Source organism: Mobula hypostoma, chromosome 17, assembly GCF_963921235.1.
Source record: "Mobula hypostoma chromosome 17, sMobHyp1.1, whole genome shotgun sequence".
Classification (NCBI taxonomy): domain Eukaryota; kingdom Metazoa; phylum Chordata; class Chondrichthyes; order Myliobatiformes; family Myliobatidae; genus Mobula; species Mobula hypostoma.
The window spans coordinates 25,524,586-25,596,674 of NC_086113.1; positions in this window are offsets into that span (position 1 = coordinate 25,524,586).

Here is a 72,089-nt window from a genome sequence, read left to right on the forward strand (position 1 = left end):
ACTATGTGGGCATTCTGACCCATTGTGTTTACTCCATTTTCTCCATGGACTCAGATGATGATGAAGTGAATGTCACTTCATGAACATTCCGGAGGTAGAAGGACTTTTGAGCCATTGACAGTCAATGTTAGTAGAAGCTTGGATAGACAAACAAGGGCCATAAACACGACCAGACGTATTCAGGGTAATGGTGCAGTGTTAAATTACTGGACTGGTATTAAACTAACAACCTCAGGACACAAATTCAAACCTAGCTTCCTTGCAGTGAAATCTGAAATCCAGTTATTAATTATATAACAATGAATTTTAAAATCTACTCTTGGCAATAGTGTCCATAATGCAATACAGTTGTAATAAGCAGCTCACACAAAATTCTGGAGGAATTCAGCAGGCCAGGCAGCATCTATGGGAAAGAGAACAGTTGACACTTCAGGCTGAGACTCTTCAGCAGGACTAGAGAAACAAGAGGAGTAGATGTAAAAGGTAGGGGAGGTTAGGGAGAAACACAAGGGGATACGTGAAACCGAGAGGGGAAGGGATGAAGCTGGGAAGTTGATTGATGAGAGAAGTATAGGGCTGGAGAAGGGGAAAATCTAACAGGAGATGACAGAAGGCCACGGAAGAAAGAAAAGGGGGAGGAACACCAGGGGAGGTGATGGGTAGGTGAGGAAATAAGGTGAGGGAGGGAAAAGGGGATGGGAATTGTGAAGGAGAGGGGCGCAGGGCATTACCAGAAAGTTGAGAAATTGATGTTCATGCTGTCAGGTTGGAAGCCACCCAAATGGAATATAAGATGTTCCTCCAATCTGAGTGTGGCCGCTTTGCGACAGTAGAGGAGGCCATGGATGGACATATCGGAATGGGAGTGGGAAATGGAATTAAAATGGGTGGCCACTGGGAGACCCGTTTTCTTCTGGCAGGTGGAGTGTAGGTGATTGGCAAAGCAGTCTGCCAGTCTACATTGGGTTTCTCTGATATACACTAGGATCATCAGACACAGTATATGACCCCAACACTAAGATCACAAGACACGGTATATGACCCCTACACTAGGATCACCAGACACGGTACATGACCCCCAACAGACTCACAGGTGAAGTGTCACCTCACCAAGAAGGACTGTTTGACCCTGAATGGTAGTGAGGGAGGAGTGTACCGCTTGCAAGGATAAGTGTCAAGAGGGAGATCATTGGGAAGGGACAAATGGACCCAGAAGTCATGTAGGGAGCAATCCCCGTGGAAAGCAGAAAGTGGAGGAGAGGGAAAGATGTGCTTGGTGGTGGGATCCCATTGGAGATGGTGGAAGTTACAGAGAATTATGTGCTGGATGCTGAGGCTGGTGCGGTGGTAGGTAAGGACAAGAGGACCCCTATCCTTGGTAGGTTGGCGGGAGGATGGGTTGCGAGCAGACATGAATGCAACTGAAGAGATGAGGTAGAGAGCAGCATTGATGGTGGAGGAAGAGAAGCTCCTTTCTTGGAAAAAATGAGGATATTTCCTTCGTCTTGGAATGAAAAGCCTTATCCTGAAAGCAGATGTGGTGGGGATGGATGAATTGAGAGAAGGGAATGGCGTTTTTTCAAGTAACAGGGTGAGAAGAGGTATAGTCCAGGTAACTGTGAGGGTCAGTGGGTTTAGGTTAAACATCAGTAGATAGGCTGTCTCCAGAGACAGAGACAGAGAGATCAAGAAGGTGGAGGTGGGGTGCCGGAAATGGGCCAGGTAAATTTGAGGACAGAGTGGAAGTTGGAGGCAAAGTGGAGGAAGTCAACGAGTTCTGCATGTGTGGAGGAAGCAACACCGAGGCAGTCATCACTGTAGCGTAGGAAAAGTGGGGACTGACACCAGTATATGATGGGTGATTGATAAGTTTGTGGCCTAAGGTAGAAGGAGTCAATTTTAGAAAACCTAGCGCATTTATTTTTCCTGCATTTACACACTTAGTCTAGTGGTCGCGGAGCATACGGATTCCTTCTTTGTAGAAGTCGGCGTCTTGGACCTCCAGAAAGTGGTCCACAGCAGGGGTAATCGATAGATTCATGGCCTAAGGTAGAAGGAGATGCGTTATTAACTTCAAACTTTCTGCATTTTCACTCAGAGAGTTAAACTGCACCTGCATGTAACAAGAGCTGTATAACTCATCTGCTTCTGCCTAAGGCCACAAACTTATCAATCACCCCTGTTGTGGACCACCCAGAGGTCCAAGATGCTCTCATTACATGCATGTGCAGTTCAACTCTTTGCGTGATAATGCAGAAAGTTTGAAGTTAATAACTCATCTCCTTCTACCTTAGGCCTCGAACTTATCAATCACCCTTGCTGTGGACCACTTCTACAAAGAAGGGATCCGTATGCTCCACGACCACTGGACTAAGTGTGTACATGTCCGAGGGGACTATGTTGAAAAATAAATGTGCTAGGTTTTCGAAAATTGATTCCTTCTACCTTAGGCCACAAACTTATTAATCACCCCTCGTAGGCTTGGAACATAGACAGTTCCACGAAGCCAATGAAAAGGCAGGCATAGCTGGGACCGATGTAAGTACCCATGGCTACACCTTTTGTCTGAAGGAAGTGGGAGGAGCCAAAGGAGAAATTATTATTAATGAGGACAAGTTTCACTCGACAGAGGAGAGTGGTGGTGGAGGGGAAGTAGTTGGCTCTGGTGTCCAGAAAGAAATTGAGAGCTTTGAGGCCTATCTGCTGTTATCATACCTTCCCGTGAACAGAAACCTGCTGCCTTACCTGATCTGGTCTACAGTATTGTGCAAAAGTCATAGGCACATGTAAAGAAATTCTGTAAAGCAAAGATGCTTTTAAAAACAATGAAATAAAAGGCTTCTAAGTATCAAAAAATTACTATATAGAGCAGTAAACTGTCAAAAACAATTATATCAAATCAATGTTTGGTGTGACCACACTTTGCCTTTAAAACGGCATCAATTATCTTAGGTACTCTGCCATGTAGTCTAATAAGAAAATCAGCTAGTAGCAAGTTACAAGCATTTTGGAGAACTTGCCACAGTTGTTCTGCAGACATTGTCTGTCTCTCTTGCTTCTGTCTCTCCAGGTAATCCCAGACAGCCTCAAGGATATTGAGCTCAGAGCTCTGTGGAGGCCATGCCATTTTACATCACATAAAAATCTAGACACTTGCACAGTTCGGTACATGTGATCAATGTTGTTTACTTCAGGCTAACATTTTGAAATAAGCCTCATTTGTACCATAACTGCCATGCTATTAGAGTGTCATAGAGCTATGCAACACAGAAAAGAGTCCTTTGGCTTAATACATCCCTGCTGACTGCGATGCCAATCTAAGTTCATTTGCTCACTGAGACCCATATCCCTCTGCTCCTTACCTTACCGATCCAAGTATAAGTCCAAATGGCTTTTAAACATTGTAACTCCTCCTGCCTCATCACTTCTTCTGGTAGGTTGTTCCATGAAACTCTACATGAAAAAAAATCCTGTCCCTCAAAATTGAAGAGTGATTAATAATCAAGTCCAAGGAATCATGTCTTCCAGTAAGGAGAAGAAGGTAGAAAAGAGGTGTGATAAGAACATATCCAATGAATAACAGCTGTTACCTTTTCTAAGTTCCTTTGTCTGTGCTGTTTCCTTTCTCGTGAAGAAGCCTTCCACTTCAGGACATTTGAGGTGTCCTGTTTTTATGACTATCATGTCAACAATCGATAACAGCCTTTTGGCTCAGATAACATTTTTTCAAACACTCTCTTTGTTAATCATGTTGTCTATCTGTGCACAAAATATTTAAGTCCACTACTGACCATTCATTCGAAATTGGAATTCATCCCTTCCTGAAGTACCAAACTGCCATTGAGATCTTCTACAAACAAAAATTGTAAAACAGGAAAACCAGGACTTTTAAAACATTGCCAGTCTGGTTTACACTCAGAAACACACAGAATCAAGACCTACATAGTTTTAAACTAATTCCAGCTAAGCAAAACTTTTCAGTATCTTCAGCATCAAAATCGCTGCTTGATTGTATTATGATTCTTTAATTTTTGTTTTCACATTGACTAAGCAAAAGCTTCCAGTGTTTTCCCTCATTAAATAGCTTATTGTTTCTGGTTTCTGCTCCCCCCACCTTTCTTTTCATTGGTATATTGGTGGTGAATGCATTAATCAGGCATTAAGTCGATAGCCACAGGTTTTAAGGAATGTAATAAAGTTTTACTCAAAGATTGACTACAAATGTGAGAATAAGAAGGCATTGTAAGCTTTTTCTTATAAATGCTTTTTATGTTATGAATAAAATTTATGTCGATGTAAAGAATTAATTGCATAGCAGCCACATGAACAAGAATGTGCTTCAAAAAGATTTCACATGTAATATTGCAAGTAATAATCAATCAGATGCCATTGTCTAATTGATTGCAAGATAGCGGCTCATAGTAGAACATCATCGAAGAAATTAACAAAGCAATCTTTTGTATTGACACTTGTGTGAAGATACTTTATTAAAGAATGAAACTCATCAACATGTTCAGGACATTGACACCAGTCTCGGGTGTGGATCATTCAGGTTTTGCACATCATAAACTATGTAAGGTAATTCAATAACCGAAGGGGGCATGAATTGGGGCTTTCCATTCTAGAACAAAGGAGATGTCCTCCTTTTTCAAAGAAAGGGGCATTCCTTCCTCCACCGTCAACGCTGCCCTCACCCGCATCTCTTCCATTTCATGCATGTCTGTTGTTACCCCATCCTCCTGCCACCGTACTATGGATAGGGTTCCTTTTGTCCTCATTTACCACCCCACCAACCTTCGTGTCCACCACATTATTCTCCAAAATTTCCGCCATCTCCAATGGGATCCCACCACCAAGCACATTTTTCCCTTCCCCCACTTTCTACTTTCCACAGCGATCTCTCCCTACACAACTCCCTTGTCCATTCATCCCTCCACACTGATCTTCCTGGCACTTACCCTTGTTAGTGGAACAAGTACTATAACTGCCTCTACACCTCCTCCCTCACCACTATTCAGGGCCCCAAACTGCTGAAGTGACACTGCACCTGTGCGTCTGTTGGGGTTATATCCCGTGTCCAGTGCTCTCAATAAGGCCTGCTGTATATTGATGGGACCCGATGTAGAGTGGGAGACCATTGTGCCGAGCACCTATACTCCATCCGCCAGAAAAAATGGGCCTCCCAGTGGCCACCCATTTTAATTCCACTTCCAATTCCCATTCTGATATGTTAATCCATGGCCTCCTCTACTGTTGCCATGGGGCCACACTCAGGTTGGAGGAACAGCACCTTATATTCCGTCTAGGTAGCCTCCAACCTGATGGCATGAACACTGATTTCTTGAACTTTTGGCAATGACCCCCCCCACCCCGCCTTCACCTTCACCTGCCCTATCCCCTTTTCCCTCTCTTGCCTTATTTTCTTGCCTGCCTATTGCTTTGCTCTGGTGCTCCTTCTCCCTTTTCTTTCTTCCATGGCCTCTGTCCTCACTTACCAAACTTCCCTTTCTCCTACCCTGGATCTCTCTCACCAATCAACTTCCCAACTCCTTTCTTCACCCCTTCCCCTCCCACCTAGTTTCACCTATCCCATTGTGTTTCTCCCTCCCCTCCCCCACCTTTAAAACCTACTCCTCTTTTTCTTTTCCCCAGTCCTGTCAAAGGGTCTTGGCCCGAAAGGTTGACTGAACTTTCTTGCCATAGATGCTGCCTCATCTGTTGAGTTCCTCTAGCATTTTGTGTGTATTGCTTGGATTTCCAGCATCTGCAGATTTTCTCTTGTTTGTGTCTGAATATTCAATGGTGCTTTGTCAGCAGAGGTGTGTGCCTTCAGTACACCTATAATTAATACATAAAGTTATTTGTCTGCATCTAAGATCTTGAAGTAAACTGTGCAATTATAATTAAAACTGCATTAATCACCCATTGTTATCTTTCAACTCAATAAGTATAAGATATCAGTGTACTTTTAAGTTCAGTGAGATTCTCCAGAAGAATTTTCCAGAATGCCTGCTTGTCATACTGAGCAAAGAACTTTTACATCTATAGCTCCAGTCTCCGTGTGACTCATTCAAAGTCACAGCAAGAACATTGCAGATGCAATTTTGCACTCAACAGCAACCTTTCCAGAAACTAGAAAGCTTTGGAAGATCGAGATCAAGATTGTTCACTGTCATTTTTCAGTGCACAATTGTAAAGAAGAACAACTATAGTGTGTATTCACTATTTCTGCAGGAACATGTTTTGGGCCTATAATGCAAGTCCAACATTCAGGGAGTTTGTCAAGCTTTAACTCCCTCCATTTGTCTGGAACATTTACTCTCATGTCAGTGATTGCTTTAAATTTTGTCTTTGTTTTCCCCTCCAAATTTCCACTATTAGGAATGATACATCACAGAAATTGGTGCCTTGGAGATAGTCAGCTACCGCACAACAAATCCAGCAATAATCTCAGTTTTTTAATTCTACCCACGTTTTCATCAACTCCCACCAGATTCTACCACACATCCGTATACTTGAGGCAATTTGCAATGGCCAATCCACATGCCTTTGGGATATGGGGGGAAACTGGGTCACCAGGAGAAAAGCTATACAGTCACAAAATGAATCTGCATATTCTCTATAGACAAAACCTGAAGTCAGAATTGAACCTAGGTCTCTGGAACTATGAAGCAGTGCTTCTTCTAACTGGGCTACTGTGTTGCCCAGGGTTATAACAATTTTTCTACTGAGAGGACAGATACAAGATATTTATTCAAGGTCTCCTCCATTTCTTCATTTCTTATTATCCTCTCATAGATTAATGTTAACTTTAATGACTGCATAACTCTTTTCCTTTTTATTTAACAATCAGACTTTTTAATATTTCTTCCCAGAAATTATTTATTCTCATAAGATACATTCTATTGCATTATATTTTGGTCTTCCTTTGATGGTTTTTAAAAATATTCCCAGACATTCTGGTCTGTGAAAATATAAGTCTTTTCTTTCAGTTTGTTTCCTTCTAAGATATCTGTTAGTACTTATCTTTTGGCTTACCTTTAATCTATTTTGCAGTCTCTTTAGCTAACTCTCACTTCATACTTCTAATGTTGCCTTTATTGAAGTTTCAAGCACTTGTTTCTGACCTATGCCTTTTGCCCTCAAATGTGAATTTCTATTATGGTATGATTATTGCTCCCCAGAGGATGATTTATTATGGAATGAATAGTTGAGCATATTTCATAATATAAGACCTGTCCCTTGAATGGTTCCACAACGGATTGTTTTAAGAAAACGTCTGAAGTATTCCCTTTGAGTATTAAACATAATTAGACTTCATAAATCTGCAGGAACTCAAAATAAATAATGTATTTACCAAATGTACAGTATTTTTATTTTCCTTATCGCTTTGTGCTTGGTTTTTCTATAAGTAATACAATTAAAGGACGTAATCAAATTTGACAGGTAATTAGTAGTTTAGGGTGTGGAGTCAAGAGAGAGGCCATTTGCAATCAGCTGTTTTGCTTATCAGATCATAGAATCTGAGTGGAGACTTCAATGTTTCAACATGTAATAATACACATTCTCATAAAGGGATAATTGACCCAAAATGTAACATTTTCTGCATAAGATTTGAACAGCATTATTTGGCAAATGATAAGTGTTGTCATAAATCGTGCAAACTGTGTGATACTTCTAACATCTGTCAATTTTTTCATTAACAATGGTTGAATTCCCTCTCCAATTTTAATCTATCTGTTTTCGGAGGTGCTTAAAGGATTTATCCCACAGATGATCCAATTACAGTCAGAAAATATTGTTCACGTGGTTTAGGCTGTAGGGCGTGGCACTGCGTCTTCCTTTTGGATTCTTCTCTGTGTGAAAGATTCCTGCTATTATAGTATAGAAACAGCAGATGTAATCTGTATCGGGTTTAATATCACCGGCATATGGCATGAAGTTTGTTGTCTTTGTGGCAGCAGTATAATGCAGCATATAATAATGGAGAAAACATGTGAATTACATTAAGTATATATGGTAATTAAATTAAATAATCAACATGCACTGTAGAGTACCATAAGTTCAGTTTTGCTGTCATCTTGCTATTTGTAGAAGTCTTCTCTGTTGACATTGATTCATTATGTATATTGCAAAATTCTAAAAGTTTATAAATCTTCACATGTATCTTATTTTGAGAGATCTTGAGGTAATTAAAGGAACTTATAAACGTCATTCTTTCTTTTTCCACCACACTTCAGATTTTTAAAACATTGAATGAATATTTTATTCATTGTCTTTCCCTCTGTTTGTCCAACATCTGTCATACCCCTGACTTAAACATTATTCTTTGCAGTTCATCTTGTGACTGTCTTGTTCAGTAAGTGATTGAATCTTTAAACAGCTGCCTGGAAAAGTGGTATCAATACTATTTTACATGGCGTACAGAGGAATTAATAGTTCAGCTACTGTAGGATCAGATGTAATAAAGACAATATTTGTTCCCATATGATGCTACATATTAACTCTGCACTGATCATCATACCAGTAATTTCTTCTGATATCAATATTGGCGCACCTAGGAGGATTGCTGGTTCTATTATTCAATGTAACGGAGCTTGTTAGCACCCTGGTGATTGTCAAACTAGGGCAGCTCTAACAAACTACCTCTGTCACTTCTGATGGCTTGTATCTATAGAATTCCATTCTGAAGCAGACTCTGCAGCCTCACAAATGGGTTGCTTTATTTTAGTTACTGAGGGATTGTGAATTGGTCTCTAATGGTTTATTAATGTTTGCTTTCAATCAATTGTAGCAGTGCAAGTAGCACACCATCTGGAAGAATGGAAGCAAGTTGTTTAGAGAGTGAGAGATCCACCTGCTTTTCTGATGCACTTCTATAACTCCCACAGGTGACTGTGCGTGCGAATAGTTGGAGCTTCTTTATCCTAACTATCAGGGCGTATAGAGGAGTTTGCACCATGTTTGAGGTGGTTTAAAGGAACACTTCGTAACATCTCTGTACCTTGTGTCAATAGCAAAGTTAAAACAGAAGAGGAAATACAATATTTAACGTGTTTATATGTATATTACTAAGTTGGATAATTTTACAAATGAAGGTTTGGTCAGACCAGGACTGTTTTCAAACTAACAAAAAGCATCTGATGAGAGATTTCATCAAGATGTATAAAGTCCTGGGAGGCCTGGACAGGGGTAACAGGAAGGACCTATTTTCCTTGGTAGAGAGTTGGATAACTAGGGGATATTGGTTTAGGTGGAAGGATGAATGGTGAATCTGTGGAATTCATTACCACAGTTGGCTGTGGAGCCCATGCCATTGCATACACTTATTGCAGAGGTCGATGGATAATTGATTAGTAAGGATGTCAAAGGCTATGGGGAGTAGGAAGAAGAATGAGATTGAGAAAGAAAGTAAGTCAGACATGATTAAACGGCGGAGGTGACTCGATGGGCAAAATAGCCTAATTCTGCTCCAATATCTTATGACCTGCTGACATTGAGAGTGAAAGAAAAACTTGAACTGTCATGAATGTGGAACTCATTGCCTCAATAGCTGTTGTTGGCAGCAGTACTTATTCTGTTCTCAAAACGCCTGACAATTACGATATGTCATCTGGTGATGTACAGGGATATGGGCTGAAGCCTGGGATCAAAAGGCCAAATTTTTTGTGTTTTTTGTTTCATTTTGTTTTGAACTCATATGGGGCATGAAACATATTACAACACATTGATGCAGCAACAATCAGTCCCACTTCTTTTCCTTCAAGCTATTTTCTTCTACAAACACTACAGCACATCTTTGGAATGTGGGAGGAAACGGGAGCCTCTCAAGGAAGCCCACCTGATCACAAAAAGAACATGTAAGTTCTACACTGAGAGCACAAGGTGTTAAAACTGACCCTTTGTTGCTGGAGCTGTGAGATTTGACTATTTCTGAGATTTTTTATTGGTGCAAGTTGGAAGAATGCTAGATCTGTTTTTCAATATATTGTGAGATGTAAAATAGCTCAATTCAAAATTACTTTAATTGCTTATATTTTCTGTAAGACAACATGATAGGACATTCTCTATAAAAGATTCTCCATTTCAATGGGATTTGACAGAATCAATGTAAGGATGAAGTTTCTCCTAACTAGGGGTCCAGAATCAGGCATCACAACCTTATCATAGGGGATCTGCTTTTTAGAACTAAGATGAGAAGATCTTTCTTCACCCAGAGGGTGGTAGATGTTTGGAATTCTCCATGTAAGAGGTTATACGGGCTCAATTGCTACAAATATGTTCTAGAGATTGAAAGATGGGATCAGCTTAGATTGACATATTGGTCAACATGGACAACTTGGGCTGAAGGGTCTGATTCTGTGCTGTATGACTGTATGACTCTCAGATATTTGGATGTTAAAAGGACATGAGAGAAATGAGATTTAAAAAAAAATCAGCAATGATCATCGTGAATAGCAGAGATGGTACAAGGAGCTATTTCAACTGTTCTCACTTTCATGAGTTATCATCTTAACTTTTAGATGCTTGCAGTTATGTTGTCTGGTAGAAGCAGCTAGAGCTACGAAGCTAAGTCACTTTTAACAGCACTGCAGGGAAAGTTGGCATGATTGACATCCCGGGCAAACGGGCTATCAGTTAGGCACTGAATTCAAAATTCTGCTTTTATCTCTGGCAGAAGCCCTGGAGAGAGTCACAGCAAAAGGAGAGCAGGTTTTTGGTGACTTTCACTGCCCCAGAAATGCGTGCTCATTTACAGTTCATGTCTGTCACAGATGGCAGATACTTGCAGTGCCCTAAAACAAAACCTGAGAGGTGAGTTGATAGAGGTACGTAAGATGATATGAGGCACATAGTGAGTGGACAGCCAGCAACCTTTTCCCAGGGTGGAAATAGCTAATATGAGAGGGCATAATTTTAAGGTGATTGGAGGAAAGTGTAGGAGGGATGTCAGAGGTTAAGTTTTTTAATTCAGAGAATAGTGGGTATATGGAATGTACTGCTAGGGGTGGTGGTAGAAGCAGACACATTAGAGATATTTAAGGTACTTTTAGATAGAATCAGAATCAGATTTATTATCACCAGCATGTGTCGTGAAATTTAACTTAGCAGCAGCAGTTCAATGCAATACATAATATAGAATAATAATAATAATAATAATAAAATCAATCTATCAATCAATTACACATGAATGAAACATGAATGAAAGGAAGATGAGGGGCTATGAAGGAAGGGAATGGTTGGAATGATTTTGGAGTAGGTTAAGAAGTCAGAATAATATTGTGAGCCAAAGGGACTGTAATGTGCTGTACTGTTCCACATTCCAAGACACTTAACATTTTAAGGCTCTGGTACAGCCATACTCAGAATGATTTCTTCCTAATGCAGACATGTGAATAAGGTATGACCTCATGTAATTTGCACTTCTTGGCTGCTACCCTTTCTTCCACGGAAAGGCTATGAGCAGTTGGCCGCTACTGCTCTTGCAAGTGTTTGTCCTACTCCAGCTGCTCCTCTGCTGCTCTGATGCTGGTGATCATTGCGATGGAAATCCAAACCAACAGCATCAATGACACTTATGCTAATCAGCCTAAGAACGAAAGAACAGAAGAAAGCCAGAACAGGAATGCACGATTCACCTTGTGTGTTAGACATTAATCCCATTCAATACAATCATGGCTGATCTGACACAAGACTCATCTCTCCTTTGGCATTTTCAAATAGCCCCCTTTCTCTCATCTTTTAAAGATGTCAAGGTCCAAGTCAAATTGAAAGGAAATTTACTACCAAAAACATATATGCTACAATGTACTGCCATGAGATTCACAGGAAAAATTAAGAAATACAATAGAATTTCCAAAAGAAAACTAAATGTAAACAAAGGCTGACAACCAATGTGAAAAACAGAAAAAAGTGTGTAAATAAAAAGACTATACTGGGATCAGGAGTTGCAATCAGTCCTTGACAAGTGAGTCTGAAGGTCATGGAATCAGTTCAGAGCTCTGGTGAGTGAAGTTATCCACAGCAGTTCAGGAAGCTGATGGTTGTTGAGTAATGATTGTTCCTGAACCTGGTCGTGTGGAACTCAAAGCTTCCGTACCTCCTGTCAATGGCAGTAGTAAAAAGGGAACAGGACCTGGATTGTGGGGGGTCTTCAATATTAAAATGTTAACCCATCCCTTGGGAGCTGGTTAAACCTGATGGTAGAAGGGGATGTAATCTTATAAAAGCAACCAGAATAAGCTGACATCAGTCCGCTATATTTTCTTGCAGGGGTGGGCTTAAATGAGTGCAGTACAATCTAGAAGAGGGTCTGTTTGTTGGATTAATTGAATAAAATATTTTTTTAATTGTTCTTCAACACACAGGAAGTCAATCTGCTTGTAGCTTTCCTGAAGTAATTCTGGGAGAAATTATCAGCCTCCTGCAGCGTAGAATTGTCATATTTTCATTATGTAGTTTTCTTGTACAGATTTTGTTGAAATAAATCAATTGATTCATGAACAAATTGACTTTACTGGAGGCAAATGACTCAATTTAGTTGAGCTGAGGTATCATGCTGAGTTGTGAAATAACCACTTTGTCTCACTGACTCAGAACCATGGGTTGGGCTAAGTATTAAATGGATTTACTGATTCTGTAATTAAAGTTCATGATTACTGATATATAATTAGCACAACACATATGGGAAAACAATCGCCACAGCATGCATTCATTACTTAAGGAAAGAAGATCTATTTTGCTGGGTTATTTGATTGAAACTCATTAATTGGGACACTGGGAAACAGAAGTGGTGTATTCACATTGATTAAACTTTATTTATCCATTAAACATGAGTCAATATCCATGCCTATAAAAATATCATTATGGTATTTATGTTAATGATTATTAATGACACATATAAATTGTGTGTAATAAAATAATGCCCAGGTAACATTATTGTCAGCTTTTTCTATCACTTGCCAATGCACGATGCAAGAAAGAGTCTCTTTAGCAATATTTAGTGTAGAATGACATAAAATTTACCGCATAGAATAAGGCTGTTTGCTGCAGTTAAGCTGTTCTGACATTTAAGTCCCTCCTGCCATCCTTTTCATTGTCAGAATGACCTCTATTTATTTTGCCTCATGTGCTTGCCAAAACTTTACTTAAACGCGTCCATACTTCTTGTCTCAACTATTCCATGTGGAAACAAGTTCATAATGCTTTGCCGAGGGAAGACTTACCTGAGATGTCTCCAAAGAATTATTGTTGTTTTAATCCGAGAATACGTTCATATTTTCTTGGCTACAGCTTAAGACCTTAAGATATAGGAGCAGAATCAAATCATTTGGCCCATCAAGTCTTCTCTGCCATTTCATCACGGCTGATCCATTTTTCCACTCAGCCCCAATCTCCAGCCTTCTCCCCATATCGCTTCATGCTCTGACCAATCAAGAATGCAATCAATCACAATAAGTGAATTAATTTTTTTTTTGGTGTGTGCTTACGTGTGTGTGCATCTGTGTGCATGCATGCGTGCGTGCGTGCATGTGCGATGTTGGTGGGACGATGTCTTTTTCATGCCTATACAAGGCGCGGAGCAAGAGAGAGAGACTGTGAGGCACGCCACTCCTCACACAGACATTTCACAGTATATTTCCCTTTATTTTACGAGGTCGAGTTGCGATCTTGACACTCAACCTGGCACGGATGGAAAGCGTACTCGGGAACGGTTACGACTAGGTTCGAACCCGGGAACCTCCGTTCCAGAGTCTGGCGCTGATGTCATTGTGCCACCAGCCAGCCCAATAATGAGTGAATTCTTAAAAAGAATACCAAGAAGAAATCTTGTAAGATAGTGGTTCTCACACACATCAGCTCTCTCAGCAAGTCTTTTCTCTGCAATCTCTGTCAACATTATCTCTTCGTCTCTGTAGAAAAAAAGTCAAGCATCTTTTGATCTAAGAAAGGTCTGATAATCTGTTTTGGGTGATGATGAAGGATTATGAGACCAAAAAGAAAACTAAGACTAATAATCGTGATTCCTGGAATAATAAACCATTAATACCATAAGACATGGAAGCAGAATTAGGCCATTTGGCCCCCCATCCAGTCTGCTCTGCTATTCAATCATGCCTGATCCTTTTTTATCTCCTCCTCAACCCCATTTTCAGGCCTTCTCCCCGTAACCTTTGGTGCCATGTTCAATCAAGAACCTATCAATCTCTGCCTTAAATACACCCAACAACCTGGATGCCACCGATGCACGTGGCAACAAATTCCACAAATAACCACCCTCTGAATAATAACAGTATTTTAACACTAATGACTAAGAAAACTTAGCACAACTAGTAACTTCTAAGGTTTTATTCATGTGCCCTTCAATAATACTTCAAGCTGAACAAACAGTAGAAGATAGTTCCTTCAGAAGTTCTACTTTACTGAATTGATTAATAACTTGACCCCCAGGCCTTTTTGATTGAGGTCTGTTAAACTCTATTCATGTTTCCTTTCAATAGTTTTCCCACAGCAAGAACACTGGGATGAACTTTAATGCTCAGAAGATTTACCATGGCTGTGGTCAGAATAAGTGGTAAGTAACTTGGAACTGAGATCTGAAGAAATTTCTTCACAGGCAGCATCTATGTTTACCCTGGAGGAATGTGGAGGGTCAGTCATTGAATCATTCAGGACAGAGACTGATTGAATTCTGGATATCTAGGGAATAATAGAAGTGGTTACCACCGAAAAATGGACCTTGATGGATGGCAGCGCAAACTTATATTCCTAGATAGCCTGCTCCTGCTCTTATTTCTTAAATTCCAATGTTCTTATATATTCATGCCAAGCAGACTGATCTGAGGGGAGTTCCTTCTGATCAGGAAGTGCTATTTAAGCTACTTATTACTTGTTGAATCAATCCCTGGGTCAGATCAAGAGAAAAACTGATAGCTTTGGACAACAAAGAAAAAAAGATGAAAAGAGTTCTGCTTCCATGCATCTTTTAATTATTTTTAATTGAATTTTCCAACACCCTTTATATCCAAGACAAGAAAACAAAGAATTAAGCAGCTATGGGCCATTTGACCCCAAATTCCTGATCCACCATTCAATAAGTCTGCTGCTGATATATTACCTTTAAAAGTGTATTGCTAGTTTTAACATTGAAAATGGTAACTGGTTTGTACAGTGAAAACTCCCATCAATAGCAAATGATAAAGACACAAATATCTGTATTTTTAGCTGAGAGGAAAACATTGTTCAGCTTGTGGACGAGCAAAAATTTCCTTACTCTTCTTCCAAAGAATGCGATGAGATTATAGTGGCTGGACACACAGACAGTGTTTCAGATAAATGCATGGAAATACCAATACCCAAGAATGCAAAAATTCATCAAAATGTAATGGATACAGCCTGGTCAATCACAGGAAAAACCCTTCTCACCATTGCACATAGCTGCAAGGAGAGCTGTCATAAGAAAGCAGCATCCATTATCATGGTCTCCCACCATCTAGACCAGCCTTTTTCAACCTTTTTGCCCTGGAGGAACTCTTGAAATAATTATCAGGTCTCAGAGAACACCTGCAAAAAAATTATTATATCTATAGCTCACAGTATGTTAGTGTGATCAGTAAGTTGTTGATAAAAATGATCCAAAAATAATTGTTTAATGTTCTTTTGAGTCAAGATTGAATTTTTAGCCAACCTTTCTTGAAAGAAAAACAGATAGTTGAACTTAGCTTACCTTTCTTGGAATTAACCTCTTTCTTTCCCTTTCATAAATTTTAAATATAATATGTTTATTATTTTAAACAAACATAATTATTTTCTCAATTCTGGGTTGAACTTGAGATAAATACACACGGATTTCACCTTCAACTGAAATGAGACAATATGTATCCTTGCTCTTGATGCATGTTAAATAAGAAAAAGCTTGCTCACATGTGTAAAAAGTTGAAAACTGCAACAAATGTTCATTGCTTTCCTATGAATGGCAGAATACTCTCCTTTCAAAGACATCCAGAACTTGTTCGCGGGCAGGTCAGTAAATCTCATCTTGAGTGCATGATCAGAGTGCAGCTCACGAAATTCTTCCTCTTCTCTCAGAGTCAAGTTCTCAGTCTGAGTAAAAGATTCAGAGAAAGGGTCACTCACCCAGCCATACACTTGTGTTGAAAGGAAGAAAAAATACTGTTCAATTTTGTTCTGCGGTTCTTCCAGATGGTTTTCAATAATATACTCGAGACTTTCTGATATTTTTCCTCACTCTCAAGCCCAAGCAGCAGTGGAAACATTTCAGAATTTTCTTTTGCAACATGATCTTTCCAAAGATTCAGTTTCCTTTTAGAATCAGGAATCTTGTCACTTGAAGTCAAAACATTTTCTCCAGGGCCTTACAGAGACTTGTTCAACTGGTTCATATGATGAAAAATGTCTGTTAAGTGGGCTAGTTTCTGCAGCCATTCTTCATCTTCAAAGCATTTAACAAAATCTATTTTCTTGAAAGTGCTAATTCGCCTTTCAGTTCACACACCCTGTTGAGAACTCTTCCTCTGCTAAGCCACTGAATTTCTGTATGTAGCAGGAGATTGGTGTGCCCTTCGCCCAGGTTTTCACAAAGTTTTTAAACATTCTCGAGTGTACTGGTCTTAAAAGTACAAAATAACTTGTTTCCTGGAACTTTTTTTACTGACTGTGACTTTATTTTCAAAAGTTTTGATGTGTTTGTTCTGAGATTCCAATAGTCTTTTAAAATAATCAGCACTTTTATGTGTCATATGGCTGTGATTTGAGGTTAAAATGTCTTTTCAATTTTGATGGAGCCATTGCTACATTTGTAAGTTCTTTTTCACAGACTAGACACAATGGAATAGGAGAGCTTGGATCACCAGTCCATGTGAAACCCAATGATAAGTAGCTTTCATTGTAAAAACGGACTTTCTTTGTGTCTGTTGTTGCACTAGTGCAACGAAATGGCTCAGGTGATTGTAATACTTCATCATTAACCTTATCAAAAATGTTCGTACGTCTAGGCCTAGTATCCTTTCCTTCCATCTCACACCTCCTCGTCAAAAATCACCACACTGGACCATCTTTAGAATTAAAATTTCCCTTCAATTTTCTACTATACTGGTATTTATTTGCTCCCATAAGTCAGTCATAAATGCGTAATGGGAAGGTGAAGGAGGTATTTCAGTGGGAGAGGCTGACGTCACACCCTAAGTTGGGCATCCTCCCCTCTGTGCAATAGAGCACTAATCAATTATCAGCTTGCAATCCCCCCGTCTGTGCAATACAATTCTCACCAATTATCAACGGCCTCCTTTGTCTCATGTCAAAAACTGAGAATGGACTCACCCAAATAAACACGGACCTTCTGCACACTGCTATACTGGATTGAGATTGTTAACGAGGCTGCCCAGTCATTGCCCACCACTGTGAGCGCTAGTATCACGCATTGCGTGAAGTTCAAAAAACAATATTTAATTATTTTAATCAAAATCCCTCGTGGTACCCCTAGCAACCTCTTACAGAACCCTAGGAGTCCGTGGAACCCTGGTGAGAAACAATGATCGAGATAATTCCTCTCACCACTGCCAACAGAAGGAGCCTTTGGTCCCAGACCACCAGGTCCGGGAAAGTTATTACCCTTAACCATCAGGCTCCTCAAGCAATATGATAATATAATTCACCTCAACACTGAACTGATTCCACAAGCTATGGACTCATTTTCAAGACACTACAACTTATGTTTTAGTAATATCTATTTATTTATTTATTATTTGTTTTTTTGTATTTGCACATTGTCTTTTTAGCATATTGTTTGTTCATCAGTCTTTTGTGTATGGTTTTTATTAACTCTATTGTATTTCTTTGTTCTACTGTGAATATCTGCAACTAAATAAATCTGGGAGTAGTTAATAGTGACATATGCATACTTTGATAATATACATCATTTGACATCAGAAATTTGATATTGTATTCAAGTGATGGTGTCTCCTATATGTTCTCAGCATTTCATAGAACTGTTAGCCTAGACTTGGTCACTCTAGCCTTCATAGTGAGACTGATCTCATGACCTTGTGATTCAGAAACAAGCTTGCTCGGGACCCAAGCCAGTGTTGACAGTCCTGATGGCAAGTTGCATTACGAAGTGGAATTGTTCTTGTTTTTGCTGTCTCCCACTCTGTTTGTAACATTTCCAACTCAATTCATTCCCTTGCTGCTGATAACATTTTTCCACAGCCCGAAATGAAAGACTCCTAGTGCTGTCGATGAAGGCAATTTTAATGGTATTTAGGGGCTGAGCGCTTTGTTAGAATGGCTGAGGAGTCGACAAGGCAGGTCAGTAATCCCAGCTGCTAGGCAACGACAAATTGCACTGTTCATGGCTGAGTCCCTCCAGATGACTGTTGCATCAGAAAGCAGCACAAGACTGACATTTCCATGGTAGGGGACAATGCCACAGTGACAGTGAACAGAGAAGACTTACTGAATGCTTTTTTACTCTTCTAGGGCCCCATGAATCTGTACTGAAACAGAGAAAGTCTTAATAAAAAATTACGCAGTAATAAATCCTCACTATGCTGAGCCAAACCAGAACAGAGGATCATTTTATGAGTTTGTTGATCTGAAAGGATGTATATACAAGGTGATAACTAAGAATTATTAGCTAACAAGAAGCGCAGAATACATAGCAGGAAACTCCTCAGGAACTATATTCAGTATCAGGTGTAAATGTCACTGTGTGCCCAGCTGAAATTAATTACGAAATTTAAATAAGCTTTTTTTTTCATTTGAATTCATATCCAGCACTGATAAACAATTATATATATTTTGAAGAGGTATTGATAATATTCAACAATGAATAGGCTGCTAAGTGGAGGGATACCGACAGAACCTGAATCTAAAAATCCCTATTGTTCTTGCATATTTTCAATATTTTTTGATTCCATCCATTTTTGACTCACTTTTGATTCACACATTTACTATCCTTTCAATTTAGATATATGGTAATGAAATCCAAGGTAATTGGCTTTTTGAGATTCGCATATTGAAGCTACCTAACCTTTCATCTATTTAACCTCTTGGATTCGGTCTTGGTACAGTTAATCAGGGTCATTAGTAAAAGCTACTTGACAGTTCCATTTCACATTAAAGGTTTCAACATAAGTTGTGAAGTTGTTACCTTGAGGAAATTATCTTGCTTTTTCAAATATTGGTTTTATAGTTTCCAGATTGAGATTTAAATTGTGAAGCAGACTGAATGGGCTGTATAATCAATTTGCAATCCTTCCAGCCCAAGTTTCATCCCAGCAATACAAATAAAGCTCTGCTTAACAATTATATGCTATGACTTAGATCCCAGTAGAAAAATGGTTGCTAGTTCTGAGCTCTGTGTTTTATGAAGGATGTCAAGGTCTTGGAGAAAGTGCAGTAAAGATTTATTCGAATGTTAACAAAATGGAAGGTCTTCAGCAAAGTTGTTGAGAAACTGTAGTCATTCTTCTCAGCGCAGATAGGGTCAAGGGAGGTTTCCTCTCCAAGATATTGCAAGTTAACTGGATAATGATTTGAAATGTTGAAATATGCAGGGTACAGACACAAGAAAAAGCACATGGTTTGTAAGAACTTCCAATGCATTGTATGAATCATGATATTTTTTGGCTCTTAATACTCCATGAAGAAGACCTACCCCTATATTATGTATCCTCAAATAGATTATAAGGAAAACTCTAATTCCTGCCTGTACCTAAGAAAATCTGTGTATAATTAGAAAGGCATCAGTATCAATTTTAATATCATCGGCATATGTCATGAAATTTGTTAATTCTGTGGCAGCAATACAATGCAATACATGATAAATAAACAAAAAATCTGAATTACAATAAATATATATATAGTGAAATTAATATAAGTAGTACAAAAACATAAATTTATAAAAAGTAATGAGGTAGTGTTCAAGGGTTGAATGTCGACTTAGAAATTAGATGGCAGAGGGAAAGAAGCTGTCCCTGAATTGCTGGGTGTGTGCCTTCAGGCTTCTGTATCTCCTTCCTCATGGTAGCAATTAGAAGAGGGGATGTTTTGGTGGTGGGGATCCTTGATGATGGAAGCCACTTTTCTGAGGCACCACCCCTTGAAGATATCTTGCATACTATGGAGGATAGTACCCATGATGGAGCTGACTAATTTTACTACTCTCTGCAGCTTGTTATGCTCCTGTGCAGTAGCATTCCCCCCACCCTCCAATACCAGATGGTGATGCAGCCAGTGAGAATGTCCTCGGTGGTTCATCTGTAGATGTTTTCGAGTGTTTTAGATGACAGACCAAACATTGTCAAACTCCTGATGAAATTTAACCACTGTCTTGCTTTCTTTATAGCTGCACTGATGTGTTGGGACCAGGTTAGATCCTCAGAGATATTGACACCCAGGTACTTGAAATTGCTCACTCTCTCCATCTCTGATCCCACAATGAGGATTGGATTGTGTTCCCCCATCTTACCCTTTCTGAAGTCTACAATCAGCTCCTTGGTCTTGCTGACATTGATTGCAAGGTTGATATTGTGACACATCTCAACTAGTATCTCAGACTGGAAATGCTATGCTAAAATTTCATTGTGCAGTGCACCAGTGAACATTTTGGTCATGACTTGCTCTAACAAAATTCAGTAACTCCCAAGGACTAAGGAAAAAAGGTAGTACTGACTTCACATCTTACTTCATGGAAGATGCTGTTGTTGTGCAGGCAATAAATTTTCAAATAAGTGTTAGACTGCGATCTAATCCAGGGTGTCATAATATAGAAAGGGTTTAGGGAGCCATCAAGTTATGTTCAGAGATAGTTGGGGGATTTGGAATCTCATTGCTCTGGGGAGCTGACATTGAAAAGAGGCTAATGCGATCAGAGGGCTAGCAATACGACAGAACATCTAAGGACAGAGTAATAAGGGAGCTGGGAAAACGCTGACGAGTTTGATTAGGAGTTAGGCAGTGAGATAGGTAGATTTGATAGATTGCAATATGGTGCAGGAGAGGAGGAACAGAAAGAAATCTAGCTGAGTGGGTAACTAGCTGATTTCAAACTGCTCAAAGAGCAGCACTACTAAAACAATGCTGTTCTCACCATGTCCAATGACAGCCATGTCACAGAACAATTCCCAGTCAATGTTCAAAAGACATGTGAGGAAATACAAGATCCCACATGCATCTGAATTGATATGTGTGGCTCTACAACAGGTAGTCAAAACTTCCCAGTGTAACATCAGCACCATCAAGGACACATATGCAGGAGGATGACAGGAGAGGGCTGGTAACATCATAAAGGATTCATCCCAGTCTGCTCATGGACTGTTTGTCCCAAACCATCAGGGAGGAGGCTGTGTAGCATCCATGCTGGGACCACTAGACTCAAAAATAGTTACTTTCCCCAAGCAGCAAGGCTGATCAACATCTCCATCCACTAATCCACGCCTCCACACCACTAACCACCACTACATTATCATTTCCTGTTGGTCACCTTACGTACGGACTCTCCTGCACCTACTGTCACTTTATGGATGTACAATCAAACTATGTATGTAAATTACTCTACATATTTATATTTATTGTGCTCTTTATCTTACTGTGTGTGTTTTTGTGCTGCATTGTATCCAGAGTATCAATAATTTCCTTCTTCTTTATACTTGTATACTGGAAATGACATTAACAATCTTGAATTTAGAAACTAGAAATGCTGAGTTGAACTGAGAAGTGGCACAATTTGACCTGGAATTTGTCTTCCACAGAAATAGCTCATTTTCATATCAGCAGTGCTGAAAGAAATAGCGATCTTCATACAACTTTCCAGCCTTCAACTCTGTTAAAAATTTGGAGGTTGTTTTCTATGGGTTTATGAAAACCTTGATGATTTTCCTGAGTTGATTGGGCCACTGGTCTCAAGGCAAAAGTCATCTGGTAGTTGTTTACTTGATATAAAAAGTACCTTCAAGGTAGCAATGGAATGTATCAGTTATTCTATTATTAGAAAGCAAATGAGCTCAACCCTTGAGTGAGTTCAATCATCTAACAGCAGATGTATCTTTTGTGAAGAACACATTGTGTGACTAATCAGAACACCTGCCAGTGATATTCTGGGCAATTGGAAGTCTGAAAGTTAAGATCTGTTGCTTTCCTCTATCATCATTATATACTCATTTCAATAACATGTAGTAACAATCCTCAGACATCAGAGGTTACTAAAGACAAACAGTAATTGTAAGTTCTTCAAGGCTCTGAATCAAAATAAAATCAAATAAAGTCATCAAGGTATTGAAATATTACTATAAGAAGGCAGAAACATGGAATCAGGTTATATTTTGAGCAAAACTTCCTTAAAAAGAAGAAGAAAATATTTGAAAGAAGAAGGCATTAATTTTATTTATAAGAAAATGATAACATTGTAAAAGACTACAGAAATGGTGTGTGTACAATGATATATGGGTATTCACTATCTGTTTAGTGCTTAATCACACCAATCACTTGTTTTATTGCATACTTCTTAATCTACTTTGTCACTCCTCTGGAATTGAGGGGGATGACTTATTTCAACTCCAGTTTACTGGGTTCTGAGGTAGCTAAATGTGCAAAGTAGGACAAAGTTTGTTAGGCTGGGAAACAGCTTCTTCCCCCAGGCAGTGAGACTTCTGAACACCCTGCTACCACTCAGTACACGTTATTTATGACAGTGCTAGTAGCAGTAATACTCTTTTGTACTTAACTATATGTCATATATGCACCTTATGTCAACTTGTACATCTACAGTATCCTTTTTATCTGTTAATATTATTATGTTAATATTATTTTGTGCACTGTATGTGAAACATGTTGTTTTGCACCTCGATCCTTGAGGAACATTGCTTTGTTTAACTGTATACATCTGTATAGTTGAATGGCTATATATTTGAACTTGAATCTGATTCTCTTTCACAGATAGGGCAGGATGGTGGATTATTTTTGACATAATCTGCTTCTTTAGTCACTTAAGCAGGGCTGTCCATGCTTCTAGTGCAAGGACTCAAAGTAAATTTTACAATCTCTGATAATCCATTAACGAGCAGTCATCATTCAGAGATTCCTACGAATCAATAATTGTTTTGCAATTTTTTCAAGAAAACTTTGTAGACATTCTTGAATCTTTTTCACCATTCTCCTGTAATCTCTTGTCATAATATTGAATCTATTCCTAGAGTCTAGCATCAGACGTTTGAATAATGCGATCAGCCCTCAGCTGAATTAATTTACAATGTCCTTCATACTGGAGTTCTTAGCCTAGGAGAACCCACTGATGTTTGTTTTCTTATCCTTCCAGTAAGATCATAGATAAACAATTTATTTCACTATTATAGAAATGCACCGGTCCATTGATAAAATGCCTTTGGTTGAAACAAGACATGCCTCATCATTTCCTCCTTCCTCCTGCTTTCTTAAATATTCATTCTGATACATTACTAGCACTGGAATTACTAAATTCACTGCATAAGTAGATCAAATTTGGTATAGAAAAATGCAAAAGAGATTAAAAAAAGCTGAATTGAGCAACTGAGAGAAAGGAGATAAGAGAGGAAAGTTAGAATATTTAAATTAAAGCCACCTGAAATAGTTAAGACCTGAGATCATGAATCTCCCCATTTGCCAATCTCACATGTACCAAACAGACTGAGCTTCGAATCATATTCACTCATTCTTTGAAGTGTGTGACAAGAAGGTCTTAGCACTTGCAAATCAAAGGTCCCCTATTAACCCACCTTCCCTGCACATCATCACCCCAACACTAACAGTCCATCAGAAGATCTGTAAAGCACAAACCACTTTCCATTTCATGTGAGTCATTTTCATCAATGACAGAGTTTGATGATGAAAATAACCAGTGTTTCCTTTTGCCTGTATAATACTGCAAACTTGAAAATACAGAACTCATATTCATCACAAAGCTGATGGTCTATTGAAAAAAGAAGAGTTACTTTCACTGGAGAGTTACCAGCATAGCTGGCTCACATACAATCCTCTAAATTCAATAAAAAGATATTGTAAATAAACTGACTTGAGCAGCCTCACCAGGGCAAATAAACCCAGCTTCAAGATTTGCACATCTGCTCATCTTAATGCTGGTCTCACAAACTGGCTCTCATATGTTTCTGTAACTCTCTGCCTCAAAGGTTAAGAAAGAGTTATTTTAATACACTTAAGGCGGAGCTAGAGAGATTATAAATAGGTGTATGAGTTGTCAGTACAATAAGATCAGCAATAGTCTTATCATATACTGAAGAAGGCTTTGAGGTTATCAGCAAGATAGAAGAAAGTTTTATGGATGCGCTCGGGACCCTGAAAAAGATGTAACATCCTTGTCAATTCATAGGAGTCTCTATGATCACTTGAATGGAAGCAGACCACTGAGACTTTGACTCTTTCTCACAGAAGTCAGCGACAATGGCAAGAGGGAACGATCTATCTTTCACCAAACACATTGGTTTAACCCTGAAGAAGGCAAACCAGTGTCTCTACTTCATTAGGACTTGGAGGCAATTTAGTATGACATCAAAGACTAGCATATTTCTATACTTGTATAGTGGAGAGCATTCTGACTGGTTCCATCACTTCCTGATGTAGAGGCACCAAGGCACAGGATTGAAAAATGCTTCAGAGAGCTGTAAACTCAACCAGCTCCATCATGAGCACATTCCACACCATCAACCCCCACCAACCACACCCCCACCCCGACCCCACGATGCGATGAAGGGCATCTTCAAGACGCAGAGCCTCATGAAGGAAATATCCATCACTTAGTCCCCTCAACATCTGGGACATGCCCTCTCCTCATTATACAATCAGGAAGGAGGTACAAGAGCTGGTAGACCCACAGTCAACATTTTAGGAACAGTCTCTTCCCCACTGGCATCAGATTTCTGAACAGTCCATGAACGATAAACACTCGTTATTCATCTTCTAAAATTTTTGTCTCTGTATCTCATAGTAATTTTTTGTCTTGTGCTATACTTATGCCACAATACAAGAAATTTCATGATATATGTCAGTGCTAACAGAAGTAATTCTGATTCTCATCTTCAATCCATCAATAGGCAAATTCTGCTTCAACATGGATCCCACATTGACCTCACCAGCCAGTACTATGTTGATTGGATTCATCTACAGAGTAGAAACAATTCATCCTTGATCTCAATGAGTGATGAAGGAAAATATCCTGTAATTGATTTTGAATTCATGGCCCTCTGGTAAAATGGCGGCGTGTTCAATTGTAGCAGCTTGTATGGGATCAACCAAAGGTGTTATTGTCCTTTTTAAAGGTATTTTTTTATGATCACAAGACCTCTTGGATATTAAGAACTTTAGGTACTGTAGGTATACCCCCTACGCGAGTTGGTTGTTGGCAGAGAAATTGAAGAAGCTGGACTTGGTGTGGATCAGAGTGGATTGGATGACTCAGTGCATGAAAGTGGTGTACAGTCTAACAATGGTGATCATCTTAGTCGCTTTTCTTGTGATGGCAGCACCCTGTTGGACAATGGTAAACTAGAGTGCTGCAAATCCGATTCACAAATTTTTTGCCAGACGGCGTGGCCTTGGTTGTAGCGAGGACTTGGTCTCAAACCACAGTGTGCCTGTTTACAGCCACACAGGAGAGAAACACACATCAAAGTTGCTGGTGAACGCATCAGGCCAGGCAGTACCTCTAGGAAGAGGTGCAGTCGACGTTTCAGGCCGAGACCCTTCGTCAGGACTAACTGAAGGAAGAGTGAGTAAGAGATTTGAAAGTTGGAGGGGGAGGGGGAGATCCAAAATGATAGGAGAAGACAGGAGGGGGAGGGATGGAGCCAGGAGCTGGACAGGTGATTGACAAAAGGGATACGAGAGGATCATGGGACAGGAGGTCCGGGAAGAAAGATAAGGAGGTGGGGGGAAACCCAGAGGATGGGCAAGGGGTATATTCAGAGGGACAGAGGGAGAAAAAGGAGAGTGAGAGAAAGAGTGTGTGTATAAAAGTAAGTAACAGATGGGGTACGAGGGGGAGGTGGGGCATTAGCAGAAGTTAGAGAAGTCAATGTTCATGCCAGCAGGTTGGAGGCTACCCAGACGGAATATAAGATGTTTTTCCTCCAACCTGAGTGTGGCTTCATCTTTACAGTAGAGGAGGCCGTGGATAGACATGTCAGAATGGGCATGGGATGTGGAATTAAAATGTGTGGCCACTGGGAGATCCTGCTTTCTCTGGCGGACAGAGCGTAGGTGTTCAGCAAAGCGGTCTCCCAGTCTGCGTCAGGTCTCGCTAATATATAAATGGCCACATTGGGAGCACCGGATGCAGTATATCACCCCACCCGACTCACAGGCGAAGTGTTGCCTCACCTGGAAGGACTGTTTGGGGCCCTGAATGGTGGTAAGGGAGGAAGTGTAAGGGCATGTGTAGCACTTGTTCCGCTTACACGGATAAGTGCCAGGAGGGAGATCAGTGGGGAGGGATGGGGGGGACGAATGGACAAGGGAGTCGCGAAGGGAGCGATCCCTGCAGAATGCAGAGGGGTGGGGAGGGACATCGACTTCTCTAACTTCCACTAATGCCCACCTCCCCCTCGTACCCCATCTGTTACTTACTTTTATACACACATTCTTTCTCTCACTCTCCTTTTTCTCCCTCTGTCCCTCTGAATATACCCCTTGCCCATCCTCTGGGATCCCCCCCCCCCGCCTCCTTATCTTTCTTCCTGGACCTCCTGTCCCATGATCCTCTCGTATCCCTTTTGCCAATCACCTGTCCAGCTCTTGGCTCCATCCCTCCCCCTCCTGTCTTCTCCTATCATTTTGGATCTCCCCCTCCTCCTCCAACTTTCAAATCCCTTACTCATTCTTCCTTCAGTTAGTCCTGACGAAGGGTCTTGGCCTGAAACGTCGACTGTACCTCTTCCTAGAGATGCTGCCTGGCCTGCTGCGTTCACCAGCAACTATGATGTGTGTTGCTTGAATTTCCAGCACCTGCAGAGTTCCTGTTGTTCAGGAGAGAAACGTTGGAGCTGTTCTGCTCCACCGGTGGCGGTGTGACTCACCATCCAATCTGGCATCAGTACTGCCCCACCGTGTTCACTTGGCAGAAGCCAAGCTGTAAAGTGTTCAGCTGTAGACTGCAGCAACATTCATGGGCTCTGGGCTGTGGACTATATATTTTTTGCTGTGATTGAATTTTACTGATATTTTATTATGTGCTTGCTATCTTAGATGTGCTATATGCACCTTATGCTGTGTGTGACTGTTAGTACTGTGTTTTTTAGCTTAGCTCCAGAGTAATGCTGTTTCGTTTGGTTGTATTCATGTGTGGTTGAATGACAATTAAACTTGAACTTGAACTCCAGATGTCTAACTAACATATTTTAGTAATTTTCACATATTAAAACTAATCTTATGTTGATAATTACTAGATTTAACATTGTGTGAAGGGCTGTTTGGATATTAGTGTGAAATACAAGAAAGTACTGTGATGGAAAGAGAGTTTAAGAATGAGATGCATTTTTCGTGAAGTGAAGCACAGCACAGATTGCCAAACAAATTATCATGATTCAACTTATTTCTTCTTCTCTTCCTTCATGGGTGATTTGTGCATTAATAACAATGTGCATCATTTAGACACCATTATTTTTAAGCAATATCTAGTTCAAAATAATTAACAAAATGTTCACATGTCAACTGAATTATTCCAGAGATTAATTCCGATGGGAAGGCACAACTAATTAATTGTATGCTGCCTCAGGACTTGTAATAATGAGAGTGAATATGAGTGATAATTTCAAATTCTTTGCTTGGAAAATAATTATACTGTCAGTGAATTTACTTCCACATAGTTCTACCTGGATCTAAAAATAACATCATGTACTTAAGGACAGTTCTGATGTTAAAGGTCAGTTTAACTAATAAACAGCAATTTGTTGAGTAGTGTTTTATCCCAGAGGGTCAATTATGTTACAGATTGAGAAATTGGAAAAGGACAACAAATGCTGTGAAAGATTTTGTTTTGATAAAGAAAGCTGAAAAAAAAAATCACAATTAAAATCTTTAACACTACAGTATATTTCTGTTACTCCAGGGAGTGTGAAAGTAAGATGGTCAATGGCCAGGCACATGGAATCACTGGTAAGACTTTATTCCTCACAGCTAACCTTGAAGAAATCTTCCCACAAAAAAAAGGACACTATTTATAGCAACGTATACAAAATGCTGGAGGAACTTGGCAGTTCAGGCAGCATCAATGGAAAGGAATAATGAGCTGACGTTTTGTGTCAAGATCCTTCATTGGGGCATCTGATGAAATATTTTGGCACAAAACATTGACTGTCATTCCTTTCGTTAGATGCTGAGTTCCTCCAGTTTTTAGTGCGTGTTACTCTGGATTTCCAGTATCTGCAGAATTTCTTGTGTTTATCGCAGTGTATTCTATGCTTTTGATGTTTTTAAAGATCCAAACAATTCAAAGTACATTTATTGTCAAATTTTAGCTAATTGGTATCAGATGCATGGATTCCTCAGGAAGAGCAGAGAGCAAACTGGGAGATCATGCATTAATCCAGAAATACTGCAGTGTAACACTATTAATTTAATTCTGCACATTAGGAAGCTACTTACTACAGAGTGAAACAAGACAACTACCATTTTTGGAACAAATATTGAACAGACATTTCCTGTCATAACTTGTGGATGTGCATCAGATGTAATTACTACCTCGGGCACGTCCCAACTCTGCTTATTCACTGTATGATATTCTACCTGTAATACAGTGGGAGTATGAAGGAGATGTTCTTCTAGGAACTGGATCTTCTAGGAACTTGGACTCATGGCTACACAATGGTAGGTGAGCTTCTCTTTCTACAGAAAGCACTGATTTCTCCCTTGACTCCCACCCCTCATGCATGGCACACAGATAAATGACCCAGCCCTCTGATCAGCCAGGATACAAGAAATTGACACCTCTTCGGCTTTCGCCGAGTAAATATCACTGATAATTGTTGTTACATACCTCGTGAGTATCTTGTGACAGTCTTATGACCATGATGTAATTATCTTGTGAGCATGATGTAATTTTATGATGGTGGGGTGATGTAATTTCCCTGCCAGTGTGAGGTCACATGATGTAATTTTCCCGCCGGTGTGAGGTCACGTGCTGACATGCTCCTACAGGTATATAAAGGGAAACCCCTGTTGTCACATAGTTTAGTTTGCAGGTTAATTCATTAGTTAATTCATTAGCTAATTTTGCTGCATATTTGTTTTGTGACACAGTTTCGTTTTAAAGTAGAATTTTACTTTCTATTGTAAGGTAAAAACATTGTGCTGGCAGTTTCACCAATCACTGCCAGTCCTTGTTTGTTGCACCTTTGTTTTACCTTTACAGTCTAGTATTGGAGAGTACAGGAACCCGAAGGATTGAGTAAAGTTGGTGTCGTTGGACAGTTTTATAAAAGATTGACTTTATTGAATCTATGTTCAGGAATAGTGGCCTGCAACTGAGATAACCCCTGCAAGATCAGGAAGTTTTGTGCAGTGTTCACCCTCCAGGTAAAAGGTCAGTTCCTTTAAGCTGTTTTATTTCCTTTGTCATGAATCCTTTGGACAAGGCATCTGTTGGCTGGGATCAGCAGTAACGTCACGTCTTCGAAGAAATCAGTTTTCAAAGAAGTCTCGTGTTACTGACTGTATAAATCACTTGGTCTTTAGAATTTACCACTTTAAGACTGTGTTTGAATTTACTACTTTAAGAACTATTCCAAAGTTTGGCTGTTTGTTAAATTGCTGTATAGCAGTTAACTTCCGGTTAAGTTAGTCGTTTGTTTACTTTTCACTATTGTTGAGCAGAGTTTAATAAATGTTTATGTTTGTTTATAAAACCTGACTCAATTCTATATTCATTGCTGCTGATGACATAACATTGTCCCCTAACCTCCCACAATTTTCTCAACTGGTCCAGACCTAGGTACTCACCCATCAATTAACTCTCCTAAGGTTCTGATTGGTCCAGACACAACCACTACCCAACATATTGATATTGTCGGGGTTCTGATTCAGAAATTTCTTTAGTGCTGTGGTCCCTGACTACATCCATTGGCTCTTATCCAATCATTACCATGGACTTCTGCATTCATTGAAGATATCAAGTAGGCTTATGATAAACTTCCTTCTCTCCCCACAATGCTGACAACCATGCAAAATTCAGTATTAGTCCTAGTCCTAGGGTGTGAAAGTTCATATCTGTCACAGAGCATCCATGGCCTTGAACTGAAGTTTGCAGCAAATGGCTCATGATTGACATTGTCAGTAATAAGCTGCTGTTTCAGTTATCAAATAGATCTTTTCAGGGAAGCACTGAAAATTCTCGGCCATTGTCTTAAGTTGATATTTTGAATACCACATTCAGTGTGAAATAAAAATTATTACTCATGATTAACATGGAACTTGTATACTTTTATTATTTTCTTACTTTAAAGCCCCCTTCATTTTGAGATATCCATGTGAGGAAATCAGGATATACATTAAACGACATTTTAGGTGCATGTAGTTCAGTAAAAAGCAGATATGATTTAGTACACCATTAAAAGCTCACTTAGGCTTTATATAACAAACCATAAAATGTCTGTTATTTCACTGTAAGTAAATAACTTAAATTCACATTATTTCTGGTGATTTTCCATGATTGCAGTGAAGAAGGCTGTAGCCTGCTCAGCCTTGAAAGTTATGCTGAATCACAAACAACATATTTGGTGTTTGAATATTAACTGGCGAATAGCCAGAAAATACAAAATTATCATCAGTTTCATGGAGTAATAATGGTATTAACTTTAACCGTTATACCTCGGTAAAATCCACACCACTGATCTGTTTTAAAGAATTTGACCTTGATTGTTGACTGGAATATGTTTTGCACCCTTGTTCCAGTTTAAGAAAAGAAAATCTGGAATTTTAATCTGTACGCTCAGAACAAATGCATTGCAATATACAGTACTTGTAATAGCAAAATAAATATATCAAATTGTAATGATAATTTAAATGAAGTAATTGGAAATACTCGTTAGCTTTAAGGTATAGTTTACGAATGGAATATGACTGAATTCCTCGACTGTTGAGCTCACAATAGCTTGATACTTACCTGTCTATCATTTCTCTAACCTACCGATGTACCTCTCAAAACTTATCAAATGTACATAATTTCAAAGATGAGAGTTATCTGTAAAACAAGAGGGGAAAAAAGGAAAGAAAGGTTTTTTATTTAGTTCATACTTTCCATAAAATCCAGGCATCTAAAGCCTTACCTTTAATGCATCATTTAACAGGAACAGAAATTGCTGTAATTTATTGGCGATCCCTTATTCCTCTTGAACTAAAAAAACAATTTAAAGTCAAAGATAGCCAAAGAAGTATAGTTTTTAATCAGCAATCTCTATAACATTTCTAACTTCTATTTCCAATTCACCAGTGGTGTCGTGGCATCAGCACTGGACTTTGAGGCCAATGGTCTCAGATTCAACTCTGGCCAGCTCCTTGCACGTTTTCCATCCGTACTGGGGTCGAGCATTGTCTAGCAATTTCACCTGGTAGAATAAAACAGACAAATGCTAAGGAAACTGCAACAAAAGCCACCCAATGTGCCACAAGGCATGAAAAGAAACAACAACAACTTACAATTGACATAAATGAAAATAAAAATGTGAACAACGCAAGTCACGTTTGGTTACTTACTACCATGTAATTTACATTAACAATCCTACCATTTCCAATTAATATCTTGTAAACACAAATCAAATCATTCAAAGTTCCAGAAAGTACTGATCTAGCTTGTGTAATTTTGCTTGTAGAGTCCAGATGTCATCCTGGTAAATTCAGTTGTAACTCTCTTCAGGGTCAATATACAATATCTTTTGCAAGGTGAGATAGCCTTTTCAACCATCTGTGTACTCTGAACAGTCCTTCCTTTTCTAACTGTCATGATATGTGCTGGCAATGTCGGAAGCCAACTGAATAGGAAAGACAGATTCTGACGTAAGGACGGTGACCAAAGTGTATTCATAAAAATTGCAACAGGACATCGGTGGTTTGGCCGAATGACACTGTGAGATGTAACATTCTCAAAGCTAGGACCCCACGATTAGCGCTAATCGAGCACACATTTAAATAATACAAGTAACATGGAATAACAACCTGTGTTCCATTAGCCATTTTGATTTTATTGAGTTTGATAATAATAACCTGCTCAGATCCACAGCAGAAAAATCACAACCATTGCTTCCTGCTTTCTTACAATTAAAAAAAAAAGGATCTATTTTTGTCTGTTCCTGTCTAGGTCCCAAGCGGATAAACTCACATTACATATCTTAGGGATATTCACATGTGGAGCAAGACCTGCCCAGGACTGTCAAAGTATTCTTATTGTGAAAATGAGTAAATACATGTAGAACAAGCAGCAAAAAAGAGAGTCAACAAATGCCTCGTATCTGTTGCAAAGAAAAATATAGTAAAAGTACAATATCATTACTCCCATTCACTCTCTTGCCTTCCTCATTCAACACTCAGAGGTTGATCTTCCAGTCAAGATGACACCAGCAAACAACGATTCCTCAGTCGACATCATCCAGACAGCAAATCTTACCAATTATTTCACTTTCTCTATGCCTTCTGCCAGTTATTTTTGTCTTGTTTGTGTCACAGAAAGTGTTGGAGCCCATAATGTACAGTTTGAATCTCGATGGAAAGAACCAGCGCTGTGTTGTTTCTGGAGAGCTTCCTTATGGAGATCAGAGATGGGAGGCTGAGAAGGTCTGAGAACACAGGCTGTCTCATGAAAAAGACCAGAGATGAGGTGCGGGATCATGAATGACTCCATCTCAAAGCAGCAAGGAAGTTTGAAGTATTGAGGTCAATGTGGAGAGGGTCAGCGGTAGCTCAGCAAAAGGCGGCCAGCAGCTGGATAGGCAGCGTTTGGCCCCAGATCGGTGTGCTCAACCCAGATCTGCAGCAATTGGACCTGGGTCGGCAGTCACTCTTTATGGAAGGACCGAGTTTGTGCAGCTGCTCTCCACGTATGCAGCGAAAAGACATTTCTCATATTCTGAGATTTATGTGATAATTGGATTGTACTTTACATTGGTTTCCTTCAGTTTTTCGTAGTTGTGAACAAATGGCGGTGGATGATCTGTTAATTTTATGTGTGTGGGAAATGGGTTGGGGGCTGGGTGCTTGGTGCTTCTGCCATTGCTCTTTTCTATGAGTGAGGGTTCAGGGATTGCTATGTGTTATGTGAGGGTCATTGATTGCTATTGTGGTTGTTTTTTTTGCTAAGGGCGAGGGGAGATTTGGGTGTCTGTGAGGTCTGTGAAACCTGGGGACTTGATGTCTTTTCTTTAATCAACTGCCATGATCTTCTCGAAGTAGACAAATATCAGAGATGTACTATATATGCATACTTTGACAATATAATAAACCTTTGAAAGTTGATGTTACTGAAATGGAGACATTGGTTGTACAAACTGACTTTTTACTAGCAAGGAAGGTGTGGAGTCTAAAAGAGATGTTTGTGACTGGACAGTTTTAAAACATTGTTTGATGCTTTTTTAAGCAAGCTTACAGCCAATTTTTAATGGATCACAGAAATTCAAGGAAATTCCTAGAATGACAATTAATGTATAATAAGGAAAAATAAATTCCCATTCTCCATGAGTTTCGGCATCCACTTAAAGAACTTAGGTGACAATTTTAACCTTTGGCAAATGATGGTGCAGGATGGAGAGATCTGCAAGCAGCAGTTTTCTTTTTGATCAGAATCAGAATTTTAGAATCAGGTTTATTATCACTGGCATATGTTGCGAAATTTGTTAACTTAGCAGCAGCAGTTCAATGCAATACATAATATAGAAGAAGAAATTAATAATAATAAATAAATAAGCAAATCAATTTATACATATATACATACATTATACATACAGTATACATATGTTGAATAGATTAAAAATCATTCAAAAAACATAAATAATATACATTAAAAAAGTGAAGTCGTGTCCAAGGGTTCAATGACCATTTAGGAATCTGATGGCAGAGGCGAAGAAGCTGGTCCTGAATCACTGAGTGTGTGCCTTCAGACTTCTGTACCTCCTACCTGATGGAAAGAGTGAGAAAGGGGCATGCCCTGGGTGCTGGAGGTCCTTAATAATGGAAGCAGCCTTTCTGAGACACCGCTCCTTGAAGATGTAGTGGGTACTTTGTGGCTAGTACCCAAAACGGAGCCGACTAAATTTACAACCCTCTGCAGCTTCTTTTGGTGCTGTGCAGTAGCGCTGCCCCCATACCAGACAGTGATGCAGCCTGTCAGAATGCTCTCCACAGTACATCTACAGAAGTTTTTGAGTGTATTTGTTGACATACCAAATCCCTTCAAACTCTTTAGGAAGTATAGTCGCTGTCTTGCTTTCTTTATAACTACATCGATATGTTGGAACCAGGTTAGATCCTCAGAGATCTTAACACCCAGGAACTTGAAACTGCTCACTCTCTCCACTTCTGATCCCTCTATGAGGATTGGTTTGTGTTCCTTCGTCTTACCCTTCCTGAAGTCCACAATCAGCTTTTTCGTCTTACTGATGTTGAGTGCCAGGTTGTGCTGCGACACCACTCCACTAGTCGGCATACCTCATTCCTGTACGCCCTCTCGTCACCATCTGATATTCTACCAACAATGGTTGTATCGCTAGCAAATTTATTGATGGTATTTGAGCCATGCCTAGCCACACAGTCGTGGGTATAGAGAGAGTAGAGCAGTGGGCTAAGCAAATACCCCTGAGGTGCACCAGTGTTGATCGTCAGTGAGAAGGAGATATTATCACCAATCCACACAGATTGTGGTCTTCCAGTTAGGAACTCAAGGATCCAATTGCAGAGGGAGGTATAGAGGCCCAGGTTCTTAACTTCTCATTCAAGAATGTGGGAATGGTGGTATTAAATGCTGAGTTATAGCTGATGAACAGCATCCTGACATTGTCCAGTTGATCTAAAGCCATGTGAAAAGACACTGAGATTGCATCTGCCATTGACCAATTGTGGCGATAGGGAAATGGCAATAGGTCCAGGTCCTTGCTGAGGCAGGAGTTCAGTCTAGTCATGACCAACCTCTCAAAGCATTTCATCACTGTAGATGTGAGTGCTACTGGGTGATAGTCATTAAGACAGCCCACATTATTCTTCTTAGACACTGGTATAATTGTTCCCTTTTTGAGCAAGTGGGAACTTCCACCTGTAGCAGTGAGAGGTTGAAAATGTCCTTGAATACTCTCGCCAGATAGTTGTCACAGGTTTTCAAGTAATCCATTAGGAACTTCCACCTCACTCTCCTTAAGGACAGCCTAATATTGGCCTCTGAGACAGAGATCACAGGGTCATCAGGTGCAGCAGGGATCTTCACAGCTGTAGTTATATACTCCCTTTCAAAGAACGCATAGAAGGCATTGATTTCATCTGGTAGTGAAGTATCACTGATATTCATGCTACTGGGTTCCACTTTGTGGGAAGTAATGTCTTGCAAACCCTGCCAGAGTTATCGTACCTCCAATGTCACCTCCAACCTCATTCAAAATTGTGTCTTCGTCCTTGAAATAGCCCTCCGTAAATCATACCTGGGTTTCTGGTACAGGCCTGGGTTGCCAGACTTGAATGCCACAGATCTAGCCTTCAGCAGACGATGTACCTCCTGGTTCATCCATGGCTTTTCTTTTGAGAATGTACTATAAGTCTCTGTAGGCACACACTCATCCACACAGGTTTTAATGAAGTTGGTAACAACTGCAGCATACTCATCCAGGTTCGAAAGTGAATCCCTGAATACAGTCCAGTCCACTGACTCAAAGCAGTCCTGTAGGCGCTTCTGTGCTTCCCTTGTCCATACCTTCTTGGTCCTCACTACTGGTGCTGCAGTCTTCAGTCTCTGCCCATACTCAGGGAGTAGAAGTACAGCCAGGTGATCAGACTTCCCGAAGTGAGGGCGTAGAATAGCACGATAGATATTCTTGATGGTGGTGTAGCAATGGTCCAGTGTGTTGTTCCTCTAGTATTGCAAGTGAACCGTTGATAGTAATTGCTTAGTGATTTTTTTCAGAATGTCCTGGTTAAAATCCCCCAAAACAATGGTGAAGGCATTAGGGTATGCTGTTTCGTGCATGTTGATCCCATAGCTCTGATCATCTAAAGCCTGATTGACATTGGCCTGAGGTGGAATGTATACTGCTACCAAAATAATCCCAGAGATCTCCTGTGGTAGGTTAAAAAAAAAAACATTTCCTGGGATATTTTTATAATTTAAGAATTATAATGGGGATTTTAACCAGCCTTGTTTGAAGAAAGCCCTGCCCAATTACCATCAGCATATAATCTACAGCACCAAATGTCTCAACAAACTAGATCACTGTTATACTAAGATAAAGAGTGCCTCCCGATCTATGCCCAACCCTCATTTCAGTAAATCAGATCTCTTAGCTGTCTTTCTCCTATCTATGTACAGGATAGGCTAAAGAGTAAATCTTCAGAGATCAGGATAACAAAGAGGTGGTCGGGGGTGGGGGCAGAAGAATGACTAAAGGATTTTTTAAAGTCAATGAATTGGGCTGTGTTCAAAGACTCGTCTTCGAATATAATTTATTTTAATCTTCTTGATGAGCTTCCTATGGGGGGACCTTGTTCAATGCCATTGTAAAATCCATGTAGACAACATCCACTGGTCTACTTTTTTCAATCTCCCTTGTTACCATATTGAAAAACTCATTTCAAAAAAAGTGATTTTAGCAGGGAATCTACCTTCCCATTGAGCCTAATGTGCCAGCAGAAAACTCCAGCACTGTAAGAGAATGGTTGTCCAAGGCCCTGGAAAGCAGTAAGCTTGATTGGTGGAATGCAGTATCTCATTTCACAAATGGTGGATCTTTAATTGGATTAAATAAATCTTGTAACTGGGTAAAAAGCAACAACCTGCAAATTATATTTGAATAATTTGAACTGAAGGCTATTAGCTTATATTTCTACTTGCTATTAACCTTATTTTCAGTTCATGTACAAATCTATTGGAGTAGTGGCTTTGTCCACCTAAGTTCACTTTCAGTTGGCAACAGGAAAGTGAAAGAATTTAATCAGAGAATGTCCTTTATTTGATAAAGCACATTGCATGCATAATCTGACATGAAGAAATGTACAAGATTTTAATTATCTATTTACTGGGCATGATGCTTCTGTTTTTCTACATAACTGTCATCTAAAAGGCCCATGGAAATTGACTGAAAAGATTTTAACAGCTGGTAAAGCCATAACCCAGCTCTGCCAGCTGTCAAACTTGATAATTCTTATGAAGGCATCTTAATGCCATTAATATTTTGAAGCATTCAAAAACGATCAAAAATATTTTAAACAATTTAAAGACATCATCATTTATTTAAAATACAATGAATTAGTTAGAACACTAAATAATAAAGGTATTCAAATGGATAAAATTAAACAAAAAATTATGTGAACTTTTCATCCTCAATTTAAATGTCATCACAGTAAGTCTAAATTGAAGCACACTCTCCAGCCATACAAGTGGGGAAATTCAATATGTTTGATCTCCTGTTCAAGGCTCCAACCAGAGTTCAACAGAAACATAGAAACATAGAAAATAGGTGCAGGAGTAGGTCATTCGGCCCTTCGAGCTTGCACCGCCATTCAGTATGATTATGGCTGATCATCCAACTCAGAACCCTGTGCCTGCCTTCTCTCCACACCCCTTGATCCCTTTAGCCACAAGGGCCATATCTAACTCCCTCTAAAATATAGCCAATAAACTGGCCTCAACTGTTTCCTGTGGCAGAGAATTCCACAGATTCACCACTCTCTGTGTGAAGAAGTTTTTCCTCATCTCGGTCCTAAAAGGCTTCCCCTTCATCCTCAAACTGTGACCCCTCATTCTGGACTCTCCCAACATCAGGAACAATCTTCCTGCATCTAGCCTGTCCAATCTCTTTAGAATTTTATATGTTTCAATAAGAACGCCCCTCAATCTTCTAAATTTCAGAGAGTATCAGCCTAGCCGATCCAGTCTTTCATCATATGAAAGTCCTGCCATCCCAGGAATCAATCTGGTGAACCTTCCTTGTACTCCCTCTATGGCAAGAATGTCGTTCCTCAGATTAGGGGACCAAAACTGCACACAGTACTCCAAGTGTGGTCTCACCAAGGCCTTGTACAACTACAGTAGTACCGCCCTGCTCCTGTACTCAAATCCTCTTTCTATGAATGCCAGCATACCATTCGCCTTTTTCACCGCCTGCTGTACCTGCATGCCCACTTTCAATGCCTGGTGTATAATGACTCCCAGGTCTCGTTGCACCTCCCCTTTTCCTAATCGGCCACCATTCAGATAATAATCTGTTTTCCTGTTCTTGCCACCAAAGTCAATAACCTCACATTTATCCACATTAAATTGCATCTGCCATGAACTTGCCCACTCACTTAACCTATCCAAGTCACCCTGCATCCTCTTAGCATCCTCCTCACAGCTAACACTGCCGCCTAGCTTCGTATCATCCGCAAACTTGGAGATGCTGCATTTAATTCCCTCGTCTAAGTCATTAATATATATTGTAAACAACTGGGGTCCCAGCACTGAGTCTTGCGGTACCCCACTAGTCACTGCCCGCCATTCTGAAAAGGTCCTGTTTATTCCCACTGTTTGCTTTCTGTCTGCCAACCAATTCTCTATCCACATCAATACCATACCCCCAATACCGTGTGCTTTAAGTTTGCACACTAATCTCCTGTGTGGGACCTTGTCAAAAGCCTTTTGAAAATCCAAATATACCACATCCACTGGTTCTCCCCTATCCACTCTACTAGTTGCATCCTCAAAAAATTCTATGAGATTCGTCAGACATGATTTTCCTTTCACAAATCCAAGCTGACTTTGTCCGATGATTTCACCGCTTTCCAAATGTGCTGTTATCGAATCTTTGATAACTGACTCTAGCATTTTCCCCACCACCGATGTCAGGCTTACCGGTCTATAATTCCCTGGATTCTCTCTCCCTTTTTTAAAAAGTGGGGTTACATTAGCCACCCTCTAATCCTTAGGAACTAATCCAGAATCTAAAGAGTTTTGAAAAATTATCACTGATGCATCCACTATTTTTTGGGCTACTTCTTTAAGCACTCTGGGATGCAGACCATCTGGCCCTGGGGATTTATCTAACTTTAATCCCTTTAATTTACCTAACACCACTTCCCCACTAACATGTATTTCCCTCAGTTCCTCCATCTCACTACACCCTCTGTCCCCTACTATTTCCAGTAGATTATTTATGTCCTCCTTAGTGAAGACAGAACCAAAGTAGCTATTCAATTGATCTGCCATGTCCTTGTTCCCCATGATCAATTCACCTGTTTCTGACTGTCAGTGTCCTACATTTGTCTTAACCAATCTTTTTCTTTTCACATTTGTATAAAAGCTTTTACAGTCAGTTTTTATGTTCCCTGCCAGCTTTCTCTCATAGTCTTTTTTCCCTTTCCTAATTAAACCCTTTGTCCTCCTCTGCTGGACTCTGAATTTCTCCCAGTCCTCAGGTGTGCCACTTTTTCTGGCTAATTTGTATGCTGCTTCTTTGGAATTGATACTATCCCTAATTTCCCTTGTCAGCCATGGGTGCACTACCTTCCCTGGTTTATTCTTTTGCCAAACTGGGATGAACAATTGTTGTAGTTCATCCATGCAATCATTAAATGCTTGCCATTGCATATCCACCGTCAATCCTTTAAGTATCATTTGCCAGTCTATCTTAGATAATTCACGTCTCATACTTTCAAAGTTACCCTTCTTTAAGTTCAGAACCTTTGTTTCTGAAGTCTGATTGTTCCATCTTAATGAAGAATTCCACCATATTATGATCACTCTTACCCAAGGGGCCTCACACAACAAGATTGCTAACTAACCGTTCCACATTGCTCAATACCCAGTCTAGAATGGCCAGCTCCCTAGTTGGTTCCTCAACATGTCGGTTCAGAAAACTATCCCGCATACATTCCAAGAAATCCTCTTCCTCAGTACCCTTACCAATTTGGTTCACCCAATCTATATGTAGACTGAAGTCACCCATTATAACTGCTGTTCCTTTATTGCACGCATTTCTAATTTCCTGTTTAATGCCATCCCCAACCTCACTACTACTGTTAAGTGGTCTGTACACAACTCCCACCAGCGTTTTCTGTCCCTTAGTGTTATGTAGCTCTATCCATATCGATTCCACATCCTTCCAGATAATGTCCTTCCCTGCTATTCAAGCTCCTCTCTAACCAGCAATGCCACCCCACCTCCTTTTCTTTCATGTCTATCCCTCCTGAATATTGAATATTCCTTGACGTTGAGCTCCCATACTTGGTCACCCTGGAGCCATGTCTCTGTGATCTCAACTATATCACATTCATTAATAACTATCTGCATATTCAATTCATCCACCTTGTTACGAATGCTGGAGATAAATCTGCAAATCAGAGACTTTCACTTCTGTGCCATATTCCTGAATACCGGAATTCACAGCATTCATGGAGCTTCCCTAGAATTACCAGACTGCTATTTTAAGCTGGTCTTTCCCACTAACACTATGAAAGTGTGTTCTGTGGAAAGATGTTAAAACAATTTTATGTAAATTCAATACTGTTTCTTCATACAGACCTTCTCTTGTAACTCTAGTTAAACTTTTGCTCACTGACCGAATAATACAGCATAGAATCAGGCCCTTCAGCCCAAATAGTCCATGCTAATGGCCCCAGATTTTTGAGAGTGGTGAGTTTCACAAAGCTAATTCTATTGAAAGTCATGGGGAAAATTGGTCTAGCCATTGAAAGGTCATTTATTTGTAATGTTAACTCTACTTCTCATTCTAGAGATATGGCTTGACCCGTTGGTAATTTCCATCACTTTCTGTTTTTTTTTAAATTATGCATTAGTCCTCTTTCATTCATATTCTCTCAACTTATAAATGTCTCCATATAGGGAGGTTGTAAGTGTCTTTGGAGAAGAGTGTTGAAATTGTCCTGGGAAGTGTGTGATAATCTGACAGGACTTTCAGAAAGGATGGAAATAAAACCGTAACTAGAGCATAGGTCCTTGGAAAGGGTGCTCTGAGGAAGAAAGATGGATTCTATACAGCTGTACTCAGAATATTACCAACAATTCCCAGTCTTCAGGGCCTGACCAGGATATTTCTTTTGCCATCGTCCTATTTTCATCTCTGAATTACTCGTAGTGATATATTCAGAAAACGCACCAACTTCTCGCATATGAATTGATTAGAGTCAAATCTAACTTACCATCATCCATCTTGCACTCTCTTCTAACTCTGAATGTGATATCTTGTCTAATGTCTGTGACAAATACACATAGATAAGATGTTAGCTGTCCTGTGTGATCAGCAGTTGGTCTGCCACCTGTCTTCAAGAGAGAGATAAGGGACACAATGAAACAGCACCTGGAGATGTGTAGAGAGCTGTCTGGATCGGCTCCCCCTTTGAACCCTGAACTGTCTGAAGTGATGGACAGGCGATACCCCAGCAGGGGGATAAAAAGGGACCGGTTCGCTAAGGCAGGACACACACGCCACCCGAGGTAACGAGACCCTGGAAGCGGTACGCCTCTCACGAGTCGGTGGGAAGTATCAGACAACGGCCAGGGTGGAAAGGTACGATCAGCGGGAACCCGGTGTGTGTCCGCCCTTGCCTGGGTGCCGGGTTCACTGCAGAGGATCGACCGCATCTGGAGGAGGGGTCACAGTCGGTGACCTCAGGTGACATCACCAAGGACCTGCCCAAAAGCTGCTTGTGAGCCATATCGCCGGTCTGTGAGTGAAGCCGTGTCTGAATGATCAGTTGTTCCTGTTCTCTCTCTCTCTCCCCCCACGTTGTCCATCGCCATGGTAACGATTACTGCGAACTGAACTACTAAACTGGACTGAACTTTGAGTCACTTTGAAATCTGGTCATTTACCCCTAGACAACGATAGAGCTTGATTGATGCTGTTATCTTAATTCTGTGCACATGTGTGTTTATCATCGCTGAACTGTTGCATTTATTATCCTTTTGATTACTGTGTTGCTTGTTTCTTTAATAAAACTTTCTTAGTTCTAGTAATCTAGACTCCAACTGAGTGATCCATTTCTGCTGGTTTGGCAACCCAGTTACGGGGTACGTAACATGTCCTATAATAGATTAGCAGAAAAGATTTTGCAAACTGGGTGTCACATCTTCAAACTACACAATTGCATGATCATTAGAACTGCCTATTTCCACTTCTATAACGTCACCTTACTCCACTCTGAAAGGCCTGGATGTGGAGAGTCTGTTTCCAGTAATGGGAGATTCTAGAGCCAGAGGACACAGCCTTAGAATAAAAGCGTGCTCTTTTAGAATAGAGATGAGGAGAGATTTCTGTTGCCAGAGAGTGGTAGATTTGTGGAATTCATTGCCACAGATGTCTGTTCAGGCCAAGTAACTGGCTGTATCTAAAGTGGTGGTTGGTAGGTTTGGATTTGTAAGAGTGTGAAATGCTACAGGGAAAAGGTAGATGAATGGGTTGAGAGGGACAAAGAAGCAGTCATGATCGAATCATTTGGCCCATTGAGTCATGACTTTCTGGGCTAAATGGCCTAATTCTCCTCCTATGTCTTATGATTATATGGTCTATATCACCCCAATTTTGCCCTCCCTCTCCCTGTGCGCACTCTCAGACCTAAAATACTGGTGATATCTACACTTCTTAAATTTTGATCTCATCATTATCGTCGAAGTTAATTGATGACTTTAATTTTTCAGTCCATAAAGTACACAATTTTCTCTTTAAATCTTATCATCTTCCTGATTATCTTTCCTCTTTTCAAAATGCCTTAATATCTAAGCTTTCCAATGCTTCGGGCTATTTGGCAAAAGGTCTCACACCTGAAATTGTAACCCTATTTGTCCTCTTTCACATAGCACATTACTTGCTATGTTTCCAATATTTTTAAATTTTATTTCAGATTTTCAAATTCTGCAGGTTCTTTGGCCCGTTCACCTTTTCATGGTGCAGCACGAAAATCTACTGGATAATACCCTTGTTATTTTACGAACATTACATCTCCCTAAATATAGTCTGTTGTTATATAAATGCAAATACAACTTTCCTCAGTAATATCCCTGTGCCAATCAGCGATTAAAGTAAATGTGTGCGAGAGCATTATTATCCAGTGATATGATACGACTTTTTGTGGTGTAGAGGACATTTATCTACTTATTCCTAAGTAAGTATTTGTACACTTCATGGATTTTAGCCTAAGGTCTGAATAAGAAAGTAGGAATAATATGCAATCTATAAGAACAGTACTATTGCACTCAGAATGTATTATTAAGTATATAAATAATGCACTAAATATTCATCTTCAAACAATAAAACATCCCCTTGGGAACCAGAACTGAATGCACAGATTGTTCAACTAAATTTTTCAAAGGAGATAATTCAAATTAAACGATATCATCATCCAAAATTCTGCGTGGTAAATTCATCAAAGCCCGTCTTTCCCAATGTGTAAGGTTACAACATTTAAATATTTGAACTTTGACTTACATCTGTTCACCTCTCATTTTGTTTGCATAATATGTAAAATTATTGTGTTCTAGAAGTTGTCCTCTGTAACAAAGCACTCTAGTGACTGATTTTTAACTAAAGCTTTATTCACACAGATCAGGGGTTCCCAACTTGGGGTCCACAAACTCTTTGCTTATTGCTATTGGTCCATGGCATAAAAAAAAGGTTGGGAAACACAGTCACAGATTTTTGTGAGTCAATAGTTTTGCGAATGCTAGAATCTACGATAAAGGAGGAAATATCAAGATACAAAGAATATAACAATATTACTGAGCAGACTCATCATGAAGTAAAGAAAGGAAAATCATGCTTGATTAAACTATTCATTTTCAATGTTTCTAATGCAATAGATGAGGGCATACCAGCAGAAGCAGAAGATTTAGACTTCAACAAAGCTTTCTATAAGTTTTCACACAGGAAGTTGCTATTAAAGAGAGTACTTCAAATCTAAAATTTGTCTTCACCTGCTTTCACTAGATGAACCTAAGAAAAAGAACAGGGATATTCCTGGAAGCTGCAAACTGGTGAGCCCCTTGCCAGTGATGGGGAAGTTACTGGAGAGGATTTTTAGGGATAGGATTTATGAGCATTTGGAATACCGCAACCTAATTTGAGAGAGTCAGCATGACATTGTGCAGGGTAAGTCATGTCTTCCTAACTTGATTGATTTTTTGAGATGGTGACAAGGTGATTGATGAAGGTAGACCTGTGGATGTTGACTACACAGATTTTAGTAAGGCATTGAACAAGGTCCCATTGCCAACTGAAAGGACCATGGACAAATCCACATCTATGGGAGATATGTATGTGAACTGAAAATAAATTTAATCACAAATAGAAATATAAGCTAATAGTCTTCAGTTCAATTTATTCAAATATAATTTGCATGTTGTTACTTTTTACTTGAGTTACAGGATTTATTTAATCTAATTAAAGATTCAACATGTGTGGAATGAGATATTGCATTCCACTAATCAAGCTCATTGCTTTCCAAGGCCTTGGACAACCAATCTCTTGTAATGGTGGGAGTTTTGTACAGGCATATTAGGCTCAATGGGAAAGCAAATCCATTGCTGAAATCAGTTTTGTGAAATGAGTTTTTGATACGCTAACAAGGGTGATTCATGGAAGAAGACCTGCAGATGTTGTCTACGTGGATTTTAAGAAGACATTGAACAAGTTACCACACAGAAAACTCATCCAGAAGGTTGAAATGAATAGTATACAAAGTGAATTGGCTATTTGGATTCTGAATTAGTTACTCCATAGAAGTTGGTTGATGGGATTTATTCTGACTGGAAGTCAGGAAGTGGTGGTGTTTCATATGGATCTGTACTGGGACCTCTGCAATTTGTGGCCACTTTATTAGGTAACTCCAGCGTGTACTGCATGTTTGTGGTCTTCTGCTGCTATAGCCTATCCACTTCAAGTTTCAATGTGTTGTGCATTCAAAGATGATTTATTTGAATTATCGTTGCCTCCCTTTCAGCTTGAACCAGTCTGGCCATTCTCCTCTTACCTTCTCATTAACAAGACATTTTCCCCTGGCTATTCTCCTCTGACTTTCTCATTAACAAGGTGTTTTCACCCACAGGACTACCACTCACTGGATATTTATTTTGTTTTTCAATAGGTTCAATAGGTTCAATTTAATGCCAGAGAAATGCATACAATATACATCCTGAAATTCTTTTTCTTCGTAAACATCCATGGAAACAGAGAGGTGCTCCAAAAAATGAATGACAATTAAATGTTAGAATCCTGAAGCCCATCCAGCTCTCCCCTCCCATGCATAAGTCGCAGCAAAGTGACAACCCCCTCCCCCACCAGCAAAAAGGCATCTGCACCCCCCACTGAACATTCGCACGTGCAGCAAAGCATCAATAAAGACACACACACTACTCGTTCACCTGGTAAATTGGACATACCACAGGCTCTCTCTTTCCGTAATAAGGGAAAAAGAGGTGCCCGTTTCACAGTGAAAGGGGAGATATAACAAAACATTTCACCGATTTATGGTGATAAGAGTGTGTTGCATTGCTTTATCTGAGCTCAGTGCCCAAAGATCTAGGATCTGTGGGCACACAGCCAGCAGCCAGCTCGCTGCTTTCGATCTGCCATGTACTCCCACAACACACCAGTTTTCCATGATGGCACCGACCTCGAATCTGCCCACTTCCAGAACCATGAAAATCCAGCACCCTGAAGGCACCCTAGTCTTCTAGGTCATATCTTTGGCATATCGAAAAGCAGCTGGTAGTGAGGCCCCAAGAGCGGGTCCCATTCCTGCAAAGAACTGAAGTCAACATGTAACTCCAGGTCAGGATCTTCCAATGAACCCTGAAAAGGAAAAAAAGAGATATTGAAGATAGAAATAGAGCTGTTTCCGAAGATGCAAGCAAAGGGATCGCCGTTAGGTGCCATCATCCTAAGCTCCACCCTCCATATTATTATTTTAATGGTTTTCAAACTATTCTCTGTAAACTCTAGAGACTGTTGTGCTTGAAAATCCCACAAGGTCAGCATTTTCAGAGATACTAAAAACATCCCATCTAGCACCAACGATCCTTCCACGGTTAAAGTAATTTAAATCACATTTCTTCCCCATTCTGATGTTTGGTATGAACAACAATTAACCTCTTGACAATGTCTGTATGCTTTTATGCATTGAGTTGCTATCAAATAATTGACTGATTAGATATTTGCATTAATGAGCAGGTACAGAAGTGCACCTAATAAAGTAGCCACTAAGTGAATAAATATAGCATTCTCAAGTTCATTATCATGAAGATTTTAACAAGTGGAAAATTTTGTTGTATAATGTAGATAAAACATAATTTCTGAAACACAGAATAGTTTTCTCTGATCCATGTATCAAGCATACAGAGTGACAAACTTTATTGCTTTACATCCTTTCAACCAATAGTATCTACATTATTTCACTGCCAATCCTGTCTGCCCTTGAAATGTTTATACCACTGGTTAAATTAAGGGAAACATTAATGCTTGAAAATAGCATATTTAAATGATTCACAATCGAATAGATGCAATTCCTGCTACAGCGTGCTTTTCTTTTTTCAGTCAACATTGCAACATTTGAATGCTTATTAAAAAAATTTAAACAGTGATATGTTGAAAGTCTATGCAATATCACAAAAAATCCATTTAAAATAAATTCACTCTATGCATTCTTCCAAATCTACTAGTATAAGTTGAAGCCTCATTGCATTAAAATAAGATCCATGTTTTCAAACAGTTAATAATGTTCAACAGGTTTGACATCTTCGATGAATGTTAACCATTTTTTTTTCAAAACAATTAAGCCTTAAAAGGTTGCTGTGCATTTTAGATTTGCTAAGGAATTTAATCAAGAAATTCAATTATTTTCAAACAGGATATGACATTTTTTTTTTGCTACTGAAGCATGCCATCTCATTTACTTTTGTGAGTGTTCATCAAGGCAAGTGATGGCAAAACAAGATCAATGCTTTCTTCTTTTTTTTTGCTTTTTGCATCCACTTATAATCCTCATAGTTCATGCAGAGTTGGAAAACATATCTCGCCTCACTTTCCATAACAATTTAGCCTCAGGTTAAAGCAACAAGATCAAATTAATTTTCCATTTCAGTGAGGCCTGAAAGATTCATGGCAAAAAAAAGTATTTTTCTATCTGTCTGTGACTGCAATTGAATTAAAGCAGCCCTCCTATCTTACCTGCATTGATGACATTCAGTGAAATCTATTTATTAATAGAATCAGAAAGAGGTCTTCAATAAGTTACTTGATTAGTTTCCTATGGTCTTCACAAAATTACCTGGCCTGAGAAATATAAGCAGTGCTTTCTGAGTGCTGTTGGAGTCATGTTTTTTAAGATGAGACTCTAAATGAAGCCCCATCTGTTGTGCTGTTGTTGAATATAAAAGATCCCAAGGCACTGTTTAAAAAAAAGCAGAAAGTTATTCCATGTGTCCTTGCCAATATTTATCTTGCAACAAAAACTATTGGAAAACATCACTGGGTCATTATCAAAGTGCTGTTTGTGGGAGCTTGCTGTGGGAATATTGGCTGCTGATATTTCCTAAATTACAACAATGACTACTCTTCAAAACTGTTTCATTGGTTGTACTTTGTTGATCTGAGGCCATGTAATATAGATTAATGTCTTGTATTTCTTTTTGTGTTCCAGAGGCATTAACCCAGATGGTTGCTTTGAACCCAGCACAACTGCTCCCTGCTTCACTGGATGTTCACAGGATTTTTCTCAGGATCTTCAAATTCTGTGATATATCTCACAAGCACTATACCTCATCCAGTTCCACAGCATTTCAAACACATTCTGTATCCTTTCCAGCATTCCATCAATTCATACACACTCTTTACCCCATGAAGCACCCTATTAATTCTCACACATTCCATATCCCATCCAACTCTTGGAACAAATCAACCATAACAAAGTATGTTATCGAACTCTCCAATATTTCATATTTCAACCAACGTCCCACCATTCCTTTACAGGCTGTAGCTCAGAGAGGCAAGGATATGCAAATCTTTGAATCTGCAGCAAAGGAAAATAAATTGCCAGTTGTTAATTTAGTTGGAACCTTGTGGTTTGAGTGGCACTGTGGATGGTAAGGAATCCACTGAACCCCACCTAACTCTCAATGGCTCACTCACACACATCTAATTCCCCATCATTTCATGCACACTGTTTCCCATCCAATTCTTGAAGAAATCACACATACACTCTGTACCCTATCCAACTACAAAAATAATCACAGACACACGCTATCCGATCTATCCAACTTCTATGTCCAACTCACGTTGTATCCTGTCCAATTCCCCATTAATTAAGTCAGTATTGTAGTCTACAAAAGGATGATATCAGTTGAAGTTTGGTTTGAAGGTCAGTATTAATCTGAATCAAACTGTGTTACATGTGGCATATAGTTAATTGAAACACTAGGTTTCTGTAAATGAAGACTCTTCTCACAGAATGACATTGCAGCAGATAACAGATTCTGTCGGCTGACTATCATTTGGCAGCAGCAACAGATTCTGATGGTGTTCCCAATAGGATGGTTCTCCACCAGGATTGTACATATGGTAGTCAGGCTGCTAAATTAATAGCTAAAGTAATGATGCTCGATACTTCACAAATGATTCAGAAGTTGAGATTCTATGCCAGGAACGCAAATTCGTATTTGGAAAAGAAATTGATTATTTTTTGATATTAATGACTGAGAACAAACAGGATAACAGGTTGAAGTTTTGCTGAGCTCAGAAACTGCAGTCCATTTGATCATTAGTAAGAGTACTTTCTCTTATTCATATACTCTTCAAAACTTTTGCCTGTAGTTATTATAAATTAGCAATGATAATTGGCAAATTCTTTCGTTAGTACGTGTAGAAATAGAAAGCAGTTATTACAGTCATGTATAAAGTTCTTTTCGACATTATCTTTGAATCTGTTTTTTACACAATGCAAACCTAATGTATGTATTGTGAAAAAAAAAAGAATTAGATTATTCATCTGCAAATGGCCAAAACATCTCAGAATCTAGCCCAAATGTTTGGAGGTTAATGATGCTGATGAGCTTTAAGATCACCTGCACACTTCAGTCCTATTGTTCTCTACTCTTTATTCAGTTTGCAATGGTAAATTGCACACATAGAATGAGGAGGGTGAAGCAAAGATTGTAGACTGACATCTTCTGGAGATGGCACGGTACCAACACACAATGATGGATGGTCCACAAAATTAAAATTGATCAATAAATTATAAGATTTGCCAAGCTTGATTTCAACCTCAGAGTGAATTCACAGGATGGTAAATGACAATTGTACGCCTAGGGTAAAACATTTTCAGAATTTTTCTGCAAAAAGGAAATGATGTTTGTACTTTGTGATTGTTATTATATTTCTTCCCTGGGTTCCACCTTCCTTCTCATACATTTTGTTTTTAGTGTGACCTGAACACTCTTTATAATGATTTGGAAATCTTCACAATTAATTTTTCAGCTTTACTTTTTGTTTCTGAGCCAACCTTGCTTTATGACTGAATAAGAGCTCCATCTACATTCTTGTTGGATAACTGTATTGAATTACTTGTGAGATAGAATATAAACTGCCCTTAAATAAAAAACTATAATATACAATTATTTAAACAAGTTATTTATTTAACTACGGGCTACTTAAGTCTAATACATTATTGTATTGTGGTTGTATATTTTAATTAATTAAAATATTTTAATTTTGTTATTACTATTTTAATTATGTTATTGCTATTTAAATCAAAGAGATGCTGACTTTATGTTCCTGGTGAAACTTGCCAAAATATTCACATGCTACTCTTAAAACTTTCTATTCATTTCAGCTGAGAGTTAATAGTTCAATATACTGCAGCTAAACTTCTGATATCACATCTCCAATCGTCAATACTCCACTCTTTGGGAGTGCACAGTACAAAAATGCACATCAGTATACAGAATATGGTGGACTTTTTGTATTGTTTCTAAGACAAAAACAGGACCATAAAATTGTTACAGAGAGGAAGGAGACTGTTTGGCTTATTATGTCCATGTTGGAACTCTTCAATAACCATTCTTGTATTGATAAGGTCTACAATAGGTCTTTATCAGATGCAATCTCACTAGCTTTCCACTTGTCCTTGGATCACCTAGACAATAACAATGTTTACTGTATGTCAAACAGCTATTTATTGGTTATAGCCCCATGTTCAACACAATCATACCATCAGTTCAAATCAACAAGTTCCAAAACCTGGGTCTCTGTACCTCCTTCACCAACTCGATGCTTGACCTCCTTACCTGAAGACCATAGTCAGTATGGATAAGAAATAACATCTCCACCTTGCTGACAATCAGCATTGGAGCACCTCAAGGATGCATGTTTAGCCCACTGCTCTATTCTCTCCACACCCACAACTGTGTGGCTAGGCACAGCTCAAACTCCATCTATAAATTTGTTGAAACATTGTTGTCAGAATTTCAGATGGTGATGATTAAATGTATAGAAATGAGATAGATTGGCTTGGTGAATGGTGTTGCAACACAACCTTGCACTCATTGCCAGTAAGGCCAAGGAATTGAAGGTGGATTTCATGAGGAGGAAGATGAGGGAACACACACCAGTCCTCATCCAAGGATCAGCAGTGGAAGGGTGAGCAATTTCAAGTTCCTGGGTGTTAACTTCTCTGAAGATCTATCCTTTTGTACATTTGAAGAAGTAACAGGACAGTGATCTACTGCAAACAAAATAAAGAGAATTATTCTCTAAATGGAACATTGCTGATGGCAAGGACTGCACATGGTGGATTTGTCATTAAACTTCATGTTGTTGTTGTTCGTCCATCATGACATCGATGAGGACCTCGACACCACTACGATGATGTCGAGACTAGCACTTGATTTGGATTTAAGTGAGGGAGAGTTGCGCAGCGTCGGCCTCACTCTCTCTTCCCAATTCCCATCTGAATCCAGTGGCAAGACGGAGTCTAGATGGCTGGAGATGGGACTAGGCACAGTGGATGACCAGGACGTCTTCTGTGTCTTGTCCTGTTCTACATGTTCCACGACACTTACAGAGCCTTCTTGACCGTTGGACCTTCCATTGGTCTCCTCCGCTCAATCCGCTGGAGTCTGTCTTCACATGCTGGGATAGACAACTCCCTATCTCACCGAGAATCTGAGACCCGTCGACTACCCTCACCCGGTTTAGCCGGCTTGTCGAGGCCGTTGCCCGGGGTGTGGCCGCTGTTGCATGCAAACAGCTACGGGGAGCCACAGGTGAGAGCTGAGTGCCAGGTGGGGACCAAAGGTGGACTAACCGCCCTGAACAGGACGTGACGTTCCCCCACCAGAGGTGCTACCCCTCCCTGACACCCCATACACCCATAAACTTGATAAACAGAAGCATTTGCCCTGTATGTATACAATGAGTGGAAATTTTCTTGGGGATGAATTATATTTTCAGAACTTCATATAGAAAACAGAGCACAGCAATATGGTGATATAGGAGAAGAGAATGTTGTTCTTAGTTCTTGGGCTGATGGTAATAAAATATTTAAAATATTCCCAAGTTGACATGTCAGTGCATGGCCTCCTCCTTTGACACGATGAGGCCACACTCAAGTTGAAGGACCAACACTCATAGTCCATCTGCGTCTCTCCCATCTGATGGCATGAACATTGATTACCCTAACTTCTGGTAATTTCTCCTCTCTTCTCCTTCTCTCTTTTCCTTTCCTCTTTCTGGTTCCTCTCTCATCGTTTCACATCACCTCCTTCTGGTGCCGCTCCTCCTTCCCTATCTTCATTGATCACAGACTTCTCCTCTCAAATTCCTTGTTTTTCAGCTCTTTACCTCTTCCACCTGTCATTTCCCCGATTCTTTTTCTTTATCCTTTACCCCAACCACTGTCCTTCCCCCTCACCTGATTTCACCTATTACCTACTCTCTTGTACTCCTTTCCCTACCCCAACCTTCTTATTCTGGTTTCTTCCTCCTTCCCTCCCAGTCCTGATGAACCTCCTCAACCTGAAGTGTTGACTGTTTATTTCCTCCCTTAGGTGCAGCTGACTAGCTGAGCCTGTCCAGCATTTCAGAATCAGAATCAGGTTTAATATCATTGGCATGTGTGGTGAAATTTGTCAACTTAGCAGCAGCAGTACAATGCAATGCATAATAATATAGAAAAATAAAGTACATCAACTACAGTAAGATGTTAAATAGTTAAATGAAAATAGTGCAAAAACAATCCTATAATAATGTAAGGTAATGTTCATGGGTTCACTGTCCATTGAGGAATAATATGGCAGAGGGGAAGAAGCTGTTCCTGAATTGCTGAGAGTGTGCCTTTAGGCTTCTGTTCTTCCTTCCTGATGGTAACAATAAGAAGAAGGCATGTCCTGAGTGATGGGGGCCCTTAATAATAGACATCGCCTTTCTGAGGCACCACCCCTTAATGATATCTTGGATACTATGGAGTAAAACAGGGATGCGTGATTGCCCCAACTTCGTTCATGATCTTCATTGTGACAATCATCCACATTATCAAGGACAACCTACCCCCAGGAATCGAAATTGTCTACAGAATAGATGGCAGACTTTTCAATCTTGCCCGTCTCAAGCCCGAAACAAAGATATCCACAAGTTCCCTCATCGAGTTCCAATACGCAGATGACAGCAGTATTGCAGCTCTTTCAGAAAACCACCTACAACAGATTCTGACTGCCTTCAACCGTGCATACACGAAACTTGGACTTACCATCAATTCCAAGAAGACTCAGATCATCTATCAACCGTCACCAATTGAGACAAATCGGATAGAACCATCAATTCAACCTGTCGAAACAGCCATGGAAAACGTGGACCATTTTCCGTATCTTGGAAGTCACCTCTCCTGCAATGTCGACCTTAATGACGAGATCCAACTTCGTCTTAAATGCGCTGGAACAGCTTTTGGACGTCTCCAAACAAGAGTCTTTCATGATCGTGACATCCGAACAGACACTAAAATGTTAGTGTACAAAGCAGTGGTAATCCCAACGCTCCTGTATGCATAGAAACCTGGACAATATACAGACGACATCTGAGGGCACTTGAAAAGTTCCATCAACGCTGTCTTCGAAACATCTTAAATATCAGCTGGGAAGATAGAAGAACCAACGTCAGTGTGCTAAATGAAGCAAAAACAACAAGCATTGAAGCCTACGATATCAAGAACCAACTAAGATGAGCGGTCATGTTGTTCGGATGAAAGACGAACATCTGCCAAAACAAATCTTCTACTCTCAGCTTAAAGAAGGCAAACGTAAAAGAGGCGGACAACAGAAGAGATTCAAAGACGTCTTAAAAGCCAACATGAAGAAATGTAACATCGACATCAACAATTGGGAAACCAATGCCAAGGACAGGAAACTCTGGCAAGCCATCATCCGAGAAGGAGCAGCAACTTTCGAAGCCACCAGATGTGCAGAATTAGAAGAAAAGAGAAGAAAATGGAAAGAGAGGCAGCAACAACCAAAGCCCGATCTGCCATCTGGAACCACCTGTCCTGAATACGGAAGAACTTTCAGAGCCAAGATCGGACTCATAAGCCACTTGAGAGCCCATAGGTAGATCAACAAAACAAAGACCATCATCCTCAACCTCAAGGGATAGCCACGACGATGACTATGACTATGGAGACTAGTACCCAAGATGGAGCTGACTAATTTTACAACTTTCTGTAGCTTCTTTCAATGCTGTGCAGTAGCCCACCCACCACACCCCGTCCCACATACGACTCAGTGATGTAGCTTGTCAGAATGCTTTCCATGGTGCATCTGTAGAAGTTTTTTGCATATTTTAGGTGACAAACCAAATCTCCTTAAACTCATAAAGAAATATACCCCTGTCTTGCCTTTGTTATAGCTGCATCAATATGTTGGGACCAGGTTAGATCCTTAGAGATAGTGACACCCAGGATCTTGAAATTGCTCAAACTCTCCACTTCCAATCCCTCTATGAGGATTGGTTCAAAGTCCCTCGTCTTACCCTTTCTGAAGTCCACAATCAGTTCTTTGGTCTTACTGACATTGCGTGCAAGGTTGTTGCTGTGACACCATTCAACTAGCTGATATATTTTGTTCCTGTAAGCCCTCTCGTCTCCATCTGAGACTCGACCAACAATGGTTGTGTCATCAGTAATGGTTGGTTCACCTGTACCTAGCCTCACAGTCATGGGTATAGTGAGAGTAGAGCAGTTGGCTAAGCACACATCCCTGAGGTGTGCCAGTGTTGATCACCAGCAAGGAGGAGATATTATCACCAATCCGCTCAGATTGTGATCTTCCAATTGCAGTGAGAGGTTCAGAGGCCCAGGTTCTGAGGCTTATTGATCAGCACTACAGGAATAATAGTGTTAAACTTTGAGCTATAGTCTATGAACAACATCCTGACGTAGATGTTTGTATTGTCCAGGTGATTTAGGGCCATGTGACGAGCCATTGAGATAGTGTCTGCTGTAGACCTATTGTGGCGAAAAGCAAATTGCAGTGGGTCCAGGTCCTTGCTGAGGCAGGTGTTGATTCTAGCCACGACCAACCTCTCAAAGCATTTCATCACAGTAGATGTGAGTGCTACTGGGCAATATCATCAAAGCAGCTCACACCGCTCTTCTTGGACATTGGTACAATTGTTGCCCTTTTGAAGCAGGTGGGAACTTCTGACCGTAGCAGTGAGAGGTTGAAAATGTCCTTGAATACACTTGCCAGTTGATTGACACAAGTTTTCAAAGCCTTGCCAGGTACTCCAGTGGGCCTGCCCCCTTACATTGGTTCACCCTCCTAAAAAACAGCCTGATCTCTGAGACAGAGATCACAGGATCACCAGGTGCTGCAGGGACTTCACAGCTGTAGATTTATTCTCCCTTTCAAAGTGGGTAAAGAAGGCATTGAACACATCTAGTAGTGAAGGGTCACTGCCACTCATGCTATTTGGTTTTGCCTTGTAGGAAGTAATGGCCTCTGAACCCCGCCAAGGATGACGAGCAACCAATGAGGCCTCCAACCTCGCTGGCAATTGCCTCTTCACTCTTGAAATAGCTCTCCGCAAGTGACACCTGGGTGACCAGACTTAAATGCCACAGATCTAGCCCTCAGCAGACAACGAACCTCCTGGCTCATCCAAGGCTTTTGGTTTGGTTTGGGAATGGACAGAAGTTTTAGCAGGCACACACTCATCCATAGAGGCTTCATTGAAGTCAGTAATGACTGTGGCATACTCATCCAGCTTCGAGGATGAATCCCTGAATACAGTCCAGTCCACCGATTCAAAGCAGTTCTGAAGGCGCTCCTGTGCTTCCCTTGTACATATCTTCTTGGTCTTCACTACTGGTGCTGCAATCTTCATTCTCTTCCTATACTCAGGGAATAGACGTACTGCCAGGTGATCAGACTTTCCAAAGTGAGGGCGTGGAATAGCACGGTAGGCATTCTTGACGGTGGTGGTCATGTGTGTTTTTTCCTCTGGTATACAATTGATTTGTTGATAATAATTATTTAGTGACTTTTTCAAGCTGACCTGGTTAAAATTCCCCAAAATGATGGTGAAGGTGTCAGGGTGTGCTGTTTTGTGCATATTGATCACATTACTCAGATTATCTGGAGCCTGTTTGACATTGGACTGAGGTGAAATATACACTGCTACCAAAATGACCGCTGAAATCTTCTGCAGGTAAAATTGCCAACATTTCATTGTGAGATATTCCAGGTCTGGTGAGCAGAATTGGGACATCATTGACACATTAGTACACAAAAAGGAATTGATCACGAGGTATACACCTCCACCTCTGCTTTTGAGAGACTTGACAGTCCTAACCTGACGATTTATAGTCAACCCGTGAATCTGAATCGCTGTATTCGGTACAGAAGGGGTTAACCAGGATTCCATGAAGTAGAGGACGCACACTGTCCTAACGTCCCTCTTATACAATGCCCTAACTTTGAGATCATTAGTTTTATTTTCCATTTTCCAGTTATATAGTCAGTATTGGGAATCAAAACCCCTATTTTTTTAAACATACTTATTGTCCAAACCGGCAACCACGTTTCCTTCAAGAAGTCCGACGAGAAGTATGACCGCAGTCAGCATTGTTTCTGTCAGTAGTAAGCTGCGATTGATTGTTCATTCACATTAAAACATCTTTATTAATTGTACAGACCTTGGAAGCAGTGTGATTCTCAGCTGTAACATACTGAAACGGGTCTATTTAATTGTACCCGTTGAGCAGCACTGCAACAAGATCTCCCTGAAGGTACACTAGAAGTGACATTTGTGTCTGTGCTCAATATTTTCAGCGTCTACAAAATGTCTTGTGTTGAAGGCATTCATAAGTCTACTGCTTTCACCAACGACAGAAAAGATCTTATATAAGGACACAATTAAAATCCTTAATATGTAACTAATCCAGCCGCATCAGGTATTTTTTAAATGTGTAGGTTAGGCACCTACAACTTGGGTCATATGGTCAGGGTGAAGAGTTTGGCAAAAGGTATAATTTCTAGACTTACATAGATCTGGAGTATGAGAACGTGAAGAGCTAACATCATGGAAATGGCACTTAAAAGAAAGAGGTTGATTCTCTTGATTCTGTTCTATCTTCATATACATGGAAAAATAAACATTCTCGATTAAATAAAGTTCATCTTCAAAAAGCTAAAAAGAATGGAGGTTTAGCTTTACCCAATTTTAAGTTTTATTTCTGGGCAGTCAATATATGAAACCTTACGTTTTGGTCATATTATATTAACCGCGAGGACTGTCCGGTATGAGTCTCTAGAAGCTAACTCAGTTAATAAATTTTCTATCATTTCTCTTGTTGGATCCTCACTTCCTTTATTCTTCAGTAAACTAACTGATAATTTGGTAGTTAAACATGCTTTGAGGATCTGAGTACAATTTAGAAAATATTTTGGTTTATTGAGATTTTCTCTTTCTAGTCCCACTTTTTCTAATTATTTTTTAAACCCTCTATGACTGATCTAGTTTTTAAAGAATGGGATAGATTGGGTATTAAATGCTTTGAAGATTTGTTTGAGGGAGGAAGTCTCTTTTTGTTTGAGCAATTGTCAGCTAAGTATAGCTTACCAAAGCCCCACTGTTTTCAATATCTACAAATTAGAGATTTTCTGCGATCTCAATTATTTACATTTCCTAAAAGTCCCGATAAGAACTTCTTAGATGTAATTTTTAATATGAAACCTTTTCATAATAGTTCAATATGTAATATTTACGGTATGTTGCTGGGAATGAGAAATGCACCTTTAGACAAAATTAAAAATCTTTGAGAACAGGATTTACAGACTTCAATTTCTGTGGAAACTTGGAATGAAATTTTTAAATTAGTTAACACTTCATCGTTATGTGCCCGCCACGCCCTCTTACAATTCAAAGTGGTCCATAGGGTCCACATGACCAAGGATAAACTATCACGTTTTTATTTAGATATATCTCCCTTTTGTGATAGATGTAATAATGAAGAAGCTTCACTAATTCATATGTTTTGGACATGTCCGAGTCTTGGGAAATACTGGAAGGAAGTATTTCAAACTTTCTCTGTACTTTTCAAAGTAAATTTTAAGCATAACTCATTGACTGCTTTATTCGGCATTGTTGGAGGAAAAGATATTATTCTGGAGACATCTGATCTGCACATTTTGGCTTTTATTTCCCTTATAGCTAGGAGGACACTCTTGCTTAAATGGAAGGATATTGTTCCGCTTTCTCACGCTGAATGGTTACGTGATGTTATGTCATGTTTAAATTTAGAAAAAAAATCCATTGTTCAATTTCTGAATCTAGACTTTCACACATTGTGGGGACCATTTTTGAACTATTTTCAGAATCTTTGATTTGTTGTCAAAGTACAGATGCTGGCTAATAACATATTTCAGTATATGATAAGGATTTTTTCCCCTTCTTTCTTTCTTTACCAAGCAGCTTCGATCTTGGTAGTCGGTTTAGATTTTTTTTCTATATAGTAATAAAATTATCATATTTCAATATGGTGATTTAATTTACATGAATATAGAGTAATGAGGTTGCAAGTGTGATTCAAGTATGTATTGGTATTATTTTATCTTTTTTTGACTTATGATATATACTTCTTGTACTCTGTATTCTTTATGTGGAAAGTAATAACAATAATAAAAATATTGAAAAGAAAAGAAAGGTAGTTTCACTGTGGCATAAATTCAGGTTGCAAGTGGCGAACAATCCCTTAAAAATGGTAATGGTAATGTTTTCCTCTTTTCAACCATGTAGTGTGGATGCTACAAGTGGATGTGGCAGGAAGCCATTTGGTTATGAGGGTCCTATGGGTATCATATGAACCACCTACCTCTATAGAATGACAATTCAAGATGATGCTGTATGAAATGTCACAGGCTAGGGCATTTTTCACAGGTGTCCAAGCCACTGATGGGCGTCATTGCTGGTAAGGAATGTAGCTTGGACGAAAGATGAAAGATATGGAACAGTAGCACACTCATTGTAGAAATGGGTAATGAGGAGGTAGAATAAGATTGTTTTATAGTATTGATTGCAAACAAAATGAGAATGGTAACAGGAGTATATTGAAATGCATTTTGCTTCTTGAGAAACTAATAGTAGACATGAGGATCAATATGGTAACAAGTGAAGCTATTGTTGAGCAGGATGCCAATCTGAAATGCGTCAACCATTTTCTATTAAGGTAGAACAAAACACCATCAAACACTAAAGAAGAAAGGACTTTCTGAATTCTGGGAGAAGTGAACTGCTGTGTTGTTTGTAAAGTTGCCTGTCGTAGTTATGTTCCTCCAATGAACACTGGCATGCATGATAATAGGCTCAATCAAATCTTTTTGATTGAGGGACTGAATCTTTAAAAGGATCATAGCATTGTGTAATGAGAAGATCCAGGAGATTTTTGTACTGCAAGCTGAGGTGGCTTCTCCCAAGGCAGCTCAGATGGGCCTGGGTAATCTCAAGTAGTCTTCAACGATCATATACTGGCAGATGACTAATGTGGATTACAGCTCCCATGAGATACCTATGGCCAACAATAGATTGATAACTACTATTAAACAATAACCTAGGATTAATGCATAAAAATACAGCTAACTCTACCCATGAATTAAGTGTACAGACCAGTACCATTGTGGCTAGAATTCGATGATCATCCATCTAACAAAGTACATGCAACTGGAGCTGAAAGGAAAGCCAAATGAGAAACCTTTGTAGGAGTAGGTAAGACAACAGTTTTACCAAAGCATATAGATGTTACAAAAAAAAAACACAGGAAGATTAGATGTATAGGACATCTACTGGCATTGGTGAAGCAACACAAAACTCTTTGGGCCAAGGTATCCTGAAACGTGTCTGGACTAAGAGTAGAAAATATTAATGTAAGGTACAACATCAAGACATAAGGATCCTGGTGAGGGATCAGTGACAGTCATGGAATCACAGCACTAACTGATCATGTATCCGATAGTAAAGGCTGTATATTTGTCTGTTTTCTCCTTGGATCAGCAAGGGAAGTTAGTATTATATCATGGAGGCAGTGTAATATCAAAGCAGGAGCTATCGGTTACAGTGGCAATTACAGAGTCTGACATGGGGTTATAAATGGATCTGCAAAACAAAATAATGCATTGGTCAAAGAGTTGGCCTAGACTAGGCATTCATGAATAAATACCTTCTGAGCTCAGGTCCAATGTGAGTCACGTATGAGAAGCCCGGGGGCAGTGCGGACATGGTGGAGGATTACAAATACCTGGGGATACGAATTGACAACAAACTGGACCGGTCAAAGAACACCAAGGCTGTCTAAAAGAAGGGTCAGAGCCGTCTCTATTTCCTGAGGAGACTGAGGTCCTTTAACATCTGTCGGACGATGCTGAGGATGTTCTATGAGTCTGTGGTGGCCAGTGCTATCATGTTTGCTGTTGTGTGCTGGGGCAGCAGGCTGAAGGTAGCAGACACCAACAGAATCAAGAAACTCATTCGTAAGGCCAGTGATGTTGTGGGGATGGAACTGGACTCTCTCACGGTGGTGTCTGAAAAGAGGATGCTGTCTAAGTTGCATGCCATCTTGGTCAATGTCTTCCATCCTCTACATAATGTACTGGTTGGGCACAGGAGTGCATTCAGCCAGAGACTCATTCCACCGAGATGCAACACAAAGCATCATAGGGTCATTCCTGCCTGTGGCCATCAAACTTTACAACTCCTCCCTTGGAGGGTCAGACACCCTGAGCCAATAGACTGGTCCTGGACTTATTTCATAATTTACTGGCATAATTTACATATTACTATTTAACTATTTGTGGATCTATTACTATTTATTATTTATGGTGCAACTGTAACGAAAACCAATTTCCCCCGGGATCAATAAAGTATGACTATGACTATGACTATGAAAAAAGCATCAATTGGACTGTGAATTGATCAACTCAGAACGGCATTATTATCAAACCTCGATGGTAAGTGGATATTGTGGACTTATTTTTGTGGGATGGAGAAGTTCACAGACATTTCAGGACAACAACTATGTGAAGGAAAGAATCCAGAAACAAAGTGAGAAGCTGATGGCTCCTACCCAAAATCCACAAACCTGCCTGCCCAGGTAGACCCATTGTCTCAGCTTGCTTCTGCCCCACCAAACTTATTTCTGCATACCTCAACACTGTTTTATCCCCCCTTGTTCAATCCCTTCCCACCTATGTTCATGACACTTCTCACGCTCTGAATCTTTTCAATGATTTTAAGTTCCCTGGCCCCCACCACTTTATTTTCACCATGGATGTTCAGTCCCTATATACCTCCATCCCCCACCAGGAAGGTTTCAAAGCTCTCCACTTCTTTTTGGATTCCAGACCTAACCAGTTCCCCTCTACCACCACTCTCCTCCGTCTAGTGGAATTAGTTCTTACTCTTAACAATTTCTCCTTTGGCTCCTCTCACTTCCTCCAAACTAAAGGTGTAGCCATGGGCACCCGTATGGGTCCCAGCTATGCCTGCCTTTTCATTGGCTTTGTGGAACAATCCATGTTCCAAGCCTGTACTGGTATCTGTCCCCCTCTTTTCCTTCACTACATTGACATCTGCATTGGTGCTGCTTCCTGCACGCATGCTGAGTAGGTTGACTTCATTAACTTTGCCTCCAACTTTCACCCTGCCCTCAAGTTTACCTGGTCCATTTCTGACACTTCCCTCCCCTTTCTTGATCTTTCTGTCTCTAACTCTGGAGACAGCTTATCTGCTTATCTACTGGTGTCTACTACAAGCCTACGGACTTTCACAGCTACCTGGACTATTCCTCTTCCCACCCTGTCTCTTGTAAAAATGCCATCCCCTTCTCGCAATTCCTCCATCTCCGCCACATCTGCTCTCAGGATGAGGCTTTTCATTCCAGGATGAAGAAGATGTCTTCCTTTTTTAAAGAAAGAGGCTTCCCTTCCTCCACCATCAGCTCTGCTCTCAAATGCATCTCTCCCATTTCACTCACATCTGCTCTCAGCCCATCCTCCCGCCACCCCACTAGGAATAGGGTTTCCCTTGTCCTAACCTACTACCTCACCAGCCTTCGGGTCCAACATATAACTCTCTGTAACTTCCGCCACCTCCAACGGGATCCCACCAACAAGCACATCTTTCCCTCCCCCTGCCTTTCTGCTTTCAGCAGGGATCACTCCCTGAACAACTTCCTTGTCCATTCGTCCCCCCATCCCTTCACACTGAACTCCCTCCTGGCACTTATCCTTGTAAGCGGAACAAGTGCTACACATGCCCTTACACTTCCTCCCTCACCACCATTCAGGGCCCCAGACAGTCCTTCCAGGTGAGACGATACTTCACCTGTGAGTCGGCTGGGCTAATATACTGTGTCCAGTGCTCCCGGTGTGGTCTTCTATATATTGGCGAGACCTGACGCAGGCTGGGAGACCGTTTCGCTGAACACGCACCGTCTGTCCGCCAGAGAAAACAAGATTTCCTAGTGGCCACACATTTTAATTCTACGTCCCATTCCCATTCTGATATGTCTATCCACGGCCTTCTCTACTGTCAAAATGAAGCCACACTCAGCTTGGAGGAACAACACCTTATATTCCGTCTGGGTAGCCTCTATCCTGATGGCATGAATATTGACTTCTCTAACTTCCGTTAATGCCCCTCCTCCCCTTCACACCCCATCCTTTATTTATTTATTTAATATATTTTGTGTATATTTTCTCCCTCTGACCCTCTCACTATAACTCCTTGCCTGCTCTCCACCCTCCGTGCTCCCCCCTCCCCTTCTCTTTCTCCGCAGGCTTCCGTCCCATGATCCTCTCCCTTCTCCAGCTCTTAGATCCACCCCTCCCCTCCTGTCTTCTCCTATCATTTCTGATCTCCCCCTCCCCCTCCCACTTTCAAATCTCTTCCTATCTCTTCTTTCAGTTAGTCCTGACGAAGGGTCCCAGCCCGAAACGTCAACTGTACCTCTTCCTATAGATGCTGCCTGGCCTGCTGTGTTCCACCAGCATTTTTTTTTGTGTGTGGCTTTGTGTAAGCTGCTGTAGCAAGACAATATCAAATAAATGTACCAGAAAAAATACCAATATAGATGCAACTCCACAAGTTCTTAGGAAAGGTTAAGTAGACTTTGTTTACAGAATTGGAGATGAGAATGAATCAAATAGTGGTTAAATTGGATGCTTCTGTAGAAGGCTGTATTACAACACAAAGGCACTTCCTGAGCTCTGAAGATCTGAGAGGTTTCAAAATTTTGTTAAGGACTTACAGGTTATCCCAATACAGCACAGTCAGACCATAGTAAGACACACTTAAAATAGTCATGGCTGAATTGTAAGTTCCAGAGAAAATCCAGGAAGTGAATATCAGAGTTGATAAATTTGTAATGTCTAAAGGGTAAGCATGAAATAAATACATAAAATATGTTGTGCACAATAAATGAAAGCAGCAGTCAGGATGCAATATGTTCTGGAAATAGTTCAAAACCGCAAAGCCTGATGAAGCAGCCAGTCACATCAAATTTATATTTTTATCTGCTGTAATTATTGGTAAAGATTATTGATCTGATTTAAATTACATGAGGACAAGTTAATGCATATAGTAAGTTTAAGATGGTGGTGATCCAATAAACAGTATGTAATATAATGCATTCAGTGTTAGGAAGACAATTATATTGAAGCAATAGTTGCTGTCAGAATGTGTGAAACCAGGTGTATATGGCACTACTGGACAAATTATCAATTAGAATGATGAGCATCTGCAGTGTATGTTCTTGTGATATCAGGGGCAGCCGACAGTGAAGATTGAACATAGAATATTGAACAAAGAATATAGAAAATAAACTATAGAACAGTTCAGCTCAATACAGGCCCTTTGGCCCATGAGGTTTTGCTGACCTTTTAACCTACTCTAGATCAATCTGATACTTCCCTCCCATATATCCCTCCAGTTTTCTATCATCCTCAAGCATATTTAAGAGTCTCTTATGTATCTGCCTCTACCACCACCCCTGGCAAAGTGTTCCACACACTTACCATGCTTCGTATAAAAAAAAACTTACCTCGGACATTCTCCCGTATAATTTTCTCCAATTACCTTAAAATTATACCCTTTCATGTTAGCCACTTCAACCCTTGGAAAAAAAAGTGCTCCCTGTTCTCTCTATTTATACCACTTCTTATTGATAGATTGTTTAAAGTTGTAACTGTATTTTGATGCAAATATTTAACTGGTTAAATAATTCAATGTATTTCAGGAGTTAATGGTTTCTTTCAGTTTATTTATTTTTATAAAGGAAAGAGTGGTGAAAGTAATGGTACCTTTTAGGACTAAGTGCATCATGATTCTTATGTCATTTTAACATTAGACTCCGCTGTTCATTTGACAGTCACTGCTTTAAGTGAAGTCTGCTTTCTTGATAGCTGTACCCCTGCTATCTTTCATACAAGCAGCCACTTAAAGATGCAACTGGCACTCCACTGACCTTCTAGTCAGGGTTATTTACATGGTACTTTGAAAATGTCATGACTCCTTAGAGGAAACAATTGTCAATGTATACACTGTATTTGAAATAAATTCTTATGACCAATTAATTGACTACTGTAAGTCTGTGTTAGTGTAGCCGAGTAGGAGGAAAATTAAGGAGCATGGATGACAGAATAGACTACAGAGAAAAGTAGTGGGGAATAGGATTGATGGGACTGCTCTAAAAAACAGCAAACAGTATGGGGTTGAATGTTCTCCTTCTGTGACAAAAGGAAATAATATAAAATTGCATTAATACTGCTTCCTTTTTCTGAGAACTTGTTTTCCCCAATGTTGACTTATGGATGTTCACGCTGTGTTACATATGTGGGCTATATCCAAAGGTAAAAACTAATGACTTGAGTCGCTTAGCATTTTAGTGCATGGGTGTTTATTAGGTACATCAAAAAACAAACTTGTAAAATTTAGCTAAAATAGTTAAATGAAAACTGCCAAAGTTTGCAAAATGGTATTTACCATACCAGGAAACAAAATAATGGTGGTCCATGTGGGTACCAACAACATAGGTAGAATGAGGAAAGATGTTCTGTTGAAGGAATTTGAGCAGCTAGGGACTAAGTTAAAAAGCAGAACCAAAAAGATAGTAATCTCTGGATTACTACCTGAGCCACATGCAAATTGGCATTGGGGCCAAGAAGATTAGAAAGTTAAATGCTTAGCTCAAGGATTGATATGAGAGGAGTGGATTTCAATTCATGGGAAATTGGCACCAGTATTGGGGAAGGAGGGATCTGTACCAATGGGACGGGCTCCACCTGACCGTGATGGGACCTGGATCCTAGCGAATCACATAGCTAGGGCTGTGGACAAGACTTTAAACTAAATTGTAAGGGGGTGAGTTCGACAGATTGAAGAAGTATGGATAATAAAAAGGAAAGTGTGGATAAGGATAAAGAAAAAGAAAAGAGAAAAAAGAGAAAAATAAGAGTGGAGTGAAGACAAGTCAAGAGTAAAAGATTACAAGGTTTTAAAAGCACAGTGAGTGTAAGGGCTCTTTATTTGAATGCCCATAGTATTCGAAACAAGGTCAGTGAACTTGTGGCCTAAATCAGTACAAAGAGGTATAATTTATTGGCCATGACAGAGACATGGTTGCAGGGTGGAAAGGATTGGGAATTAAATATCCGAGGATATTAAGGAATACAGAAGGATAGGCAGGAAGAGAAGGGAGGTAGGGTAGCGCTCTTAATTAAAGATGAGATCGGGCGATAGTGAGAGACGATATAAGATCTAAGGAGCAGAATAATGAATCCATCTGAGTAGAGATTCGGAATAGTAAAGGGAAAAATTCACTGGTGGGATTTGTTTATCGGCTACCGAATAATAACTTTACAGTGGCACAGGCAATAAACAGGGAAATATCTAAGGTATGTAAGAATGGAACAGAAGTTATCATGGGGGACTTAAATTTGCACATAGATTGGGTGAATCAAATTGGGCAAGGTAGTCTTGAGGAGGACGCCACAGAATGCATCTGTGATGGCTTTCTTGAACAGCATGTTACTGAACCTACAAAGGAACACTCTAACTTAGATTCGGTCCTGTGCAATGAGACAGGTAAAATTAGTGATCTTGTCGTTAGGGATTTTCTTGGAAAGAGTGATCACAGTATGACTGAATTTCTGAAACAAATGGAGGGTGCAATAGTTCAATCCAAAACCAGTGTATTATGCCTAAACAATGGAGACTACAATGGGATGAGGGAGGATTTGGTTAGTGCAGACTTGGCAATACAGGCTATATGATGGGATGGTTGGGGAACAGTGGAAGACTTCCAAAGAGATTTTTCACAGTGCTCAACAAAAATATATTCCAGTTAAAAGCAGGGCAGTAAGGGTGGAGAGAACCAGCCTTGGATAACTAAGGAAATAAAAGAAAGCATCAAACTAAAAGCTCGCATACAAAAGTTGACAAGAGTAATGGGAAATTAGAAGACTGGGAAAACTTTAAAAAGCAACAAAGTACCACTAAGCAAGCAATAAAGAAAGGGAAGCTATATTATGAAAATAAACTAGCACAAAGTATTAAAACAGGCAGTAAAAGTTTTTATAATTATATAAAGCGGGAAAGGGTGGCTAAAGTGAATGTAGAATCCTTAGAAGACAAGAAGGGGGAATTGATATTGTGTAATGACAAAATGGCCAAGGCTTTCAATGACTATTAAGTGTCAGTCTTCATGGTGGAGGACACATCTAACATGCCAAAGAGAGATGTTATGGATGCAATGGGAGGCAAGGACCTCAATACAATAGCTATCTTTAAAGAGTAGTGCTGAGTAAACTTGTGGGCCTAAAGATAGATAGGTTCCCTGGTCCTGACGGAATGCATCTCAGGGTACTGAAAGAAATGGCAAAAGTTATTCTAGAGGCATTGGCGATAATTTATCAAGATTTTCTGGACTCTGGGCAGGTCCTGGCAGATTGGAAGACAGTGAATGTCACCCCACCGTGCAAAAAAGGATGTAAGCAAAAGGCAGTTAACTATAGGCCAGTTAGTTTAACATCTGCAGTTGGGAAAATACTTGAAGCTATCATTAAAGGAGATAATGCAGACGCAGCATGCATTCAGCAAAGGCAGGTCCTATTTGACAAACTAACTGGAGTTCTTTGAGGATATAATGAGTGCAGACGATAGTGGGGAACATATAAACATTATTTACTTGGATTTCCAGAAGGCATTCGATAAGGTGCCACATAAAAGACTTATCCATAAGATAATGATGCATAGAAGTGGGAGTGCTATATAAGCATGGATTGAGGATTGATTAACTAATAGAAAGCAGAGAGTCGGGATACATGAATGCTACTCTGGTTGGAAATCAGTGGTGAGCGGTGTGCCACAATGGTCAGTGCTGGGCTCGCATCAGTTCACAATATACATTAACGATTGGAAGAGGTGACCAAGTGTAGTGTATCTAAGGTTGCTGATGATACTAAATTGAGTGGAAAAGCAAATTGTGCAGAAGATACGGAGAGTCTGCGGAGAGGTATAGATAGGTTAAGTGAGTGGGCAATGGTCTGGCAGATGGAGTACAATGTTTTTAAATGTGAGGTCATCCACTATGGAAGGAAAAATGAAAGAGCAGATTTTTATTTAAATGGTAAAAATTGCAGCATGCTGCTGTGCAGTGGGTCTTAGGAGCACTTGTGCATGAATCACAAAAAGTTAGTTTGCAGGTGCAGCAGGCTATCAAGAAAGCAGATGGAATGTTGGCCTTCATTGCTAGAAGGAGGTTATGCTGCAACTGTACAGAGTACTGATCAGGGCACACCTGGAGTACTGGCCGGCCGGTGGTGCAATGGCATCAGTGCCGGACTCCGGAGCAAAGGCTCCCGAGTTCAAATCCAAGTCGGGCCACCCCCCCCCCCCCCCCAGGCACGCTTTCCATCCGTGCCCCGGGTTGAGCGATGAGCTAGCCATTCGGCCTTGTAAAAAAAAAGAGGTTGAGTCAGGAATGTTCATGTCGTGACCCGGTTAATCTGAAAGGAGGCCAATCTTGAGACCATGTGCCAGACAAGAATGGCTGACTGTCTGGTGCGACATGCTCAAAAAAAAAACCTGGAGTACTGCGTGCAGTTCTGGTCTCCTTACCTGAAGAAGGATACACTGGTTTTGGAGGTGGTACAGAGGAGGTTCACCAGGTTGATTCCCAAGATGAGGGGGTTAGACTATGAGGAGAGAATGAGTAGCCTGGGACTGTACTTTCTGGAATTCAGAAGACTGAGAAGCGAACTTATAGAAACATATAAAATTATGATAAAACAGAGGCAGGTAAGCTGCTTCCACTGGTAGGTGAGAATAGAAGTAGGGGACATAGCCTCAAGATTCGGGGGAGTAGAATTAGGATAGGGATGAGGAGGAACTGTTTTTCCCAAATAGTGGTTAGTATGTGGAATTCTCTACCCAATGAAGCAGTGGAGGCTACATTAGTAAATATATTTAAAACAAAGTTGGATAGATTTTTGAATAGTCAGGAATTAAGGGTTATGGGGAAAGAGCAAGTAGGTAGAGCTCAGCCCATGGCCAGATCAGCCATGATCTTATTGAATGGTGGAGCAGGCTTAATGGGCCAGATGGCCGACTCCTGCTCCTATTTCTCATGTTTTTATAATAGCTCCATTCTATTTTTGTCCAGTGTGAATTCTTGGCAGCTTCGATCCCCCTCTCCCACTGAGAGCAAAGAACCTTGTTTATTAGGTACCAGGACGTACCATCTTCAGTTACTCACTAAGTTAACTTAAGACTACACGTGAATTAGAATATGATGCACTCCACAATGTAGTTGCAATTATATTACAAAATAACCAGAAATATCTATCTTAAATGCAGTATAGAATCAGCATATACCCATTTACACATCCCCATTACCAACGTAATAGAATATTCTTGCGTGTATGGTGGGAAAAGCACCACAAAGCCAACTCTTTAGGACCCATTATTAGAATAAACTGGGGAGACATTGGAGTGCGTACTCTCAGAGTAATGACAGCAGAATGACAAAGCAGTGTGTGTGTGTGTGTGTGTGTGTGTGTGTGTATGTATGTATAAGGAGTGTGTTTACCCAGTGCTTTTCATCGCACAGTGGAATAATGGTGATCAAGACCTTTACATTGTTTTAACTTCTCTTTCCATGACTCCATGATAGCCAGCAGGTAATGGGATAATGAGGTAATATTAGCTCCCTGTTTCCTTCAGTTTATTTCATGAAATAGATCCTTTGTTGAGTAAAGCTGTGCAGAGCTAATACTTGCCGATGTAACCAGATCCCATTCTGTCGTGCTACCATGTACTATTTTCAAGATTTATTTTCTTGCAGGTGTTTAAAAGAAAATATAATTGCAACAGAATTTATGAAAGTCAGACAAAGACTGACAAATAACCAATGCTGAGAACACAAGTTATGAAAAGTCCCTGAAGATGAGTCTCTTTGTTGCAGAATTAGCTCAAAGGATTGGTGATTGTAATTACCCATGCTGATATAGGAGTTTAATGGTTGTAAAGTCATTGAAGGTGTTTTGAATCATTGTTGGAATATGAAACTGATATGTTCAGTTGGAAGAAACAGGTATCTTTTGATACTTGGGTTATGAAATGGAACTACCAACCATGATGATTGGTCCACCAGTGCACGTGCATGCAATATTCACAAGTAATAGAAATGAATCCTTTTTTATGTTCACTTCTGGAAAGGATAAAGGAAGGAATATATGTGACTACATAAGTATGGAGCATTTCTCTCAACCTTTCATGGAGTTGTACCATATAGTAGAAGTAAAGTAATCTGTATTCCTACTACCTAAAGAGAAATTGATGAATTACAGATTCTGGAAAGCAATGGCCCAGTGGAATCCTCTGTCAGGCAAGTTAAATTGAGTGTGACTGCCTAAGATGGCAATGCAATGGACTGATTCATGCTTGACTTACATCTTGTGCTTTCTTACAGCTGTACTAAACCTACATAGATGTTAACGTCCGATCAGCCCAATCCTTCTGTTTCTTGAATCAGGTTATAAAGTGCAAAGGAGCTTCAGGTGACACGTCTAGGGTAATGCAATGCTAAACCCCTACATCAGATGACATTTGATAGGAGACAAGACTAGTTGCAGAATCTGAACTCCTGCCCCAGTCTGTCAGGTTTTAATATATATATAAATTATTCATTATTTTAAAAATTAAAAGGAATGGCAAAATATTAAAATGCCAATTAATAATTAACCACATTAAAATCAAATAGAATAAAGTAAAACAAACTAATTTTACCTTTCTCTAAGTTTATTTTTCTCTTCCTAATGAATGAAAGAATGAAGATTCTGGTCACCTACCACAGCTTCCAAGAATAGAGTTAGAGTTCTGTACTTACTGCTGGGGACTTTTGGCCTCCACTATCGGAACTCATGTGGAATTAGGCAACAGAGTAGATTGACTTAAATCTGGATTGTCCTTACCTGCAAACTGCTGAACACCAGCAGTTCCCTCTTAAACCATCAGGCACAGCCAGCCCAAGGCTGCTGGCAGCGAAAAATGGAAATAATGTCCTTTGCAGGGGATCCATAAGTTATGTGAACAAAAAAAGCAATTAAGTATTTCTGTACCTAATCATATTGAATGGTTATATTAAAAAAAAGTGCAAAGTTTGAGTAGAGAAATTAAAATCAGAATTGATGAAGTCAATGTCAAGTTGAACATTGCCCACTCATTAACAAATGGGCCCACTCTGATTATAGGATGGAGAAATATCAGTGATGAACTGTTAAGATTCATGGGTTCGCAATGCTGCTTCACTCAGCAATATCCTGGGGTGAGATAATTGGGTTCTAAAAGCCAAGTGTTAGAATGACTGCAGCCAATCAAGAAAATATTTGTTTTTTGTATGGCTCCTTGCTATCAAATGCTGCTGGAAATCAAAGGCAGTGATTGTCAATCTGATTCTGGAATTTTCTGATGTTTGAACAAAATCCTAGAGAGATCTAGGGCTCATTGATCATCGTGGAACCCACAAAGGCATCAACCTGCAGATTATTTGGGAAAAACTATTATTTGATTGCAATATAAATGCTACATTTCATATTTTGCTGAGGATTGAATATAGACTGATGAAGGAGTAATAGTTGTTTTGGATAGTTTGAAGACTTTGTGGACTGTCCTGATGGCAGATCTGTGCCCTAATTCCATACTAAACTGTTCTCCAATGTCCTCTTTATCCCTTTGTTTAACAAAAATCTACTTAAGTAGAGCCAGCGGACAGTATCTTCACATACACTGATCTATGACAATCAAAGACAAAAATCCGCCTGATCAATTACTTTAGCTCCCCACTGTAAGTGTTCCATTATATTGGGAGAAGAGCATTTACATTTAATGTGAAGGATATTTTTCAGATGAAATATATCTTTCGTACAACTTTTCCAACTAAAGTGACAACGCTAAGCACAAAAGAACAAGGTGAGTTTGTTTACTGTGAACTAAAATAGATTGTAATAATGAAATGAATATTCCATATATCCTATAATGTAGACCTTTGACTAATCATGAAATCCTGGATTATAAGCTTGATAGTCATGTGCTACTTAACAATAACAGTCCATTTTTGAACTCTGGCACTCAAAGTTGCACTGTTCTTCAACAGGGCTGGAAATGAAAATTATAGACTTTAATGATTTGGGTAAATTGCTTTTAGAGAAGGATTTTGAAGGAATTATTTTGGCCTCTCGTTCACATTTCAGCGCAAGTTAGCAATTCTATTTCAATCTAAGGTAAACCTTGAGAGGAATGAAGTGCTGTAAATCCTTTAAATTGATCTTTTTACAGGGACTCTATATGATTCTGGGATGCATTAAGACTAGCTTATGAAGGAAAACCAGTGAAACTATATTTAACGTTGTAGTACTTAAAGAGGTCGAATTGGCATTTTGAAATTAGCTGACTGTCACATTTCTTTTAAGTGGCTTTTAACTCTGCACTTCCTAAAATATGCAGAGTTAATCACACAGAAAGAAAATAGAAGGATTTTAACCGTACATAGCAGTGAAAAATTAGGAAACAATTGAATAGATTTTACTGGTTTGGTTACAATTGCTGATTCTTGGGAAAACAGATCCCAAAATGAAACCAGTCAGTATTGAAAAGTATTTCTTGCTCTACTTGACATTTTCCTCATATCATCAGGGAGCAAGGCAATCACACTGCTTTAAATTGTAATTCAGAAAAAAATACAAATTTACTTTAAAGGAATATGATATTCAGAGATAAGTTAGAAGAGCTGAAACTAGTTCTATCACATTTTTTTGTATTTGC